General features: G+C 38.5%; 6 protein-coding genes across 8 annotated transcripts; 5 read left to right on the forward strand and 1 right to left on the reverse strand.

The window, feature by feature from the left end:
• The first annotated feature begins 544 nt into the window (after positions 1-544).
• On the forward strand, positions 545-5,856 carry LOC131316547 (transcription factor GLABRA 3). Its single transcript, XM_058345953.1, has 9 exons — positions 545-869; positions 938-1,101; positions 1,660-1,917; positions 2,605-2,701; positions 2,873-2,887; positions 3,266-3,322; positions 3,440-4,246; positions 4,639-5,034; positions 5,478-5,856. Exons 2-9 carry the CDS (start codon positions 998-1,000, stop codon positions 5,547-5,549), a joined length of 1,806 nt encoding a protein of 601 aa, XP_058201936.1. The 5' UTR covers positions 545-869; positions 938-997; the 3' UTR covers positions 5,550-5,856.
• Positions 5,857-10,744: 4,888 nt separating this feature from the next.
• On the reverse strand, positions 10,745-17,310 carry LOC131316132 (uncharacterized). Its single transcript, XM_058345409.1, has 6 exons — positions 16,613-17,310; positions 13,118-13,368; positions 12,589-12,964; positions 12,114-12,245; positions 11,843-12,018; positions 10,745-11,252 (listed from the first exon to the last, which is right to left on the reverse strand). Exons 1-6 carry the CDS (start codon positions 17,159-17,161, stop codon positions 11,129-11,131), a joined length of 1,608 nt encoding a protein of 535 aa, XP_058201392.1. The 5' UTR covers positions 17,162-17,310; the 3' UTR covers positions 10,745-11,128.
• An 854-nt stretch (positions 17,311-18,164) lies between these two features.
• Positions 18,165-27,689, forward strand: LOC131316303 (UDP-N-acetylmuramoyl-L-alanyl-D-glutamate--2,6-diaminopimelate ligase MurE homolog, chloroplastic). Its single transcript, XM_058345629.1, has 7 exons — positions 18,165-18,602; positions 19,535-20,998; positions 22,089-22,205; positions 22,598-22,773; positions 23,573-23,718; positions 26,814-27,005; positions 27,367-27,689. The coding sequence occupies exons 1-6, from the start codon at positions 18,212-18,214 to the stop codon at positions 26,830-26,832; spliced, it is 2,313 nt and encodes a 770-aa protein (XP_058201612.1). The 5' UTR covers positions 18,165-18,211; the 3' UTR covers positions 26,833-27,005; positions 27,367-27,689.
• Positions 27,690-30,342: 2,653 nt separating this feature from the next.
• LOC131316598 (uncharacterized) lies at positions 30,343-35,033 on the forward strand. Of its 3 annotated transcripts, none has more exons than XM_058346018.1 (2): positions 30,343-30,479; positions 33,018-35,033. In XM_058346018.1, the coding sequence occupies exon 2, from the start codon at positions 33,297-33,299 to the stop codon at positions 34,596-34,598; it is 1,302 nt and encodes a 433-aa protein (XP_058202001.1). In that variant the 5' UTR covers positions 30,343-30,479; positions 33,018-33,296; the 3' UTR covers positions 34,599-35,033. The 3 variants fall into 3 exon arrangements, with proteins under 3 accessions (XP_058202001.1, XP_058202002.1, XP_058202003.1); XM_058346019.1 differs by having other exon boundaries at positions 30,345-30,479; positions 32,954-35,033; XM_058346020.1 differs by having other exon boundaries at positions 30,401-30,479; positions 33,026-35,033.
• Positions 35,034-42,058: 7,025 nt separating this feature from the next.
• Positions 42,059-52,685, forward strand: LOC131316494 (signal peptide peptidase-like 2). Its single transcript, XM_058345885.1, has 14 exons — positions 42,059-42,460; positions 44,113-44,271; positions 44,378-44,489; positions 45,653-45,772; positions 46,662-46,813; positions 46,912-47,094; positions 47,347-47,381; positions 48,222-48,378; positions 48,602-48,655; positions 49,857-49,949; positions 50,173-50,315; positions 51,833-51,903; positions 52,148-52,231; positions 52,330-52,685. The coding sequence occupies exons 1-14, from the start codon at positions 42,221-42,223 to the stop codon at positions 52,455-52,457; spliced, it is 1,731 nt and encodes a 576-aa protein (XP_058201868.1). The 5' UTR covers positions 42,059-42,220; the 3' UTR covers positions 52,458-52,685.
• A 6,078-nt stretch (positions 52,686-58,763) lies between these two features.
• Positions 58,764-63,955, forward strand: LOC131316541 (aquaporin PIP1-3-like). Its single transcript, XM_058345949.1, has 4 exons — positions 58,764-59,265; positions 60,277-60,572; positions 63,135-63,275; positions 63,621-63,955. Exons 1-4 carry the CDS (start codon positions 58,938-58,940, stop codon positions 63,714-63,716), a joined length of 861 nt encoding a protein of 286 aa, XP_058201932.1. The 5' UTR covers positions 58,764-58,937; the 3' UTR covers positions 63,717-63,955.
• Positions 63,956-68,178: the final 4,223 nt, after the last annotated feature.

Consider the following 68,178-nt stretch of genomic DNA (forward strand, 5'->3'; position numbering starts at 1 on the left):
GACAATCTTTTAACTACAGGGACTACCACATGACAATGCCACATTATACTTCCGGAGTACTTAATAATTTGGCCAGGTATGGGAGATGAGTGCTGCAACTATTAATCTCAGGATGATAAAGTAATTTAGTCCACATTCAAGTGAGAATTGAATTGCAACATAAATGCATCTAGGAAAATGCAATAGATGAATGCCCACTGTAAACATCAACTCAAAAAATTAATTAAAGAATTTTGAATTATAATAACAAACACATGATTAATCATGATTGACCAAAACAAAATCCATGAAGAATATCTGCATAATAGTTTGACTTAAAAGGTTACTTGGGAAAGTTAAGATGGACTGAGTAACATCCAGCGAAACAAGCAAAATACCATCGCTATATTATTACACGGTAGCTTTTAAACTCATTACGTAATATCTTTTCGATGACTTAGGTTTCCGGACCAACTTACGCATCTCAACTACTACCGCGGATTACGTAATGTTGTTCATACATACATGTATTCACTATACATATAGAGGGTCTTGGACTCTTGGATTGAAGCAAATGAGTGTTCTGATTCAGTACACAGGAGTAAATAGTTTTTAGTCCAGTGGGGTTTCTTTTTCTTCTACTACTATCTCTTTTCCCTCTTTCTTTTCTTATTTGGCTTCTCTCCCCAGCTATATCTGACCAGAAAAGAACACACCAATGCTGAAACTTGTTCCCCTGAGCTCTGTTTGGTTTTGATTGGCTCAGAACCCACCAACAATAATCAAGAGAGAAAAAAAATTCCAATTAGTCAAACCGAAAACACATGTTCCTTTTTTTGTGACCCCATGGTTCTGGGATCTGGTTCAGTTTTGGGTTTGCTCACCTGATTGTATATACTTATAGATACACAGAGAGAGAGAGAGAGAGAGAGAGAGAGAGAGAGAGAGAGAGAGAGAGAGAGAGAGAGAGAGAGAGAGAGAGAGAGAGGTAGGTGAAGACTGGAGTGGCACAGAGTCAATGGCTTCTGTGCCAGAAAACCTCACAAAACAGCTTGCTGTTGCGGTTAGGAGTATCCAGTGGAGCTATGCAATTTTCTGGTCTATTTCCTCAAGACAACAAGGGTATCTTGAGCATTTCTAACCCTTCTCTAATTAATGCTTGTGCTTTTCTTTTTTTCCATTTCAAGAAGTAATCTTCAGATGCTTTTTTCCTTCACTTTCCCTTTCTTTCTAGTCATAATTTCTTTGTACTGGGGTTGTTGGTCTGGGATATTAAAAAATTATCTGCAATTAGGTAGTGTTTGTGGGTAAGTTACGTATTAAGTTACTCACCTCTTTTTAAATAATTTCTTTCTTTTGGAAAAAGATTTTTGGTGGGTTAAAGTACACTTTTGCTACTTCAAACTGGATTTTTTTTTCCTGACTGCAGTGTAAAAAACAGATTTTACACTTCCATCAGATTTTATTATGGTGTATTGAATATTCTCCTTGTGATCTTCTTAGGGAATGCAATTTTACTAATTTGATGGAGGGTTTTAGTATCTGCATTACCAGAATTAACTTGTAGGAAGTCAAAATTCTGATGGGTTTTTTTCCTTATTCCCCATATGAGCTCTGTTTGGTTGTGTTAACTTGATTCCAAGAATAATGGTTACTAACTTGGTGGTACTGATCAAATAGGGCATTGGAATGGGGTGATGGGTACTACAATGGAGACATCAAGACAAGGAAGACGATTCAAGCTGTAGAGTTCAACGCGGATCAACTAGGATTGCTGCAGAGGAGTGAGCAACTGAGAGAACTCTATGAGTCCCTGGCGGCGGGCGAAAGCAGCCCGCAAGCTAGGAGGCCTTCAGCTGCATTATCCCCTGAAGACCTGACCGATACCGAGTGGTATTACTTGGTTTGCATGTCATTTGTATTCAACATCGGCCAAGGGTAATTTTTTCCTCTTCTTTTTTTCACTTTTGCTATGAATTTGATCCTTTTCTGTCATGTTTGAAGTGTTCAAGTTGGCTCAGATTTCCATCTAGCAATTGGGGTTGGTGAGTTTCGTAGTCTTCATTGTAATAATGTAGCCTACCGGCATCATTTTTTTTTGCCAAAAGTTATTATCTAGAAAAGGGACTAATTTTGTTGGTGCTGCCATAAATGATTAGAGGATTGAAAGGGTAGGAGTTAAACGAGTGAATCTGGGGACCCTATAGTGCAAGGGTGCACTACAGGAGTGTAATGCAACATGCTTGGCGTCCAAAAGTGTTTTCAATTGTCCAAAAAGACTCTTCGCGGGAAGAGCACTCTTCCCACATAAAATCTTGTTTAAACCCGACCATTGATTGTTGAGATGGATGGCTGAGATGTTGCACTACACTGGAGATTGTCTGTTTGTTATCATCTAGAGTTTGGATGTGGTCATAAATTTTCTTGCCAAACCCATTTTGGGACCACTGAGAACTCCTTTTTGCTGAACCACTGCATTGATTGTTCACTCTGAGCAACAAATCCTCGTTTTACTCCAACAAGTCTCATCACTGATTATATCTAGTTGTGATGGTTATTTTTGGTATGCAGTGTTTGTTATGAGATTTTATTGTGGATGAATGTATCATGTATGTTAATTTCCAGGTTGCCGGGAAGAACATTATCGAAGGGCCAACCAATCTGGGTTTGTAATGCTCATTATGCAGATAGCAAAGTATTCAGTCGATCGCTGCTGGCAAAGGTAAAAATTTCCTATTTTCTTGGATCAAGATAAGTTACTGTGTAGAAAACTCTCTCTCTCTATTTTTTTCACGGAGCGCCTAACATGAACAAACTAACCACGTAAACTGAATGTTTCTTTTGTGTTCGTTTCCTTTTCAACTGCTGGATTTACGCCAACTATCGTGTGCAGAGTGCCTCTATTCAGGTACATTTTCTATTTTTTCCCCAAACGCCAATTTTATGAGAAGTTTTCTTGTGCACATTGTTCGTGTTAGCAGGGAACCTATAACATAATGAATAGTGGAATAGCCATCTCTTTCAAACTTAAAAAGGAAAAACTCCCAAAATGACAGCTATAATGTCACTGGCCTTTGATTCCATTGTTGCACTTTCATTACGGTTATGCAAATTTTACCAGAAAAGCTCTACATTTTTCATATCACTCGATTTACCAAAGCAAGAAAGATTCCCGTTTATTTGGACAAAGTCTTATCAAAACTAATTTCCTTCCCATTTTGCTTTGTGGTTTTTTTTTTTCCTCTTTTAAGTATGTTCTCATCAGATTGCCTGTTTTCAATTGCAGACTGTGGTGTGTTTTCCATTTTTGGGAGGTGTCGTTGAGCTAGGCGTGACTGACTTGGTAAGTTTGTGTCACAATCCTATGCAACATTTAGTTCGAATTGTTTTCTTTAGGCTCTTTTTGGAACGTGGATTTGTGCAGGGAATGACAGTGTTTGTTTCAAATTTTTTTATGAAGGTTCTTGAAGATCCTAGTCTCATTCAGCACATCAAAACATCCTTCTTGGAAACTCCATACCCGAAAGTTTCCAAGATATCGAATTCCTTCACAGGAAATGCAAACCAAGGCCTCATTGTTCATGCCAAGCTTGATCATGAAATTCTCGACACGAACCTAAATCCGGTATTTCAATGTGAAGACCTTGAAGTTTGTTCTCCCAATAACAGCTCAAACGGTTTCGGGATAAATCCTCAACCGGAGGAATCATTCTTGGTTGAAGGACTATACGAGGCAAATTCCCAAGTTCAAAGCTGGCAACTCATGGATGATGAAGTATGCAACGGTGTCCACAATTCGTTTAGTTCCAGTGACTGTATATCTCAAACTTTGGTTAACCCCGAAAAGGCCAGCCCTCTTCCGGATGAAATGACCAAAATAGGGCTTCAAGCCAATGATATCCACTACCAAAGTATCATCTCAACTCTTCTGAAGAGCTCCCAACACTTGATTTTGGGGCCGAATTTTCGAAATTCCAGTCAAGAATCCAGCTTTGTAAGATGGAAGAAAGGAGGTTTATTGAGTTTTCAGACTCCTAGGAGTAGAACTCCACAATTTTTGTTAAAGAAAGTACTACTTGAAGTTGCTCAGATGCATGGTGATCATATGTCTGAGTGCTCTAGAGAAGATAGTGGAAGAAAAGACGCGATATGGAGACCTCAGGTTGATGACATTGATTCGAACCATGTGTTGGCAGAGAGGAGAAGAAGGGAGAAATTGAACAAAAGGTTTTCGGTTCTTGGATCGTTGGTCCCTTCTACTAGCAAGGTACTTCAATCTAGAGTCCAAAATTGTGTTCCCTTGAGGCTGTGTTTTGATCAGGATTTGTTTAGAGGTTTACAGAGGGAAATCAGAATCTAAACCACACTATGGGACGAGAATGAAGTGAACAAGCCAAACTTCTTTCTATGGCTCCCTAGCATTTTGCTTTGTCTTAGGATGTACTTGGATCAATGATTTGGGTAAGGAACAGGAGATAGATAAGTCAAAGGATCTAACAATTCGCAACGGTTAGATCCTTCAACTTTTCAGTTTTCTTTGATCTTTCCTTCACCATATCCTTGATCCAAATACAACCATAAGAAATTCTTCCACAGATTTATGATCCAAACACGGCCTAAAGAAACGTGTCACTAGAGGTTTTGGCTCTGTTCATGCAGGTTGATAAGGTGTCTATACTTGACCATACGATAGAGTACCTAAAAGAGCTCGAGAGAAGGGTCAAAGAGTTGGATTCTGGCAGGGAAGTTTCAGAGCCAGAAGTAAGAACAAGGAAAACTCCAAAAGATAGCGCAGAGAGGACATCCGAAAGCTATGGACACAAGAAGAAGCCGTCAATAAACAAGAGGAAAGTTCGTGACATTGATGAGATAAAAGATCCTTATAATACAATTGTCAGTATAATTGAGAAGGAAGTTTTGATTGAGATAAGATGTCCCTGGAGGGAGTGCTTGCTCCTAGAAATTATGGATGCCATTAGCCATCTTCATTTGGACTCTCACTCAGTTCAATCAACCAACAGTGATGGGATTCTCTCCTTGATGGTTAAATCTAAGGTAAATTTGTCTATTCAGTTGACTCATTTTTGTTTCTAAGAGCAAGTCCACCAGTTGCTATATTGGCTATCAAAGCCAAATTTGACAGATTCTTGACAAAACCGATATTGCTGTAAAGTTGTGAAGTCATTTTCTATACAGAATCTGGCAGCAACTTTGGCTTTGCAAAATGGACCACATTAACCTACTGATTTGCTTCAACAAAATGAGATGGGTTTAATCTCATGGTCTGGAATTGAGATTGTGCCTAAATGTCACCAAACTGGTATTTTTTGACTTTTTGACATTTTACCAAGCCAAAAAATGGTTTAGGCAAAGTCATTTTGGCACCAACGGGTAAACGTGCTCCATGTGTCAGTCTATACGGTTCTCATTTTGGATTTTCTGTTCTTGTTTCATTCTCCAAGAAGGTTTGTACCAAGATTATTGTGTTTAAATTGCAGTTCAAGGGATCCTCATTTGCATCAGCAGGAGTTATCAGACAAGCAATTCAGAGAGTTGTTCGGAAGTTGTGAAGTTCATTGTCACATTGGAAACTGATGATTCCCAAACGAGGACCAATTACTTCCAAAAAATTGAACAAGGAGCCGTATGAGGTGAAAATCTCATGTAAGATTCTGGAGAGTGGCAATAAGGGTGACTTATCTGTCAACTTTTGGTTGTTTTGAGCTGTTCAAATGTGCTGCACTTGCTGTTTCATTTACTGTAAAATTATGTATTTTCTAGGATTACATTAGATCCCTAACTGTCAACAGAATTTGTTGTGGTTTAGTTTCTAGCAGAGCAGTCTAATAAAATGAAGGATTAGTTCGAGCTAATTAGTTAGATGATCCTTCAAAATGCCCTCCGCTCTCACTCCCGATCCTCGCACTGAGCTTGTGCTCTCAATCCTCGCTCTCACAGATTTTAGTAGTTTGATTAATATGCGTTTCAATGACGCTTTTCACGCTTGCGCTCCCGTTGATGTACACGCACGCGAATTATGTGACTTTGGTCTTGAGTTGTAACATTCCCATGACTATTATTCAAGTCCTTCTTGCATCATAGAGAGATTGACCCGACTTGGTCCTTGTTGGCAAAACATCATGTTCACAAGAGTGCATGCATTTCAATTTTTCAAAGCACTTTCAAAAAGAAGTTTTTATTTTAATAAAGCACTGAATGATGAGGAAGATTTGAATGCCTAATCTGCAAGAAAATATTGCATGCATAATGACTATGAAATGAGTACATAAAGGTGAGATGGACTATTTTCAATTTTATTAGGAAAAGGGCTACCCAGTGCTTGAGACTCATTAGAGCAAGAGACTCTTGTCAGTGCAGGATTGGATGTATGTGTATTATGTCAAGGAGTTATGATAGACTATGGCTATGCAATCATTTATCGGGGTGGCTTTTGAATCAAAACTCAAGTTTTTTCTTGACAAAAAGGGTGGATGAGGTGGCGGCCAACTATAGCAACCTTTTCATGGGCATGATAAAAAAAAAAATCGTAGACCTGCAGTGGGCCCCATGTGAGGCCAATCCCTCCTAAGTTCCTACAACCCCACCTTGGGCCAGTAGATCGCAACCAGGTTTCAAGACACGAGTGCGTGACGTCGGCACGCCTCAAACTTATAACCTCCTAAGCATAGACCTTGTGGAAGTGAACAGTTTAGCACTAAGTTTGTTGCGAATTGAAAACTAAATACATGGTCGTAATAAATAACAATACTTTGTGTTGTATCACAAGATTAGTTAAGGTACGCGTAAGCTGGCTTGGTCACCTAGTTATAAATAAATGAAAAAAAAAAAAAACTTTGTGTTAAGGGTAAGAGTTTTGCCCCATCATCTTGAAGGTTTTTCATTTTGTTAAATCTTGAAATTAGGTATTTATATAGCCAGCAAAAGCTTGTGATTGAACATTGCATGTGGAGTACTGAAGTTCCAAGTATAATGACGAAATTGGAGGGTATGTGATGTCATTTTCTCTCTAGAAGTAAAAGGTATATATTTCAAAAAGGAGCAGAGGAAAAAGGTGGGAAAACGTGTGATATAATGACGAAATTGGAGGGTATGTGATGTCATTATCTCTCTAGAAGTAAAAGGTATTTCAAAAAGGAGCAGAGGAAAAAGGTGGGAAAACCTGTGAAAATCCAAAGCACTTCCCTGTTTGATTGGAGGATCAAGCCAAATCCAAAGGTTGTCAGTTTTGTTGAGTATGAACTTCAACAAGAAAGCATGAATCTGGACTACCCCTTCCGCTAAAGTTTTTATTTTTTAGTAAGTATTTATTTTTTATTTTACGAGATAGGTCATTTTCACAATACATCAAATTTAATTAAAAAAATAAGTACTTATTTTCCATAGCAAAATGGGGCCTAAATTAATTTATTCTTTTTAAAATTATTTTATATTGTTTTTAGTAATTTTATATCAATATTTGATCGAAATATTTGACTTTTTAGATTTGTCTCAACGAGAGAAACAAATTAAGACATACGTATATATGGAACTTTCAGACAAATAAGGATACTAAAAATATCTGCATATTTAGACTTATTATTATCCCATGTGAACAATTTTTTTTTTAACTTTTTGGTCATAATTTTTCTACCTTTTTGACTCATCGTGTCGTAAAAATTTTCAAAAAAGTAAGCGAAAATAAACTAAAACAGCTAAGTTAGGCTAAATTTCAGAGTCTCTACAATGTCACCCTAGGGTGCCGTGTATTGTTTTAATGATGTTACTGTGAAATAGACTTCGTGTTAGATGAAAAAAAAAAGGAGTAGGATTGAGAACCGGATAGTCAGTGCAATTTCACGAGTTGAGCAAAAATAAACTAAAACTACTAAGTTAGGCCAAACTTCAAGGTCTCTACGATGTCACTCTAGTATGCCGTGTATTGTTTTAATGAGATTATGAAATGGATTCCTTGTTAGATGAAAAACAAAGGATAGGATCTAGAACCCGATAGACAGTGCAATTTCACGAGTTGAGTTCTTTTTACCCTAAACTTTAAGCATACTTTTCAGATCCTATTTGTCCCTTTTTTCCAGCATTCCAGTACTATTTGATGGGTGATTAAGCCAAATCTTTCTTATTTTAATCAGATTAAGCCAAATCTTATGTTCCCAGTTATTTTGCCCCCTCCAATATTGGCTATGATGATCCGTGAACTAGGGGAGGAAGAATAAGAAGTTAGCCCTAAGGGATTGGCCGGTTAAGGCCTAAGATTTAGGCGTTTGCTTTCTCATAAGATTTCATATTTGAAATATATCATGTGCTATTAACTCTTTCCGGGTCGGTTCATACATAGCTTTAATTTGGATCCCCGCAAATGGACGGTGGAATTGATCTCCAAGATTGGTCGAGATGTGCGTAATCCATCCCTTTAAGTTAGCAGAAAAGTTTTTAACTTCAAGTCGCTATTGCGTGTTTTGATTATTTTATTAAATAGTGATTAATGCAAAAGTCTTCTTGTTTTCTTGTGAATAAAGCTATTTAGTTCAGATTCTCTTTCACTGGATTTCTCAATCCAAATAATTCTAGAAAAGTTTGGTGAGTTCCAATTAATGTCTCCACAGTGGCTTTGAATTTGAAATTAAAATTGAAATTTTCTCATTTTTCCTCCCCTAATTTTATGGAATGATTATTTTGATCAGACAGAAAAGATACCACTTGGGCCAATAATTTCCCCCCCATTAAAAGCATTTCTTGTCCAGTATCATTCATCGAATCTGTCCAAAAAAAAAAAAAAGTTTCTTGTCAAAGATGAAACAGAAATAAAAACAAGAGAAAAAACAGAAACCAAAAACCAATGCCCTCAAGATTCTGTTCATCCACGGAATTATGAAGATGACAGCCATGAAACACAAATGTTCCACCTTTTTATTTATTTATTAGTAATAAACAGATGTCCAGGCTAGCTTGCACACACCTCAACTGATTCCGGGATTCTAAAGTTCATGACCGGACGAACCCTCCAGTGGGCTTGAGGTTTGGAATGTTTGGCCTTCGTGTGATTAGAACATACGACTTCATGGAGGAGAAACACTTATTTGCTTTCTCATGTTCACTTGGCCAAATCCCACGGGTAACAAAAAAATGGTCCCCTTCAAGTTCAAATCCTCATCAACATAATTGATGCCAAAATCTCTCCCATCTCATCAAACAGGTTTCTTCCAGTCTCTTCTAATCAAATTGTGGAAACCTGGAACTTGGAATTCAGTTGTTTTTCTTATGAGAAGAATGACAATAAATTTATTAGTATAACAAAAATTCAATAGACAAAAATACCCACCTCAATAAGACCACAGAGCAAAACTATTGCACACAAAAAAGAGAGGACCAAAAGCACAAACGGGCACCTCCATCGATGTAATCGGCAATGAGAAAATCATCTAGATGCACCAACCAAAAGGATGAAAAGGCGACCGGCGGCTTTGTGGGCATTAGTTGCAGTCTTGGTTAGGGTTTGGGGTTTGGGCAAGGCTTATATTGTCTACGGGCCTGCTTTTTTGGGTTTGGGCTGTTTTTTTTTATCTGAGAATTATAGGCCTTTTAGGTTGTTTGAGCTTTACGTATATCAATCTGGACATTTTGAGGCCCATTGGATGTTATTCGAGGTTTGCCCCCTTTTTTCAGGCTATGCCCCTCAGGTGTTTGGGTCCCGGCTCTTTATCCAACCTTTGGTTGAATTCCCTCCTCTCTTCCCAACTTTATTAAGTTTCTTAATAAATTTTTGTCGTTTCAAAAAAAAAAAAGAAAGATGAAAAGGCGAAGGTCCAAATGGGAATATGTATGCAACCGGTAGATGATGAGTTACAGACGGTTGTCGCCGGCAGCACTACTGGGTGCTTCCGGTTTGGGCCTAACGGCAATGATAATGGGTCTCCGGGTCTATCCGTCTCATTCCTTCGACGCCTCGGGTGATTCTTTGTTGGATCTGTGATTTGACCAAAACTTTCAGAGATGACCAAAGCTTTCAGAGATTTCTCTTGTAGGTTTTGTCGGTGCGAAGATCGTCGAGTGGCACCGTTTGGTGTTGGTGGGGTTGCTTGGCGACCTTGTGGGCGGCGGTGATTTGGGTGGAGGTTGGGGCTGCTTTTGTTGGGCTTTTTCGGTTGCCGTCATTTCCCTGTATTGTTGCAAAGTGTTTCGTTTTATGGGATGGTTCTTAAGGTAGTTAGCAGCATGGAATGAGCGGGCTGGTTTGATCTCGATTGTAATACATTTCATTCGTCATGAGGCATGAGGCCTTGTACTTTTTATCCTTTTAACCTCTGATTAATAAAAATTTTCTTTGCTGTTAAAAAAAAGAAAAAATAAATGAAATAAAATCGGGCTTAAACTAACATAAGAATTAAATATGCATCAACCAAAAATTCATGACTAATGAAAAAAATTACATCAGAAAATACGCTGCTATAAGATGGGGAGTAAGTTAAAGGATAATTGAGGGGACTAGTTAGCTTGGAATCCAGGTAAGATAGCTATCGTAAAAGTTGTCCTTATTGGTTATAATGCTATCAGTATCCATATAATTGATTACACAAAGGCCTTGTTTGATTCGTGGATTAATCTCAAGACTGTTAATCCCATCTTTTTTGGGTCACAAATCAAACGAGGCCAAAGAGAAGCAACAAGTCCGACATATTGATTGCACAAAGAGAGTACCTAAGTCTGCAAAGTCGAGAGCCTCAATTGCCCCATAATTATCAAGTCTTACCGACAAAACTTGGAACTTAAATTACACTACAAGTAAATGTAACACAAAATATGTTCATCACTTTCGAATTTTGAATTTTGAATTTTGCACTAGAAACTGAAACATTCAAATAGAGCACCGACAAAAAACGAACCAACTGTGCTCGGAAAGTAAAATGATATTACGTTATACAGAATTTTTATAATTCGAAGCAATGTCATACAAAAATTCATTACCTAGCCAGAGCTAAGTATACTTGTTGTCTAGAGAGCAGACTCCAATACATTCTCAATTCCCCTGCCTGGTTCTGTTTTTTGCCCTCCTCACCGAATTGGGAAGACAAACATTCCATATACCCGCATCCTTTACTCATTTTCCAGCTAGCTCAAAGCACCCGGCATGATATCACTCCCACTCGATTGTTGAAGGCGGCTTTGATGTGATGTCTTGAACAACTCGGTTCACGCCCCGAACGCTATTGCAAATCTTTCGGGCCACATCGTCAAGGAACTTGTGTTCAAAATTGTACCTGAAATACCCCATTTCCAAAGACAGGAAAAAGGCACATATGAGAATAGCTACTAACCACCACCGATGGATGCAGATTAAGGGGGTGAATAATGCAGAAATGGATATACATTTCCGATGCAAATTTCCCATATTCTCATGCACATATCCAGGTTATCCACCACTCATTTAGTGGTGGTTAGCATTTCCCTTACAGCAAAGCTGAATATTGAGTAAAGGAGAATATAGGTTAACTTCTACGTTAACCTCTACAGGAACCAATTTTCTCATATCACTAGGCCTCTTTAAGGAAAACATGAATAAAACTAAAAACCAATCTAAAGACACTAGTTCACCATGTGAGCAATAAATCAATCACGCCAAATAGCTCCCGGACCAACTACTAAATCCTTTCAATAAATAAGATGAGCAATAGGGAAAAGCAATAACGAGATTTCATGTTCCACACATTGGTTACCGAAAAAGGGGAGATGTCAAGTTAAACACCCTAATCTCTTTCACAAGATGCAATAATTATGAATGATGAAAATACATGTCAAAGAAAAAGAACAATAAGAATTAAGAAACATGCACAAAAATATTCACCCTCACCAGTCTGCAGTCATTCCATCTTGACTTGTAACTGCTCTAAGGGCAACAACATGAGAATGTGTTCTTTGATCTCCTTGAACTCCAACTGATCTAATCGGCAAAAACACAGCAAAAGCTTGCCATATAGAATCATAAATACCAGCATCCTTGATTGACTGAATGAAGATCTCATCCACCTGGAAAATATTACAAGATCTAAAAGATAAGAACATGAGGTTGAACCATGTCCACAAAGGGCAAGAGTCATGTACCAAGTACGAAAATCCCATACCTGACGGAGGATCTCCAAGGCATTTCCTTCAGTAACATCACCCAAAACTCGCACTGCAAGGCCGGGCCCAGGGAAAGGGTGGCGTTTAAGAAATGACGTAGGAACCGCCAAGATCTTCCCCAATTCACGGACCTTTGAAATAAGAATAAGCAATCAACACAACCATGCATCACTTAAAATATACTCACTCCCCATTTTTGTTTGTCCATTTTCACTATTCCAGACATCCCCCAAAAAACGTCTACATGGTCTATATTATTCTTTTTATGAGTATGAATTTATTCTCCTACGAATTGAGATACTTTTATGAGCAATTTTTTTAAGGAATTTATACGTGAAAGTAGGTTATTCCTTGATCCGATTAACTGGCATGATTGCCGAAAATGGACAAATAAAATGGGATAGAGGGAGTACCTTTTTTGGCGGTAGGATATAAAAATATCATAAAGTTGCAAGGAATCAAAAGCAAAAAAACCTCATCCTTGAAAAGAAGTTTAAGTGGTTCAATGAGCTTCAACTTCATGTCCTTGGGAAGCCCTCCAACATTGTGATGGCTCTTGATTGTATGGGAATGGGTTCTTCCACTTCCTGGGGGCGGGCAAGATTCAATTACATCTGGATATAAAGTTCCTTGGACCAAGTACACAGCTTTCTTGCCTAAGTCACGCTCCAAATGTTTTGCGAAATCATCAAAGATGCAAATGAACTCCTTTCCAATGATTTTCCTCTTCATCTCAGGATCAACCACGCCTTTCAGCTTGCTAAGAAATTGCTCTGTCGCATCAACACAAGTAACAGGTAGGTGAAGATCACGCTCAAAAGTTTCCATCACACGTTCTCTCTCCTTGTACCTACAGGAAATAAATACCACCATCTGAATTCAAGAAGGAATTTTGTTAATGGAAGGTTTAACAGGCATAAGCATTTAAGAAAGTACTATTCCTTGTCCATGCATGTCTACGAATAATCTTTCTAGGTCATGCCATACACCATCCCACTCCTACCTCAATAAACCATTGTCAACAAAAACACAATGAAGCCTATCTCCAATCGCCTTATGAACAAGGGTGGCCGCAACTGTGGAATCCACACCCCCAGATAATGCACAAATCACGTGATCTTCAGGGCCCACCTTGCCTTGGATAACTTTAATTTCTTCATCAAGTACATCTTCCATCTTCCAGCCCGCGGTTACTCCACAAACGTCAAAGAGGAAATACCGCAGAGTTTCCATCCCTTCTGGAGAATGTGTCACCTGCAAAATGTTTAAAAAAAATCATAGTATAGAACAAAGGGCAAATGTATATACCAATATGCACCATTCCATCAAACACAATATTTTAGCAAAACATACTTATGCATGTGTCAAACCAAAAAGAGTTCTTTCTTATCTGATACTTTTGCACCAATGTCAACTAAATTAATGGCATATACCAAGCTATTCTCGAAGTTGAAGACACAAATCACCTAATTTGACAAAGGGAATATTATCACACTCCTCTGGCCATAAAGTCCATTCTATATGTAAGTGGAGCAAATTGTACTTGCACACATGTTTCCTACTTTAACCCTTTGCCCAGCCCTCTTAGACTTAGCGATGCTGGGTCTAGTTTTTGGGTGGTTGCTCTAACATCATCTTGTTAGCCCCTTGGGGCGTGTATTGAGCCCATGGTACATCTTCCATTTTTTGGTTAATATAAGCTTAACCTACCCGGAAATGAAAACATATTTCTAACCCCTCAATGATTTAAATAAGCATCCATATGGAGGGCTATAAAGCTCCCAATTAGCAGACAATAACACAAGCATAAATAATTGAAACAGAATTCCTCGATCACTTGCTTTTTTATATAAAAACAAAGAAGAATATCACTAATATCATCAATAAGATGGAGTCTTGCCCTTGCCTCTGCCAAACAATAGTGGTACAAGACCCCTACTAATTGACACAATTATATCCAATTCTCTCTCCAAACACCTTTACAGTAATGGAATCAAGCTTGGAGAATAATCACAAATCCAACCTCTTTGGCAGCAGAAATACTTGAAGGCATGTATTTCCTGGCACGTCCTTATTAGAAGCATCGATAGGGTATAACCCCTCATTCAGCATGAGGAGTACTTGTGAGGGTATGTAGTGATAGAAAACAGAGAAACAGAGACGGAAAATACTGATATTATTTCTGAATGAATTACAATGAGGTGAGTACATCTTTAAATAGAGTAAAGCTATGCCTAAGAAAGGAAGATTACAAGATTTGATTACGATATGATTACCCTATGATTACGATATGATTACCCTATGATTACGCTATGATATGATTACGATATGATTACCCTATGATTATGCTATGATTTGATTACGATACATGTCCTAAAATAGCATATTACAAGAAGATACAGAATATATATTCTAGATACAGAATATATATTCACATGTAGGTGCTTAAAAAGGGTCATAGGTGGAGAATTGGAAGGGGGTCTAAAATCAGGGTGTGGCCAGACCCATCGATCCCAAGCACTTCTCCCTTTAAAACTACAGAATATGGTAGTGAAGGACCTCATTTGACAACAATACTGGGGTCTGGAAGGAACAGCTTATCTGTGAATGTGATCTTCTCATCCCTTTTGAAGCTGATGGATATGAAGCATTCCAATATGTATCCTGGGAATTGAAGACAACTTAACGGGGCATTTCACTGAGCAGGGAACTTAGACCATGGAGTCTGCTTACATGGTGGCAAGGGGCATTGCATCTTCAGCAGCCTCAACTTATGACTTGGATAATCTGAGATCTTACTGGAAAAAAAAAACTGGAATTCGAAAATTCCGAACAAAAAGTAAATTGCTTGCATGAAAGGCACGTTTGGGGATCCTCACGGTGAAACACAAGCTTGTTCAAAAAAGTTTAATATTCAGGATTGATGTATCATGTGTGGAAGGGCACCGCCGCACCGAAGAACAACATACATTGCCTAAGTGAATGTGAGATCGCCAATAATGTTTGGGGAGCTTGTGGATTCAAGGATTTGCATTTGTTTGAAGAAAGGGGTATCTCTGGGCTATGGGCAATCCAGATTAAGAGGGTTGGTTCCGACAACATGTTAGATCTCTTTTCCATTGTGTCTGGGGAAATATGGTTAAGTAGGCAATGACAATTTTTGGAGGGGCTAACAAGGAGCCAATGATGTTGCGAAATATGCAGCTAGCTACCGGACAGAATTCTAAATTGTATCTCAAAGGACTGCAGTATCATCCCAATATCTTTCTGGCTCATGGAAAGTTCCAAATGAAGGTGAGTTCAAAATTCTTTTTGACAGGGGCTGCATTAAGGATGGTTTTCTGGGATTTGGGGTACTGGTGCGAGAATCAGCTGGAGATATCATAGCTGCTTGTAAGGATAATTGGATTTTATGATATTCACCATAAAAGCCTTAGGTGCTTGGAAAGGGGTCATTCTTGGTAAGGATCTGGGCCTGAGAAGAAAACATGTAGAGAGACTCCCTAACAGTTATAAAGTCCTCCTGCCTATGCTGATTCCGTTTGTCGATGGTCCTGCATTACTACTACTGCCATTCGGAGTATCCCAATAAGTCTTCGGAACGAGAACTTCTCAGATATTGGGGCAATTACAGAAGACGTACAACTCGAGCTTCCGTTTTTCAAGTCCTGTTTTTGCTCGCATGTACAAAGTCAAGGTGACAGTGTAGCTCATGCATTGGCTATGAATAGGATGGCCATCAAGACTCAAGATTGAAGGTCGGGGCAGTGTGATTTTCCTCATTCTGTCTTCTTTGGCTCTAGGTGAGCTTGATCTCATGTATTTTCTTTACAGTCGTTCCACCATTAAAAGAAACCATTCCAGCAATCATCCCTGCGAAAATTAATACTTTGCCACACGAAACATGAAGTATATTGAACACCAACTCTGATTCATTCCATTTTCATTCATTATTGTCACTTCGACTAAGTATTCTTAACAATCCATGACTATGTCCATATCAGCAAGTAAGCACTTCTACTACAACATCTAGTTAGAAATAAACCAACTAAACCACCAAACTTCAAAAACAATTGAAAACAGAGCAGCATATAAGCAGGGGCAGTCCCAAGGGGGTACCCGGCCCCTGCACAACTCCAAATATTCTTGCCTATTGTACTATTTTTCAGGTTAATTAAGAAAAATGCTATGGAATTGCCCCCTGCAAGTCTATTGAGTGAAAAAAATTCTTAAAATTTATGTATGTGTGGGGTAAAAATCTCTAAAATTTCAAATTATCAATCATTTTTTAGGTTGCATGTATAAAATTAAACGGTGTCTAAGCATATACATACAATATCGTCTCTTCTTCGTACCTCGCAAGTAGCAATATGTACTTATAAGATAAACTTACTATTATTATTAATATAAAAATACATGTGATTCGGCCCCTCCTAGACACAAATTCTGTGTCCGTCACTGCATATAAGGCAAATCAAATGAATGAAAGACCAATTACCTCCGGATGATACTGAAGCCCATAAAACCGCCTCCCGGGACACTCCACTGCGGCCACCGTCCCCTGCTGACTCCTTGCCACCACCTCAAACCCATCAGGCAACTTCACTGCCTCATCCCCATGGCTCATCCAAACAACCTGCTTATCACCAATTTTCTTGGACCCACCAAACAACCCACAAGCCCTCTCCACCTCAATCTCCATCCTCCCATACTCCTGCTTCTCCCCAACCCTAACACTCCCACCCAGCCTCTCCACAATCAGCTGCAACCCATAACAAATACCTAAAACAAACACGCCCTTAGACTCCACGTACTCTATGAACTCATCTGGGAAACAGGGCGCGTTGGGCGCGTGGACCGAGTGGGGGCCACCGGAGAGGATGATGACACGTGGGTTTAGGTCCGTGATGGATTTGAGAGGGGAGGTGCCGGAGATGCAGAGGGAGAAGATGGAGAGGGAGCGGATGCGGCGGGTGATGAGGTGGGTGTACTGGGAGCCGAAGTCTAGGATGAGGACTAGGCTTGTTTGGATGGACTGAGGGTCCATGGTTGTGGTGTGGTGGGGATGGGAATTTGGTGGTGGCGGAGAGAGGAGGAGAGAGAGAACTAGGGTTTTGGAGTGTGGTTATTTGAGTGGAGGAAAAGGGAACTAGGGTTTTAGTTAGTGGGTTTGGCGGGAAGGAGACCGAAATAGTACGAGTATCTGCTAAAGGGGTGCAAAGCGCTTTTCAAGAGATTATCCAACCCTGTTGACTAAGGTCAAACTGATTGAGCTCGATTAAAGCCTATTTCAGATTAATTCATCTCGTAAACAAACTAAATTTGAAAACTTATGCTCGTTAAATTTTGAGATTAACTTCAACAATAAGCTAGTCGGCGGACCATCGAGTAACTGCTTGTAAGTTTCATGTAAACTTCCACGATAAGTTCCCATCAAACCTTCACACTCTTCATGCCAGGATATAACAGTAAAAATGTCATTCTGAATTACGATGGGGCAAACCTAGTCCAATGGAAAAACAAAGGTTGTCGAGGCTGTGAGAAAACAAAGTTCGCAGGCACAAGGTTAGAGTTTGCGGCCGCATAGTTGGAGTTTGCAGGCACAAGGTTCGAGCTCGCGATCACAGGGCATGAGTTTGGGGCCATGGATACGAGTTTGCGGCCACAAGGTTTGAGTTCGCGGCCACGTTGTTCGAGCTTGCTTCCACAAGGTTGGAGTTCGCAGGCACAATGTTGGAGTTCGTGGACACGTGTATGAGTTTGCGGGTACAATGTTAAGAGTTTGCAGCCTCAAGGTTCGAATTCGAGGCCATAGGGTATGAGTTCGCGGCCATGAGTTGGAGTTTGTGGCCATGTAGTTGAAGTTTGCGGCCACAGGATTCGACATCGCATCCACAGTGTTGAATTTGCCCTTAAAGGTCATCCGAATCACTTAGGAAGAATTCCAAAACAGTTAAACACTAACCACTAGTTAACTTCCAAGCCCAATCCCAACGATTAAAAACTGGTTGCAAGTTCTCTGTAAAACCCCCCAACTCTATCTCTTCACCCTTAAACCCTCACAATCCCCCCACAGACCCCTCCCCTGCCCTCTACAATGCAACTCCCCTTCCTCTCCGCCCCTTTCTCTCCTCTCCCTCTCTCTCTCCAAACCCACCTCCCATTCTTTCCCAAACTCAGAAACCCACCATTTTTTCCCCAACTCAAACCCTCCCCCTCCCCCTCCCCCTCCCTCTCTCTCCTGAAACCCCGGCCCCCAGCCGCCATCGGCCCCGACGGCACGTTCCACCCGTACCCGTCCGACGAAGACCCGCCCGAGGCCGAGGAAGACTCCATGCACGGCGTGTCCAGGTTCCAGCAGGTCGCGCGCCAGGCCGACAGGGCAAGGAAGGCCCAAGAAGAGCGGGCTGACAAGGAGCAGTCGATATTCCTCACAGCCATTACTGACGAGGAGGACGCCCCCGATGATCCCGATTTCGAAGATGAAGGTGGTGATTATTCTGTTAGATGTTTTTGTGATTTGAAATTTTCATTTGATTGTTTGTATGTGCACATAAAATTGATTCGGGTCTCTAGGCATGCCCTCTCTGACGCCTTTCGGCTTTGATTTGAGGGCATGGTTCCACAGCAAAACGTCGCTAAGCTCCTCGGTTCTTGGAGGTATAGGGGTCACTGTTTCGGTGGTATTCTGAGAGCAGCCACTTTGTGCATATATTACCAAAAGGTTGACTAGATGGGTTTTGTTATTGTTGTTGTTGTGTTTGTGTGGTAGCTGTTAATTTAGGTTTACTAAATGAATCAAGCTGCTTGAGTTTGAGCTCATGTTGGCTTGTTAAAAGTTTGTTCTACATGGGTTCGTTGCATTAACAAGCTAAACTCGAAGATTTATTGAATCTCATTGAAATTGTGAACCAAGCTTGAATAAGCTACTACTTTGGCTCATTCGACTTATGATGTATATAAAAACTCGAGATCGGCTCGTTTAAAGCTCGTTTGAGATCGACTTATCTCATAAACAAGCAATGTACAAACAATTTTTTGACGCTCGTTGAATTTTCAAACCAAGCTTAATCAACTGCCCGCTCGGCTTGTTCGCTCATTTATCACCCCTAGATGTTATTTGGTTTTACTGCATTTATAATTTTATAATTGTACGTTATTGTTAGAGATGGTGATTCTGTCAGATATTTTGTGATTTGAATTTCATTTGATTATTTCCATGGTAGCTATAATTTGATCTTGCAGGATTTTGTAGTTGTACTAAATTGTAGCAGTTTGGGTAATTGAAAGTTGGAAAAGAGTTGCAAATTTCAATACAACTCCTATAGCCACAATTTTTTTTAATCAAAGCTGTAATTGCATTGTTGTCTGTCTTTGGTTATTTTAGTTTACCGAAATTTTCTAATAATTTTTCCAACAGTTTCTGGGGATGATAGGTTTGCTGATATTGATAAGGCTATTGCTTTGAAAAGGAAAGAGTTTGTTGAACAGGGTTTATTGAAAGCTAACCCCAAGAAAGTGGGATTGGTTAAGCCACTTGAGGAGTTGGAGCCTGATGAAGTGATTGATTTGGATGAAATTGAGGAGTTACAAGGGCTCACTGTGATTCCAGCTGATGGGGATGATGAAGAGGGAGAGAAATTGGAGAATGAGGTGAGTTCTGATTCGTCATTCGATATTGATTTTGATAAGATTGATAAAAGTCTAAATGTTAGGATTGTCGATCCCAAGTTTAAGATGACATTAGCTGAGCTTTTAGATGAGAGTAAAGTAGTACCCATCTCGGTTTACGGTAATTTAGAGGTTGAGATTAGTGGGATCCAACATGATTCAAGGTTCATTGAGGCTGGGGATTTGTTTGTGTGTTGTGTTGGGATGAAAACCGATGGGCATTTGTATCTAACTGAGGCTTGTAAGAGAGGTGCAGTTGCTGTCGTAGCTAGTAAAGAGATTGATTTAGAGGAGAAATTGGGGTGTAAAGCTTTGGTCATTGTAGAAGATTCAAATGCGGTGCTACCAGTATTGGCGGCAGCTTTTTTTGGTTACCCGTCTACGAAAATGTCTGTGATAGGGATTACCGGTACGAATGGGAAGACGACCACCGCGTATTTAATAAAAGGGTTGTATGAAGCAATGGGATTGAGAACTGGGATGTTCAGCACTGTGGCATATTATATCCATGGAGATAACAAATTGGAGTCGCCAAGTACGACTCCAGATTCTGTTTTGATTCAGAAGTTGATGGCGAAGATGGTGCATAATGGGACAGAAGCAGCTGTGATGGAGGCTTCATCTCATGGACTAGCGCTAGGGAGGTGCAATGAGGTTGACTTTGACATTGCCGTTTTCACAAATTTGACGAGGGACCATTACGATTTTCATGGGTCTGAGGAGGAGTATAGGGATGCCAAGGCCAAGCTGTTTTCACGAATGGTGGACCCAGAAAGACACAGGAAAATCGTCAACATTGATGATCCGAATGCAGCTTTTTTTATTGCAGAAGGGAACCCAAATGTGCCTGTTGTGACCTATGCATTGGAGAATAAAGATGCTGACGTTCATTCTTTGAAATTTGAACTATCTCTGTTTGAAACCCAGGTTTTGGTAAAAACGCCTGATGGTTTATTGGAGATTTCTTCAGGGTTGCTTGGCAGACATAATATATACAACATTCTTGCAGCTGTTGCAGTTGGAATTGCGGTTGGAGCACCTTTGCAGGACATTGTTAGAGGGATTGAAGAGGTTGATGCAGTTCCTGGTAGGTGTGAGTTGATAGATGAGGGACAAGCATTTGGCGTGATTGTGGATTATGCTCATACTCCTGATGCATTATCTAGACTACTTGATTTTGTGAGGGAGCTTGGACCAAAAAGGATTATTACCGGTATGCTTCTCTCTCTCTCTCTCTCTCTCTCTCTCTCTCTCTCTCTCTCTCTCTCTCTCTCCAATAAAGCTGTCATTGAAAGACAATCTATGGAAAGACAATCTATGGTCTGTGCCATTTTTTTTTCTTTTTAGCAGAGTTGTGGGTTGTCCCTTCAATACCAAGTCACAACCTACGATTTTGCACTAATTTTTTTTTTCTTCATTTGGTTTGAAAATAGTTTGTTCCTCTGAGTTTGTGTCAATGTTCCTTAGTTTTCTTGTATTGGATGCTTCAATCTGGATTAATTTATTTGAAAGACTGAGAAAAGCAAAACTCCTGAACTAGTGTTAAGCTTTTCTTCAAGAGTTGAGAATTGTGAATGCTGCAACCTCGATAATGCGCAACGATTTTCAATTATTCACATAAGTGCCACATGTTATGAACTTGGAATGTAGAAGCAGTCAAGTAGTATTGAGATGTTGAGAAATTTGGAAATTGATTAGAAATGAAACGGTTTGTGAGATGGTAAGTGTAGCAACTATAGAGGAGAAGTTGAGGAAAAATAGGCTAAGGTGGTTTGGGCATGTCTATCGTAGATCAGGAGATGCAGTAGTTAAGAGAGCGGATAGGATAGCTTTGGATAGCAATGCTACGGGGAGGGGTAGACGTAAATTGACATTAGATGATGTTGTGTGCAAAGATATGAGTATGATGGGTTTGTGTGAACAAGTGGCCCTTGACAGAGCTCAATGGAGAAAAAGGATTCATGTAGCCGACCCCAAGTGATTGGGACATAAGGCTCGGTTTGGTTTATTGGAAGGCGTGTAAAATCCTTTCTTTACATAAACTTAAGTTGTCCTTGAGCTTGGTCCTGATGGCTGCTATGTTTACCCTTTTTGGCTGTGGAGGAAGGAAAATAACAGGTTATAGACACTTGTTGAATATTGTAAACATGTCCGCCTTTATTCTTTACATGTGCTGTCTTGGTGTACTTAAGCATTTGCTGTCTTGGTGTACTTCAACAAGAAGTTTACTGCTGCAGTGAAAAGTCCATAATATGTGTTATTACTTATCCACGTCTAACCCAATTTTCATGCTTTCTGTTAAGTTATTGGTTGTCCTGGTGAGAGCGACAGAGGAAAGAGACCAATGATGACAAAGATTGCAACAGATAAAAGTGATGTGACTATCTTGACGTCTGACAATCCAAAAAAAGAAGATCCATGTATGTATTGCAATGCCATTCTACACTACGGATTTTCCACCATCAAAGTTGAAGTATAGTTGGTTTTCATTATGCTTGTCTATGTATGGTTGGTCTTACATAATTACATTATTCCTAAAATTCCATTTCTTGGTTCTTTTAGAAGCCTTAACATACTGAGGAAAGCAACATTTTCGCCACCGCCTCTTGGGGTGGATAGTGGTGGATTGATAGTTCTGCTATGGTTCACATAGGAATATTTTGTTTGGCACTTCATGGTTATCTGTGTCTGTGTGCGTGCACATGCGCATGCAGAGGTATGATTTTGTTGGAAGTTACTATTGTAGGATAATGCTGACTTGTAGGCCAAAGCTTGATAGCTTGCTAATTCCTGGTTGTTCCATTTTTACCAGTGGACATCTTGGATGACATGTTGGCTGGCGTAGGATGGACTATGCAGGATTACTTGAAATATGGAGAGAATGATTACTATCCACCACTTAAAAATGGGCATAGGCTTTTTCTGCATGACCTAAGAGAAGTAGCTGTACGTGCTGCTGTTGCCATGGGTGAAGAAGGTGATATGGTTGTAAGTCTTCACAACCCCATTTTGCTTCTCTTATTAACTCGTGCAAGGGCGTACTGGATTCTGTGGTTTTTGGAGATACATGTGTTTTTCGTAAAAAAAAAAAGGTAGCTTCTAGTAAGTGACACCTGTGAAGATTTCGAGAAATTCTACGTTGTTTGGTCAATCTATAAAGCTCAATAAGTGTGCATCGCAGTAGCTTGACAAGTTTTGTTACAATTTTTTATTGGTAAAGATGTTGCATTAGAACAGTTACATTGCTGGAAATATGTGGCATTTCCCCATTTCATGTGAAAGTTGTGTTGAATAGATTTGTAGAACTAGAAATATGAGTAAATGAAATTGTGGATGACTCATTGAATGACCCCACTGAAACAAAACCTGGGCTATGCCATTGCTTGTATTAGTACCACACTAAGTAGGAGGAAAAGTAACTTAAAACCAATGGGAAGGAGAGAACTCGAGGAACCAGTTTGAGTTTCCAAAATCATTTTCACTGCAATGAAAGTCAAAATTAGAACGACATCTAAAACTGTTCCCTTACTTACATGAGAAACAGAGTGTAGAAATGAGTTTATTTATGGATATTTTGTAGGGTTCTGTTGTACTAATATGACAAGGAACTTAGCCATATTTGTGTCCCTGTGGGGATTTTGGTGAGTCGGTCACTGTTATTAGTTTCTGTTATAAGTAAATGGGAGGTCTCTTTTCCCTAGCCTAGCACTTATGGATGGATATTGTTTAGATTAGCTTGCCTACGCATGCAAAATTGACTGTTTATGTGACTCTTTATCTGCTGCAGGTGATTGCTGGTAGGGGCCATGAAACAATCATGCTAGAAGGCGATGACTGGGACTTCTTTGATGACCGAGAAGAGTGTAGAGATGCATTGCAGAATGTCGATGAGCTTCACAAAGCTGGAATTGACACTAGTGAATTCCCATGGCGGTACCGTCTTCTTCTCTTCTATTGCTAACATAAAGGTTCTTGTGTCATGACTATTGGCTATGTAGCATGGACATTTTGTCGGAGGTGACGTACCAGTGTGGGACACTTGTCGCCTTGTTGGACACCAACACTCCTCCGGACACATGTCCAAGGTGTCCTAATTTTTCTCAAAGTTTGGACACTCCAGGGGCACTCTAAAATTTGCTATGGACACTCCTAGGACACTGGCAAATCAAGTCGGAGGTGTTCAAACGAAACAATAGTCTCTTATTGAAACTTAGGGAAGTCTTCTTTTTTGTGTGTGTGTGTGATGAATGATGATTTACTAATTATAAAGTGGCATAAATGGTATAAAGAATTTTTGTTGAAATACTTCTGTCAATGGTTGTAGTGATGAATATGGTGAAGGTATATACGGCGTTACGTGTTTACAATCAGATCCTCTCTCTTTTATCCCAGATTTTTATTCATCTTATACCATACATATATAGTTTCAAAAGGTGTCCCCAACATGTCGTGTCCTCCAATTTTTTCGAATTTACGTGTCAGAGTGTCGGTGTCTTGTGTCCGTGCTAACATAGATTATTGGTATGCTGAAAAGAACTTCCTACCTTCTATGTGTTATATATCTTTATTTCTGATTAACCGCTTGAACAATATCAGAAAAATAGTTCGAGAAAGTAGAATCTTTTTAGTATTGCAGTCAGTTAACTATGAAGTGCATCACATTTTAAATTTATCCTTGTTTTGGTTTGGTGTGGATGGAGGAAATCAAAAAGCTTCTAGTGTTATTACCTCTTGTGATATCATGCACGCAACATGAACTTATATTCTCATTGTTGTTGGTGTGGATGTTAGTCGTGTGCAATAACCTTGGACTCCTGTTTACACCCATTTTTGGCCAAAATTCAGAAAATCAATTTGTGGTTAGAAGAAGGCCTTGAATGAAGGTCTTAGGCGCTAAAAAGCCTCATGAACGGTCATCCACGAAATCGGGCCGATTTGAACGCCACTGATCGAGTTGAGTTTTCAAAGGCCTGGGCCAAATTATGCCTAAGATTTCGTTATCACAAGCCCAAGCCCAAGATTGGTCGAAGACTTGGGTTGACCCACTAGATCTGAGTGTTTTATCCAGGCCTATGCCAGTTCTTAGAAATAATAAGGCCTTCTAAGTGGGCCTAAATCAGTTAAAGCCCAAGTTTTCTTTCCAAATTTGGGCTCGCATGGCTTACAAAGAGAAGAGGCCTATGATGCTCCTCAAGTTCAGGCCCAAGTAATAGATGGGCCTACTTCTTAAAGAAAACGTCACCTATGGCCTTCAGTTGGCAGGGAAAAGGTCTCAAGCTGCTCACAAGCAGCTCAAAGGCCTAGAATGTTCTTGTTGGGCAGATCTAGGTAAGCTGCTTACAAGCAGCTCAAGGTCTGAGTCTTTACTATCCTTTAGCATGAAGCAAGGCTTGGGACACGTGGCAACCATGCATGGAGACAGCCCAAGCAGCTCACAAGCAGCTTAGGCCTGGACAAGCAACTCAAAGGCCTCTATCTAACATCACATAAGCTGCTCACAAGCAGCTCAACCAGGCCTGCGTTTTTGGCCTTGGTGGGCCCAAATATCCCTTTTTTATAAACATCCATGCTCACAAGCAGCTTAAAGGCCTCAAGCTGCTCACAAGCAGCTCAAAGGCCTAGAATGTTCTTGTTTGGCAGATCTAGGTAAGTTGCTTACCAGCAGCTCAAGGTTTGAACTGGTGGGACCCCATTCTTCAGCATGATGCAAGGCCAGGGACAGGTGGCGTACATGCAGCCCTTGGAGCTGTTGGTGAATGACTCATGCAGACCTAAGCAATCTGCACACAAGCAGCTCACTCAGGTCTGGTTAATCTTTTGTTTCTCGATTCTTCTTTCATAAGGAATCAAGATTAGAGGATTTAAGGGCCCACAAGAGATAGAGGACCAATAAAATGGTAGGAAGGCCTGGAGAAGTATTGGTCTTCAGCAGTGGTGGGCCCAGAGGATGTCCAATCAAGTAGTAGCTTGAGTGTTGAAGCAGCTCAAAGGCCTGGATGCTGAAATTCCTTTTGCTCTTTTACAAAGTTTTATGCAGAAAATGAGGATTTTTCAGGCTTTGGCCATTTTCTTGGAGTGAAGAGCACGTTTTGGTCAAAGAACAACCCTTCATTGGAGCATTTCGAAGCTGCTCAAGCCTAAGCCTCTGCTAGAAGGCCACATGGCAGCCATGCATGAAGGCCTGTGGAAGCAGCTCAAGGCCTGGAAGCATTGCTTATAAATACCAGAATTGATGGCCTTGGCAATGGTCCCCGACCATCAAGCCCCCGGCTTATGCACCTACATTTTCATTTCTTTCAAGCATTACTTCAATTATCTTTACTTTCCCGCAAAGCATTTTATCTTTCAGCCCAATCTAGCCCAGCCTAGATTTTATTTCCTTTCATTTCATTGTACCTAAACTTCGTTAAACCGTTAATGAAGTTCATTTACCTTATCGTTCAGTCCTATTTTCTTTTCTTTCCATTTTTCACACGGTTAGGAAATTCTAAGTCCTTATCCCGACAAGGCAAACCACGAACCACATACGGCCTCACCCCTTAGGTCGTACGCAATCGCTCAATACGAAGTCAGATTTGAGGCATTCAGGCCTTAGCACGAATTTGGACTGCAATCCAGTCCTGGTATGAGGCATCCAGGCCTTGATACGAATTTGGACTGCAATCCAGTCCTGGCACGCCCGCATCAGGCCTAGAACTGCCCTACTCGCTGTTCCTAGGCCAATTTTTACATTTTTCGGAAGAAACAACTCCTTACTATAATTGCTTATATTATGAAATACCCTTCAGGTTCCTAGACCACTTTCCAATCACCTTTCCCACTGGAGAAATGTTGTCCACATTAGACTTTAGAACAATGCACGTTAGTTTATGCAAATATGCGGTCCCAAGTTTTTTTTCAGACCAAGTTTACGCAATATCTATTTGCTGCTACTTACTATGTAGTTAACTACCGTTGTTTCAAAAAGAACAGATTCGATGCTTAATGTGCTTGGATATTCATGTCTTCTCTCGCCTATGTTGCTGCAGGTTACCGGAAAGTCATTGATATGGTATACAGAGGCGTTGAGAAATCTTGAGGTTAACCTAAGGCCAGGCGAATTTAACCCGGTACATGGAGGAGAAGCAGGGGTCCGTCAATTCGGATTCATTCAGCGAAGCTGAAATCAGAGAACATGTCCATTTTAAGGAAATTGGAAGGGCCTTGCTCTGAAAATGATGGTATGAAAATTTTATGTTGTTACGTGTTTCATGAACTCAGGAAATGGGTTACTTTCTTTTTCAAGTAAGAACTCACCCGTATTTCTCACTGGACTTGGTAATGTTAAAACGAGGGGAAAATTGCAAAATTGGATGGAATACATTGCCCTGGAAAAGAAAAAAGCAAAGATATATAGGGATGTGGTTGCACAAGTGTATTAGCCTATATACGGAAGAGTCCCATTGGGGTCACTTCTCAGCTGAATGCTATCCCTCTGGCTTTTCTTACCCGAGACAACACGTTAACAGAGATAAACCATGGTGAATAATTTCTCTCGATACTTCTGGAAATGCGCTTTCTTATAGTCTTTTCCCTCAACAGGTTGCCGGGGCCCTTGATGCTGAATGACGCTGCTGGAGTTGAAAGGGGAGCAACTACACAATGACCCTAGACTGGGATTGACGCTGCAGTTTTGTATGAGTATCTGGAACATTGTATCTTTTGTAAATTTAGTCTGTTGAGTAGCCAAGTTGGATACTTAATTTGGTTTAATTTCAGTGGGGGAAGATGGTTTGTGAGGCTCTCTACCACCATAATAAATTGATTGCTAATCTGAAGAAGACATCTCAAAGTCTAAACTGCTATAACCACATGCTGTTTTTAGTGTTTGGGAAGGACAAAAAACAAAGTGAAAGTTCAACATACTAGACTACGTTTTTCTCCCCTTTCTTTGATGGGATGATAGGTTAGAAAGTGAGGAAAATTCAGTGAGCTATACGTGTATTAGTTTCATTTGTGTATCATTTTCCTTTGCTTTAGACAAAACTTTACTTGAGAAATGGGAATCATAAATCCTGCAGGGCACTTCCTGTAGTGCACCCAGCAGGGCACAATCACGTCCGTCCACGAGTTTTTTCAACAATCCAGATTTAGAAGTTTCAAATTTGGAGCGTTGAAAACACTTGTGGATAGCCTGGATGTGCCCTGCACAGTGCATTACAGGAAGTGCCCTACAGGATCCCCGGATCCCCTAAAATATTTGTCCGCTCCGCAAAATGAGGATTTGAACATATTTTGTAACAAAAGTTTAAATTTTTTTTAACAATTTACTAAATAATGATTGATTATTTAAATTTATGAAAAAAAGTTTAAATTTTTTTCTTTGAAACACATTTTATATTTAAGTCATCGTTTTGCGGATTAGACAAATAGTTTCAGAACGGAGAGAGTAATTAAGTACTCCCTTTTAACTTTGATTCGCCATCTTAGTTACTCAGTTGGAAAACTGCTAATCTATGGAAATTGCGATGCCAAATTTGTCACCCATTTTGCTAATTTGCATTCAAGATCTCGTCTAATCTTTCTATTTAGTATATATATACACAAAACTTTAATAAGGGCGTCCCTAACTTGTTAAGGATGTCCCTTTCCTGACCAATATGCGATGATCCGAGCCGCTCAATATGTTCAAAACGTGATTTTAAAGATACCCTTTAGAAATCAGCAAAAAAAAAAGACCGGAAAGGGCTTGATCCGAGCAGTTTTTGTTTGTATTTTATCGAACGGTTCAAATAAAAACTGCTCAAATCAAGTCCTTCCCGGTCATTTTTTTACTGATTTTTCGCGACTACCCTTAAAATCACGTTCTGAACACATTGAGCGGCTCGGATCATCAACATTTGATCGGGAAAGGGGAGAAAAGGAGACATCCGCATTTTATTTAAAATGAGGACGCCCTCATTATGATTTACTTTACTGCAAAATGGAAAACAAAAAGTTTTGCCCTTTGCCACATTCTGTCATCCCTACACTGAAGGAAGGAGAGATTGTTCAATGCTCCGGGGCACTTATCTTGTGGCAATGAATAATTTTTCGCGTTTAAGGCAGTATCCAATCTAATTTTTTCAATGTGAAAAATCAAATAGGAAAATAGAACAAAATGAGGCAAATATTTGACTCCGAACAAAGGAAAGCAAGTGGTGAGATTTTTGGAGATGCAAATCTTGCCTTTCCTTCTTTCAAAAAAGAAATCTTGCTTTTCCTTTCTCAGCCCTTGGATAATTTAGCAGTAACAAAAATCTGGCTACCCTTTCGGACCAGAAAGTGTCCATGAAAGTAAACGAATGGTCCAGATTCACAGTGCGGATCCTATCATTTTTGAATTGGTTACTATCTTCAGACCTCAAGGCATCCTCATTCATTCATTTGTTAGGACTCGGTAAAAAGATTGTTCATGCAAAAATAATTGTTTTCGAACGACGCAAAATAAAAAAAATTGATCGTACATTTATCAGAGCACAGAGGACCAATATAACTTGAAATGACAATAATCAAGATGACCAATATAACTTGAAATTAAACCATCTACATTTTGTAAGACAAATCTACTTCAACTATGTCGTTTACTATTTCATAAATGAATAGTATTTTCATAGTCTTATGAGATCAACTATTCAAAAGAGGAGTGGACTAGGAAGGAGCATACAGGATACAGACGTAAAAAAATTCTGTACCGAAAAAGTGTCTGTACCTTGTATTCTCGTGCAATTTCAATCATAGAAGTGCACAATAGTCTCTTCCCCAGAAGGTTTTTTTATGCAATCTTGCGACTGACATTGCATGTGAACAAAGGTTTGGGTACATGTGACCTAAAGTGGAGAATAGAGGCCAAATTTTTTGTACCGAAAAAATGTCAGTATTTCTGTTCTCGTGCAATGTTAGCTGTGGAATTGCACAAAATGAGTCTTTTGTGCAATCCTAAAGTTGACATTGCACGTGAACAAAAATACAAGCACTTTTGGTTACAGGTTACATCGCACGGGATAAAAAATACAACTACTTTTGATTACAAGTGACTTGAGGGAGGATATAAGCGTGAAGTCTCAGTCCAATTGGTAATTGAAATAAAGATTTGTAGTACAAGAGTAGAATAGTCCAGGACATCCAAAACAAGGAACTCAGGAAAACAAATTAACAGTTCAAAACTCTTCTATGAAAGACCGAAACTCTTCAAATCTGGACCGTTCATTTATTTTCTTAAAAAGTTCCCGGTTTGGATTTCCTATTACAGTATTTCTGTTTGTAGTATTTGCATTATTAGGGATCCCTTATTATGATAGTGTCATTAAAAAGGTTATCAGGTGGTGGACACCAGCCAATTCATCAGATATAGAAAATGAGTAATCATTCCAATAACTCTTCCTCGCTGGCTCCCTGCCAAACACCACCCCACCCCACTACTCACTCAATATCTACTTTCCAACTCCAATTTACAGAGAGATCATAGTATCACTGGACAGGTAGGAGCTTTTTAACACATTAAAAATCGTATCTTTCTCTTCCTTTTAGAGGGAGGAAATAAAGAAGGCTGGAATAAATGCAGATAACAATGGTTCTTCTTCTACTTCTTAAGAGAGGGAGGGAGGGAATGAGTTGGGGATGTGAAGAAGAAGCTTTTTGTCTGATTGATTTTGCTTCTCTATCAGCTGCAGTTGGTAAGCACCCTAGTACCCAAAGTACTCTACGCCAGATTATTGTACTTATTTATGCCCATGTTTTCATTTTTCTTGTGGTTTTGTCTGTGGGATTTTGTTTTGTTTTGAGTACTGAAATAATCATCCTTTTGGGTTGCATGTATTTTTGCTTGTAATCTCTAGTTTCTGCATTTTTCCTTTCATATACTCAATCTTGTCGGAAATTAGAAATTGGAGGGTTTATGATTTTGTTAATTGCCTTGGGTGCTTAGATTCTGAGACTGTTTAAGCCCCGTTCCGCTAATAAATAAGTACTTATTTTTTGAATTAAAAGTAATGTATTGCGAGAGAATGACTTGTCTCATGAGACAAAGCGAGGAATAAGTACTAAAAAAATAAGAACCTTAGTGAAACAGCTGCCAAAGAACTAGGTTTCTCCGAATTGTTGTTGTTCTTTGTTCAAATGCACTGATCACTGATCAAGGTTATTCTATTGCTTTTTAATTTTTTGATGACTCGGTATCCGGCCCACTGACCAACTATTTCCTGTACCAATCCCATCGTCCACTAGTGGAGGGACATATTAAAACTGGAGAAAGCCCCATACGGACCGACCCCAAAGGCTTTTCTCTTGCATTAGCTTCTGGGTTTTCGTTGTTGGTGCTGTCATTTTGTTTTTCTCCACCTTGATTGTCAATATCATCAGTTGGGATTCGAAATGGAAACTATTGCAACACATTCGGGGTTTTCATTTTGGTGCCAATTATTTTGGGCATACATGTTCTCATCTGATTTTCTGGTCTGATTGTGATACTTGTGGATTTGTATATGCAAAATTTGTTCTAGTGATTGCTTTTTCTCTTTCCTTACTTCACTTTTTATAAGTTTTTTTGTCAGTATTAGAATTGACTGGACACAGGGAGAAATGAACATTAAGATACTGAAATCTTAATATTGTAATATTAAGTTCAGGAATTCACTTGACGAGGAGGAAGGTAATCGAGGTAATTGAGGTGAATCAAGGTTGCATTTGGTCTCTTTACGAACGCTTCTATGAGAAACAAGTTTGTCTCCGAGAAAAACTTTAACAATAAAAATTAGAGTGAGCTCAAGCTAGTGGAAAGGTGATGCTTGAAGCGTTTCAGGTTCAGGTCCCCCTCACTAGGAAGAAATGAATGCCTGAAATTTTACACTTGATTGTTCGGATTCCTGAATTACTATCCTTCCTTTTCGACTTGACCCTTTGATGGTGTAAAATGTGACTTTATGCCGAGCTTAACATGTTGTGATTTAGACATACATTCCGAAATGGTTCAATGCATCATATCCTGAAAAGTAAGTATGTTATCCAACTCAACTTTGTGCAATTGTGCCCGTTTGAAATTAAATATCATGATATTTTCGTGAATTATGAGCAAGTGGGCAACTAGTAGATACATTTTCAGATGATAAACATCCTTCTAACTCGGGTTTTCCATCATAGATTGAAAGTTTGACTGTTGAATAACTAGAAATCTACCACCGACATCTTTTAAACCCAGTTTTGCAGTCAATGTTATATCCCATATTTGCATTTAATATGGATCAATACACAACAAAATCACAGCTGTCCTTACCACATTATGGCATTCCAACATAGAAAGAAATAATATGAGCTTAAAGCAGTGTCCATCATGGTTTTTAGATGCAAAATTCTAATTTGGAAAAAGAATCAATGAGGGGAATATACTCTCCCAGAGGGGAAGGCTGGAAGGCGAGAGGAGAGATTTTTTGAAATGCAATCTTGTCTTTCCTTCCCCAACCGTTAAGAGTTAAGTGTTGCTGGATAACTGATGATGATCCGTCAAAAACAGGAAAAACTAGTACTCCTAAGATTTTACTAACTTTCTTGAAACACCATTTAGTAATTTACTTTTGTTAGAATCAATGAAGAGGTTATGATATATCTACAATGCCTCTCAACTCAGGAACCCATTTTCTACCCCGACAGCAGAAAAGCGCTGCACATGTACAAACTATACTTGTACACATAAAATTGTATCTTTCTCTTCATTTTAAAGAGATAAAGCCAGGAATAAATGCGGAAAGAAATCTTGTACTTCTGCTTGAGAGGGAGGGAAAGAGTTGGGATGTGGAGAATAAGCTTTTGGTTGATTTTACCATTCTATCACAGCTCCACGGTAAGCTAATCTACCACCCAAAGGAGAGAATTTTTGAACTGAAAACAGTGCTCTTTGGGTATTTTATTATAACATTCCATTTTATGTCACATCTTTACTTTCTTGTGATTTGTAGGTGAGATGTTTAGTTATAAATTTGCATAATTATCTGTTTGGTCTGGTGTTATGGTTGTAATCTCTATGCTTGTATTGAACTTCTGATATTTTGAAGTCTCGTCTAATTTTCTAGTCTGATTGTGATAGTTCTTAGTCTGTACTTTGTTGTGTTACACTTCTTTATACTTTTATGATTGATTTATTCTTTTCTAGAGAAAGGAGGAACAAAGGGATTGGAAGTTCATCACAACACTGACATCTATTTATTATGATCTCAATTAAGGTATTTAGTCTACGAGGGGGAAGGATCCTGCTGCAATCACTGGTTTTGATACTTGAACGAGTTCCAAGTTCTTATCGGAGTGAGGATCCTTTCGTGCAGCATCTTTCTTGCTTTGAGAGCTTTGGATATTGGTGCACTCTAGTTATTCGGTCTGGGGGTTGTGATTAAGCAGAATTTTCGAGAAATAGATTGTGGCTGATCAAGTTTTTTGGCTCTTACTAATACCAAGTTTGTGGAGTGCTTGTGTTCTGATACTACCCCTCAGGCCTCGGCTATAAGATGAGTCAGGACCAAAAGTTCCAACAACGGTGGGAGTTCAGAAGGGTAGATGAAGACTGCGATTCTTCAAGCAATGATTCCAAATCAATTTCTGGTGGCAAGCCACTTCTCAAGAATCACAAGTTGGTTCCAGATTCATTTTTTCCTGAAAATGATGAGACTACCAATCCACTGTCTCAACAGGAGAATCAATTGAATCATGGCATGGCCACCCCTTTTGAATTTGGAAAAGCTGACAAAATGGACAACGGCGCAAGCAGTAAAAAATATGCAGCTAAGAACAAGGTGAAGAGGGGTTCTGCGAGAAAGAGTTACGGGAAGAAGAATAAGCTCAGCTTGCATCAGCCTATTTCGCTGGACGATTTTAAGATCTTCACAACATCAGTGATTGAGGAGCTTAAAGTTGCTAGAGAGAACATGTTTGCAAGTATGAGAGATGAGATGGAAAAATTGGTGGCTGTTGAGGTAGCTTCAAGACCCAAAAGGAAAAAAGGCAGTCGCGTGCAGAAAGTTGGACGAGGGAACTCAGGGAAGAATCGGAAGGACGTTGAATCAGCCATGAAAACTAAAAATGGCGATGGTGGATCCTTAGAGAGGTCTATGAAAAGTGACAGGACAACCGATTCGAATAACTGCTATGAAGCACTTGAAAAGCAAGTTAACCATGACCAAGTTGGAACCATTGCATCCAAGGAAAAGGAAAAGGAGAAGGAAAAGGTAGAAAAGTTGAGATCATCTGCTAAAAAACCAAGTTATCCGTCTAATCTTTGCGAGCAAGTAGTTTCTTCTCCATATTTGACATTACCCACTGATGTGTCCAAGCCACAAGCTGAAAACCGGAAGCTTGATTCTTCTTGTAATTATGCTGCTAAGAATGGGATTGGTCTAGAAAGAGCGAAGGTACTCATTGATGCAAGTACTCGTAGAGGATACTTCTCGGGCATCCAGCAAGCAGAACAGTTTGGATGTTTTTCTCAAACGGGTTCACAAAATTTGAGTTGCTTTGATCAACAATGTACTCAAACATCAAATATGGGAAATGGGTTTCCAGTTCCACTTCATCAAGGTTTAGAAAATGGTCATCACATTCCAAGCCAAGCTAAGGAGAATATGTCTGGTGAACATAAGATTTTGGGTTTGAAGATGAGCGGAGGAGCAATAAGATTCTCCGGGGGAAGTCATGCTTTGTCAGAGAAATTTGTTTCTAGCAGCATCCGTAGCAATATGAACTATAAAACTGATGGTGGAGTTGTGGCGTTTGGATACCGGGATATAAAAGATAGCAATCCATACCAACACTAGAGTTGGGAAAAGGAAAATTGACCTACGGAAAAGAAATCAAGATCGTAGCTGTTGCTTTGTTGCAAATAGAGCTCATGGTGCCTTTTCTATTAGTATCATTCTTTCTGAGAAGAGATGACTAGTAAAGCTCCACATGGGAAGTGTTCCATTTTAAATTTTGAAGCTGTTCGTCCTGCCCCGATATTGTTCATGATCCAATGTTTACCAGTAGAAAGAAGCAAGGGTTGGTGTTCTTTGTACAAAAATTTGATACAATCGTTTAGATTCGGTTGAGTTTTGATCAAGCTTGGTTTTTTTTTCTTCCACAATTTGTGTCCTAAGAGATGCAAAATGTTAAAATCACATGTCTGGGTAGGTACATTGGTCAATAGGGGAGTTTCTGGAAATACTTTCAATGGTTTTCTTAGTATCAGTTATGCACCTTATCAGGGATTTACTTGATTTTCTATGGCTTTTTTGCAACATTTTATCGCAAATACTAAAAATTTTCTCCACAAGATTAATGTCAATTAGCTATAGAAGGTTGCCTTGTAAACCTCATGAAGGGTTGGCCTGGTAGTCAAGGCCTGAGACTTAGGGGTTTGCTCCCTTTTAAAGTCTCGGAAGGTGGTATCAACTTTTTTGAGGTCAGTCCATACAAAGCTTTGCTTTGACTTAAATTAGGCTCACCACAAGTGGGCGGTGTGATTGGGCATCCAGGGTTAATCAAGGTGCACGTAAGCTAGCATAGATGCCTGGGTTATAAAAAAAGAAGGTTGCCTGGTATTTATCATGTTGAATGGCTGGGTGAAAAGTGACTCTTTTTCTTAGCACATGAAAATAAGACGGGACCTGCGAATCCAGACAATTGCTGTGGAAAAGTGGGATTAGACCCTGCAAATGGCATGGCCTTGGCCTTAGGAAAATCGCGGTGCTACGCCCACCGATCTGTTTTACTGCTTAATATTTCACCATTTGTTCTGGCGATCAATGGTCCGGATTTATAAAAAAAAAATCTTCCTTTTTAAAATCTGAATCATCCAAAACATTTTTGGACGGTGAGATTGAGAGCAGTGGAGGAATCGGTAAATGTTGTGCGGTGGGCGTAGGTGGTTTGTAAGTAAAACATGAGTTGCTTTCATGTCCAAGGGCCAATGCAAATTGTGACCATTTGACTAATGCCCCATTTGGAACTCGGGGAAAGAAAATGAAAATGAAAAATAGAAAAATTAGAGAGAAAATTACGAAGAAATTGGAGAGAAAATTGATCTCATTTTTTAAACTTTCCCTTCTCTTTCTCTGGAAGCCAAACGAGGGAATGGAATTTTTGAAAACTCTCTTCTTTTCCATTTCTTTCCTAATTTCCAAACACACCTTAAGGAAAATCAGTGGTCCAGAGAGAGGGGGAAAAAAAGAAGAAGGCCCCATGTCATTAACACTCAACAGGTGTTTGATAATTATCAAACAAATAAATTAAGAGAATTAAATTCACACTTCCCGTTGTTAGAAGCTACAATAATTTTACTGTCTTTTTGCATGTGAATTTCCATTATTGACCTTTCCCTATGATATAAGCCACACATGAAGGGGCAATGTTGTTACTCTACTTGTAAATAGTATAAAAAAATGAGCCCATTTACACAACAGGGAAGTGTAAAAATTACTACACCAAATATGTGGCACGTTTTGGATAAAAATATATATATTTATGTGGCACGTAACTGGTATTACATAAGGCCCCGTTCCAGAAATCTTCTTAAAAAATAAGTAGCTTATTTCACATTTTCAAACTCAAAAATAAAGTAAATGAAATATAATTTTTCAAATTTTTTTGCATCGTATAAAAGATCTCATCGAGATCTTCCAAACAAGATCCATATTGCATATTTTTAGATTTCAATAAGTCCATAATTTTTTAGCTTGAAATTGCCTTCTTAAAAAATAAGGGTTTTTTCTTGGTTCCGGAACGGAGCCTAATAGTCAAATTTTCCTCTCTTTAGTTGATGAAAAATTCTAAAACCACATGCACCGAGTAAAGTGTTTGTGTAAGTGCGTGCGGTTTTAGAAGAATTTTTAGTTGATTTCATGTAGAGGTGTCAAACCGGCCGGACTGGCACGGCATGACACGAGCACGGTTTTAGACAAGCAATCAATGATTAAAATTGGCATGGCACGATATGGCACGATAAAGTAAATGAACCGGCACGGCATGACATGAAATACGATTGGCACGGAGCTAAACGGCCGGCCCGGCTCATTTGACACCTCTAATTCATGTAACCAATGATTATTCAAAAAGAGTCCTGCTATTGGGACCAACGGGTCCCCTAGGGAAATCGTACCAACAGCCACGTCAGGCCGTCTCTGGCCACCAGACGGCTGATTTGAGCCGTCCAAAAATTCTTTAAAAAAACAAGGGGGCCACTGCAGGAATCAATGGCATCCGATGTATGTAGGGTGCTTGATATAAATACCATATTTTTCGTGTATATATGTAGGCCGTCTCCGACCACCGGACGGCCGATCCATTCAAAAATTCTAAAAAAATAAAATAAACGAGGGGGCTTTATGCAGGAATCAACGACATCCGATGTGTGTAGGGTACTTGATCAAAATACCTATTTCTCGTATATATACACACACATATATATATATATACACGAAAAATAGGGTGTTTAGATCAGGCACCCTACACACATCGGATGCCGTTGATTCTTGCGTAGGGCCTTGGGGTGATACTGGTCCGGTTTCGACCGGTTTGGGTGTATTTTTCGGTCGAAACCGGTTATCCGGTTTGAGATTTTTAGAAACCGGAACCGGTTGAGATAAACCGGTCCGGTTTCGACCGGCTCAACCGGTTTCGGTCCAGTTTATCTGGTTTTCATTCATGGGCCATATTTTTTGCCCAACACATCAAAAAATTCACAATTCAACCCATAAAATATCAACCAAAAATCTATAATTCAACCCTTTTTTTTGGGCCAAACAATAAAGGATCAATTTTGAGCCAAATACATTAAAAAAAAACCCATAAAAGCATAATTAAGCCCATAAAAATAGTTTTTATATAATAAATATATTTATTAGACCAATATACATCACAAAATATCAACCAAGTACCCATAATTCAACGCTTTTCCTATTTTTATATATATAACCGGTCCGGTTTCAACCGGTTTTTAAAACACATAAACCGGATCGAAATTATTTTTCCGGTTTATAAAATTTTATAAACTGGAACCGGATCGAAATTATTCAACAAGTTTTAAAAATTCGGTCCGGTCCGGTTTTTCCGGTTTCGATCGATTTTCCTGTTTCAAGTAACAGCCCTAGTAGGGCCCCCTCGTTTTTTTTTATAGAATTTTTGAACGGCTCGGATCAGCCGTTCGGTAGCCGGATATTGCCCGGCGTGACTGTCGGTACAATTTCCCTACGGGACCCGTAGGTCCCTATAGCTTTTCTGTCATTCAATGGAGATGCATTCAAAAGGTTATGGACTTTCTGCTTTAGGAAAGATGCAATACAGTTTCAACTACATTTCTAGTAATTTTGAAAAAGTACAAGTGTTATGTCTATAATGTGGGAAAGCTATATGGTCCCCAACTGTTTCAATCACAAGGACATTAGTAATTTAGTATTCCCCATTTTAGGATGAAATTAATGACGATCACATCAATATAAATTACAAAAAACAAAAAGACTTTTAACACTTCTAATGACGTGGAAATTTATAGGCCATCGATTTTATGTTTAATGATGTCGCGATCCTATGCGTTGACCGCCTTTTTGCTAGCCAAAAAAGAAAAGAAAAAAACCAAATCCGAAAATTACAAGTCTTCAATCACAAATAAACACATACAAACATTCACAATGCATATCGAGCACTTATAGTAATCAGATTGAGTTGATTTTTCACGGGAGCACTCGAAAAAGTATTATAAATTTAACGAACGATTCGGATCATTTTTGTGGAACCTGTAGTGGGCTCCACACCGCTAAATGTGCACGATCTGTGCAATAAAAGTCTGTGTGGATATATAGCACGGCTGTTCTTTAAATGCTGAAATGAATTCTAACTATGGGGTGGTTTGGCTTAAAAAGCCACTTGGATTATTTTTTCTTTGTTTAAAATTTTTCGTCTTTGTTAGTATTGCGTCAATTTTTTTGTGAATTATTGGTTCATCTCAACAAGTGCACTCATCTCTAATAAAGGAAGGGGTTTTCTAGTCAAGTGAGCATGATAGTCTTTTCTATAATCAACGTAGCTACTTGTTATGGGTGCGACCATAGGCACCTCCGAGCCTACAGCGAACCTCAAGAAGGAGAGGAGACAAAGGATGCAACGGTGCTACACCCACCATTCTATTTTACCGCTCAATGTCTCACCATCCGTTTCATCAATCAATGGTCCGAATTTTAAAAAAAAATTGACTACCAAGTGGTGGTGATACAGTTTTATAGAGCATTTTGTAGCTTTATCATATACCGATTGTTTGATTATCATACCCTGTACGAGAAAATGATAGTACTTCGTGCCAAAAATAAAGCCCAAGAATTTTGTTTGCCTAATAAATACTGGAACGCAACTTTTTCTCTCGATCTTCTGTTTAACCGTGTTTGGATCATAATTTGCAGAGATAGTTATTACAGAGGTGCTATTGGTACAGATTTTATTTATGTTTCAGTGTGTACAAATTCTTTTTTGGTTCCGTTTTGAAGAAAAAATTAAGTAGGTGCGCTTGGTATTGTTCATCGGGAAATAAATCATAAGGTCAGCCAATCTTTCTTTATCTGAAAATATAACAAAGAAAAATCGAAAAAAACTCAACGCCAACGGGAAGCCTTTAAAAAAGAAAAAAATGGAATAGCTACTTTGGACGTTCAATCAAATTCAAAAGAATCAGAGCAAAAATGTCATTGCCATTCGAATTCCGGCGATACCATGCCACAATTGAAGAATATTCTCATGCTATAGACGGGGAAATTGATATCGATAAATAATTTTGCAATAGCATGAAGTTGGTCTATGATTCATCGAATAATAAGATTATGCAATTTTATTAATTTTTGTGAGATTAGCGTAAGAGTTGGATAAATTCCATTAGATTTTTCCCATTCTTTCTTTTTTTTCAAAACGAAGGTTAATCTCCCTTCTTATTCTTTTTGCTTTGTTGAGAAATATATGGAAAAGGGAGAAATTGAAATTTTCCTTAAAAAAAAAAACAAGAGATTGGTAGCATTTAAAGTTAGATTGAGTTGGCGGTTAAAAAAAATGTAGATTTAAGGAGTTAATGGTCGAATATGGGTTAACTTCGGTTAAGTAGAAGCTAGGTAGATTGAATTGGAATTTTAAAGAGAAAAAGACTTGGGCCAATGAAAGGTTGTTATGTGTCCGAAGTTGAAGGAACTCCACCTACCGAGGCAGGAGGAAATCCGCGTTCTAAATTCAGGACATCAACACGACTAAACATCCACTAGTACTCACCTTCCCTTTCTCCATCCTATTGGAACCCCCCTTTTTTTTTAAAACTGCTTTATAAATTCATTACATTTTTCACTGCACATTCATTTTCATTTTCCTTCTTTTATTTTCTTCATTAAACTTGGTCCCATCATGGGACATTCTTTCTCCTCTCCCATATCTACCCTCCCCACCTAACACTAAAGAGAGTAAATTCTATCCACCATAGGTTAGGTGGAAACCCCGCTTGTTGGTCCTACAAGACTTTTTTTGTTACAATCTAAACCGTTCATTTTGTAAGGTACGTAGGCTAGTATATCCATGAAAAAAATCAATTTGATTAGATATCGATAAGTATATCGAAACTTGTATTTTGGTTTACAGAATGGATGGTTATAGATTTTGAAGTTAAATTGTCCATGACTGTCCATTTTCTAAACCAAAATTCGATTTTTAATGTATCTTTTGATGTCCGATCAACCTCATTTTTTGCATGCATATATTATTCTGTCGGTCCTATAAGATGAACGGTTCAGATTATAACAAAAAAATGCATGATGGGACCCGTATCGGCACAGGTGGAAAGAATTTTATCACTAAAACCTCCACTAGTACTCCCCTCCCCTTTCTCTCCCTGTCTCCATCCTATGGAGACCCTTTTTTTTAAAATCCTTTTTGCTGAATGTAGATTTGTATTGCATTTCTAAAGCTTCTATCTTGTTTTTTTTATATTTTTTATAACCCCATGTTCAAAAGCCAATTTGCGCATGCCTCAATTAATTTCACAGCTCTAAAGTTAATAATCAGGGCAAACTCTTCTGAAGGTTCCAAGGTTTGGAATGTTTGGCCTCCATTGAATTCGGGGCTCTGAAGTTATTTATTTATTTATTTTTATCAAACTGAAGTTAATTCACTTACTAGTTTTCTTATATCCTCTCAGCCTTTCAGTGCCGAGCGGGAATCATGTGGTGCCCGTTAGTGCATCCGAGCCGTTCATTTCGTTTTTGAACGGCTCAGATTTGGAGAGAGAAAGTATTGGGATGAGAGGAGAGAGAGAATTTCAATTCGAGCCGTTCAAAAGTGTATCGGATGGTTCGGTTGAGACCGAATGGGTGCCACGTGATGAGATATATCCACTCGGCACTGGAAAATCTCTCCTCAGCCAGACCTCGTGGGTTAAGCCTCTCTCTTGTTACTTTAGCTTGTTGGGTTGTTTACCAAATTTTATGAAAGTGTCCCCCTTTAGGATAGACAAAAGCGTATCAAAGTGGCCCCCACCCTTTGTAGTCTTTGTATCTTTGCAACTATTGGAACTTTCGTAATGAGTTCTCTGGGCTCTTGTAAAGCAGTCTTTATAAAACGCAATTTGGCTGAAAATTTGTACTATAAGCAGCATAATCTTCCATATAGTTGCAATAAAAATGAGTTATGCCATTTAATTTCAAATGAATTATCAAGTCAATTGTCCAAGTAATTATCGAATCTCTCTCTCTCTCTCTCTCTCTCTCTCTCTCTCTCTCTCTCTCTCTCTCTCTCTCTCTCTCTCTCTATATATATATATATATATATATATTCATACTATAGACAATAAGCAATATAAACCAAACAAGTAATGGGCCGTCCCTTTTGTCTACTGGATTAGCTTTTGGTGAATATAGTACAAGTTCTAATGAGCCGTCTATAGTAGAGTGGGAAAGACCGAACATAAATAGTTCGGATGAATAATATACTACTATCTCAATGTTCGGTCGACAAACGGAGCGTATGTGACAAAATAAAATTCTCTATACCGAAATTCTCTATACCTCTGTACTAGGGCATGTTCGGCCATAGGATCACTTGAAAATTCTGGAACATAGGAGTAAAAGACATAGTAAAAAAAAACCAACGACCCAAAATATCTCGATTTCACGGTACACCAATTTCGCGGCACAGGGAAATCTCAGGTTGTAACTGGTAAAGTGACATGCCAACGTGGCGACGTTTGGTCTCTATCTTTTTTTTTGGCAAGCGGAAAATCAGTTTGGTCCCTATCTAATCCCCTTGATTTGAGACATTTGACCCCCTCGAACGGCGCCGTACTGGCATTCGGTATCGTCACCTCTGCAACATTTGACCTTCTCCGGTTCTACCCCACCCCAACCAACCGAAAAATTGTTAATAAACCCATTTACTCTTTCCAATGCACTCTTCTATTTTTGTTTTTTTTTTCATTTCTTTTCTCCTCAAAAAACAAGCCTCTTCTGGGTTCTCTCTCTCTTCATCAATCCTCTTAAGCCTCATGGATTTGCGAAGTTTCAGCTTGATATTTCCAGTGATTCTACTCATTTTCAACAACCCTTGTTTGGTCTTATCCGGTGACATCGTTCAAGTCGACAATTCAGCTCCCAAGCAACCCGGCTGTTCCAACGACTTCGTTTTGGTACATCTGAATAATGCTGCCTTTTGATCTCCAACCCACTTCTTTTTTCCTCTGATTCTTGAAATGGGTCTTCACTTTTTCAATTGTTATGTCTATGATCGTTGCGTAGGTTTGTAATGAAGAAAGCAAAGATGTCAACTTTAGTTGCTCCTTCTGAAATGGGGGCTTGTTAACTTAACTTTAGTTGTTGCTTTACTAAAGTTTTATTTAGTTATATATTTTAGCTCCTTTTGATCTCCAACCCAGTTCTTTTTTCTTTGATTCTTCAACTGGGTCTGCATGTTTTTCATCAGTGGTTTTGCCTATGATTGTTGCATCAATTTATATGAAGGAAGCAAAGATGTCATTTATTTAGTTATTTTAGCTCCTATTGATCTTTGATTCTTCAACTGGGTCTTTGTTTTTCTCTTCAATGGTTGTGCCTATGATTTGTTGCATCAATTTATCTGAAGGAAGCAAAGATGTCATTTTTATGGAATTTGGGGGCTTGTTAGCTTAAGTAGTTGCTATGCTAAAGTTTTATTTAGTTATTTAACTCCTTTTGATCTCCCAATCCATTTCTTTCTTCTTTGATTCCTCTTCTGGGTCTTCATTTTTTCCACCAATTGTTGTGCCTATGATCATTGCATCGATTTATATGAAGAAATCAGTAATGTCATTGTAGAAAACTTGAGCTTCTATGATGGTATATTTTTATGGAATTGGGGACTTGTTAACTGGAGTATTTTCTTTCTTTCCTGGAGCTGTATTTTGGTTCCTTTGCTAAGTTATATTAATTTTAGAACCTTTTGACCTCCAACCCAGGTCTTTTCTCTTTGATTCTTCAACTGGGTTTTCAATTTTTTTCATTAATTGTTGTGCCCATGATCATTGCATGACTTATATAACAAAACAGTGATGTCATTTTAGGAAACTTAAGGTAGCTTTTATAATGTCCATTTCTCTGGATGTGGGGGCAAGTATTCTTTTTTTTCCTTGAGCTGGATTTATTAGGTTGTTTTGCTAAAGTCTGATTTATTTTAGCTCCTTTTGATTCTCCAACCCAGTTATTTTCTCTTTGATTCTTCAACTGAGTCTTCGTTAGTTTCTTTAAGTGTTGTGTATATGCATCGATGTATATCAAGAAGCAATACTGTCATTTAAAGAGAATTTATGATGTCTGTTCTTTTCTTTCCTTGCGCTGGATTTATTAGGTTGCTTGAAGTTATATCTGTTTTATCTTCAGTTTTTTTTTTTTTTTAATTATGGAGCTTAAATTTAGTTCTTTTACGTCTAATACTTCTTAAGTTCTATTTTTTGGATGGAAGTGAGTTACATGTATTTTTTCTGCAATTTGATTTTGATTTTATATTTTTCCTACATGTTGTGATTAATGTCCATCAACTTCCATGGCCAAAAGTAGGGATGATGGTATTTTTACCCCCGTCACATATGTACTGTAATTGTGTTCCATTTCTTTCACTGTGTTGCTTCTTTAGTTTAATGATAAATATGTCCAAGTTTCTTTAATACTATACAGCCTAAATTCTAGCTGATAAATCCGTGTAGTTCCACCAACTCGAGAATTCAACTAAGTTGGATTGCCTTATTGTTTCGTGCTCCATTGTCTTTGTGATACAATTTACTCATCAATCTGTCATAGCTTTTGTCAGGTAAAAGTTCAAACTTGGGTTGATGGCACAGAGGCCAGTGAATTTGTCGGTGTCGGTGCTAGATTTGGCACTTCAATTGTATCCAAGGAGAAAAATGCTAACCAAACTCGCGTTACTCTTTCAGATCCTCGTGATGGTTGTAGTCCACTGGATGAAAAGGTTTTCTTTCCACCCTGCATTTGTATTTTATACACTTCAGTACATTAACTAGAGACTTTTAGTTTTAAGTCAATACCAACTATTTCATGGCCTTCGAATTTTTTAGCTTGCTGGAGATGTCCTGGTGGTGGAACGAGGTAACTGCAAATTCACAACCAAGGCAAGTAATGCGCAAGCTGCTGGTGCTTCAGCTATCCTCATTGTGAATAACCGGAGAGGTAATTAGAAATCTTGTAGTGTCTTTTGGTTTTCTGTTTGTGTCGATTACTTACAGTAGTTCCGAGAAGTTCAGCAGTGAACACCACTCTTCACCGTGAAACTTGTTTGGGAATTAAGGTCCATTTATAGAGTTCATTGTTGCGACCTTTCTTGAAGATCACCCTTACAGGGATTCCAGACGGCTGTTTTCCAGCTTAGGAGATGTAGACCTTGTAGGTGTTATAGGTATCTTGCTGAGGTGACTTGCATTTTGCATGAAAGTCTTTCCCTTAATTAGGCCAGCAAAAGGCTTAAAGTTGTCTTAGAGTCTACACAGTACGCACAGATACACCATAATATTGCACAGCCATGCGTGTTTGCACAAATTCCTCTTGGGGTAGTGAATGGTGGCACATATATGTGATGGCATTATCTAGTGGCACAAATTCCTCTCTTGATAGTGAATGGTGACTGATATGAACTGTGTGATATAACAATTTGTTTGCGTTAGATATCAGAGGGTGTGGATGTTAAACCACTTCCTAGTTCCCGGGAGCTCCAGAAGCAGCTGTTGAACAACTTGTTATTGAAGTTGCAGGAGAGCTTCCCCGGAATTTATCATTGATAATTTTCATTGCCAGTGGGTTTATAAGTCAGCTAATACAGATTCTGCATCAACTGGGACATGGGTGCAATTAGATGGCTTTAGGAAGCTTGTTGGGAAGTCCAGGAGTATAAGTTTGACAGCTAGATGAGTTAATATCTGGAGTATCAATAGGTTGATTAGCATAATAAACAACGAGATGAACTGCTGCTTTTGCTGTGGGGATGGATTCAAAAGTGTCCCATACATGCAGTTCTTAAAATGTACTCCAAAGTTCAAATAGGAAAACACTGAAGAAACTAGGATGATTTTGCTTTTTAGGTCACTGAACCTTTGACTTTGCATGCTTGATGAGATTTCACGTAAAATTTTGACAATGAAGACAGTGATGGAAAGGATGGACTGCTGTTTCCTTTTATAGCTGGGAAGTTTTGGCACCACTTCTGATGGACTGCTGATTTGTAATGTTTTTCGTATACAACCCTGAAATAGCAGGAACCATAGAAATTAATCGCATGACTATTGTTGAGGTTCTTCCTTACTTTTTCATTATGTCAAACTTTTTTCTTTTGCATGCAGAGCTTTACAAGATGGTTTGTGAACCTAATGACACTGATTTGGATATAAACATACCTGCTATCATGCTCCCACAAGATGCGGGTACAACCTTGGAGCGGATGCTGAATAAGAGTTCAGCAGGTAAATTGTCCCTATCTTTAGGATGACACAAGATGAAAGATCTTCCCAAAGATGAATTACACAATTGGAAAACCTTTTTGTGGCTTCAATAAGTACCTTTCTTATTTCTCTCCTGTGTGACGAAATGGATTTGACTGAGTATGTTATGAAATGTAACCATTTAGTACTCAATTCCGGAATCTCCCTGTCAAATGGCCTATTCCCCCCCGGGCGGAATAGGACGGTCAATCCCTTCCCTTGGAACGGTACTTGAGAGTTTCCCATGATTGAATTAATCCATTTATTACGTTATTCCACTGTTTGATTTGTGATGCAGCCTCAAAGAGAAGTATCAAAAATGGAGGAAATGAAACATATTTTTATTAAAGACAGTAAACATGTGTTGGGTTGCATGAATCCAATGTTGTGGTAGGAGATAGGGAAAAGTAAAATTGTTTAGGGACAGCCAATTAAATGTTTACTAAGTGACCAATATCTTCCATCAGAAACAACCAATAAGTGTTTACTTAGTGAAGAATATCTTCCATAGAACAAAGAGTTGCCTCTAATGCAACCAGGTCTCTGAAAACTCCATAAAGTACAAGTAGTGAAGAGAGGGAAGATTATGTTTGTCTACTTGACGATGTTGCCACGGCCTTCTGAGTGAAACATCCAGCTGAAAGGTAATCAGTCATTCAGTTGTATCACCTTTTATGCTGTCTTTTACTGTTTCTATAGTTGCTTTGGCTCTCATGAGTGCTTCTGTATCATGTAAAAGATTTAAAAAAGCCCCTTTAATTTACCAAATTGAGCTATGACTTCTCTGAATTTTTTTTCCTTCCATAAGATATCTCTCCCATTAGCACACATCTTTAAAGTGGTTTTCTAAAGGTTTCACACTTCTCTACAGTGTCTGTGCAGCTATACTCTCCAAAACGACCAATGGTGGACATAGCCGAAGCTTTCTTATGGCTTATGGCAGTTGGTACCATTCTGTGTGCATCTTATTGGTCTGCATGGAGTGCAAGAGAAGCAGCTATTGAACAGGACAAGCTATTAAAAGTCTGTATATTTCCTTTTCTACAAGTTTTTCTTTTCTTTTCCGTCTCTGCTACCATCTTTGTTTGTTAACTGTATACAAATCTATTTCAATCTTGTAGGACGCTTCCGATGAATCTACCACTACCAGAGAGTTCGGTACAGGTGGTGCGGTGGACATTAGTGCAACATCAGCAGTCTTGTTTGTTGTTATTGCTTCATGCTTCCTGATTGTAATTTACAAATTCATGTCCTCCTGGTTGGCTGAACTTTTGGTGGTTCTTTTCGCCATTGGTGGTGCAGAGGTCCCTTTCCGTTCCTTATAATATTGAATGTGTGTATGAGAGCTCACTAACAGAAACAAATGTATCCACTTGTGTATAGATTTGTTGGCATAAGTTGCCTTCACCTATTACCTTACTTATCTTTTTCCAAAACCTAATACTTACAGTTACAGACATTGAAATGTGAACACACTGGATGTTGGCTAGTTTCCCTTTCTTACTTTCTCCTTTATTTTGTATTATATTCTGATTCTTAGTTTCTTGTTCCTGCAGGGCTTGCAAACCTGTTTGGTTGCCTTGCTATCAAGGTATAATACTCTTCTCTTCTTAAAATTTGCCTCTTCATCACTCTGCAAAAGTCTGCATCCCTTGATACAAGCTTGTTGTGCAACAAATGATGATAACTTTTTTCTGTCACTATGCGCTTGATCTATTACCCTATGCTTATTCTTCAATTTGAAAATTATTGCAAAAGCATCTGTGTGTGCTTGTACGGAAAAACAATATTGCAGTTAAGATGTAGTACGTATGTATGAAGCTGCAACACTTGTGGTACTTAGTTAAATGTTGACAGAACATTAAACCCCCAATAACGAGAAGAGGATAAACTGTAACATGTTTATAGTGGATCTAGTATCGGATCTACAACAGGAGTCATGCAATAAGGTAAGGAGTAAGGACAGTGTGGTGGCGAAAGAACCAAAGCTTTTGCTCTTTTTTGATCTTCTATCTCAACAAGCCTTCCAGATGTAGAATAGAAGAGTTTGTTTAATTCTCCGGACTCCCGCTCAGTATTAAATGTGTTTTAAGCCTCAACTCTATTAGTGAACTTATTTTCATATGGGAATTTGAGCCACACTGTCGGCACTTTCGCTGTCTAGAAAAATAATGAGGGTAGAGTCTCCATAGACCTTGATGTCCCTTATTCCCAGATCTAAGGCTGCTTGCTATAAGACATTGGCATGTTTCACGCAGCTAAAAATTGAGGATTACAATGTCAATGATTATCTGAACGTGGGATCTATAAATTTTTGGAAATTTCTTTTTTGGTGGATGTTGTAGTGGATTGATTGGGGCCTTCTATATAGTTCTGATTTTTTAGATGTTCTTTTTGGAATTTGGGACTGAGTGGACAATATTTTTTCCAGGTGGTGCAAACATGCTGCAGAAACATTCATTAAAGTACCTTTCTTGGGAGCTGTATCCTATCTTACATTGGCTGTTTCTCCATTCTGCATTACATTTGCTGTTGTTTGGGCAGTTTACCGAAATCTCTACTTTGCCTGGATAGGTCAAGACATACTTGTAAGGATAAATGTCTTTTGTGTTTTGATTTTCGAACTTGTCTTGCATAAAATTTGCAGTATTTTGAGTGCAAATGTGAAAAAAATTCCTCTTGGCATAGTTGGACCCTGAAATTTCCCCCTGCACTGTCAAATATATTTTTTCCTTTGATATTGGTTTTTTGTTTTCTGAGTTCTTGCAGCATCAAATATTGACACTTCTCTTTTATATCTTCTTTGATCAGGGCATTACGCTGATACTTACCGTTCTTCAGATTGTGCGCATACCTAATCTGAAGGTAATGTTTCCAAGTCATTTGGATGAATTGGTGGTAATCTTTCAAAGCTGACAAGTGTTTCTATAAAAGCAGTTGTAAAAAGTTACAGTTTTGCCACGATGACATGTATTTGCACTTGGAACCTATGTGAATGTGAGCCCAAATTTATATCCTTCTTGGTTAAGAGTTTTTAGGCAGTGCCTTGAGTTCTTTCCTCTTTGAATGGCATCGTGAATGATTCTTTGTGGAAGTGTCTTGTTAAAATGTGCGCCAAGTTTTTATATGAAAAGCCTCAAGGAGTGACGAGTGTGGTTCTTGTTAATTGTAAGTTTTCATGTTAACATAGTTGAGGTACTGAGTTTAAATGTCCATCTCCTTGTGTAATTGTGGAAGTAATTTTGTTTTGGATAAATATTGAGTAAGCAAAGATCCATTAAACAAGAGAAAGAACTGTCCCTGACGAAAAGAAAACATGCAGTTCATGTTTGCAGTCCTGCTTTTTTGTGAAGATGTTATGATGCCCAATAAAATTATTGGTTTTCTTGCATTTGTCTCTTCTAATGCTTGCTGCTTATAGAAAGAAGGCTTGTAACAGACCAATCTGCTTGTAAACCACTCAAGTTTTTGTGACCTAGTTTAATGTAGGTTGTTGACTGTCCAGTAACCTACCAAAAAGTTTATTCACAAACAGTGGGCTCGGCTTTATTGGGCTGTGAATGGATTGCTGCACAGCTAGCTAAAATTTCCTGGACTCCGAAGAAAAGAAACATGAGAAGCACCATTATGTGAGCCTCAGAAGAATGACTTGGAGTTGGTGAGTTTATGGGCCTGCCTAAGTACCCCCATGTATGATAAGCAAAATAACCACTCTCTCCTTTTTGTTTGTTTGCTGATTGTTTGAGTATTTCTTCCCTGTAATAGGTGCTCATGAGAGTTCCTTTCCAGTTCTTTGGGCTTACAATCTGTTTAAGATAGGAGTTATTGGCCTAAGGACATTCTTGGCTCGGTTATTAGCCTAAGGAGTTAGCGGCTTGGTTAATATACAGGCTCAATTATTTGTCGAGAAAAAACTCAACTTTTAGGCCTAAAGCTGGTTAAACTCACTTTTCTTGATTACGTGGAACCCTGCAATTATTTTGGATGAGCAAGTTTGGAAATGAAAAGCATCGCTGGTTGCCAGTGTATTCTTGTTGGCATGATTCAGTGTGATTTTGTGAATCAGGTGGGTACTGTTCTTCTCAGTTGTGCCTTCTTGTACGACATATTTTGGGTGTTTGCCTCGAAGTATTTGTTCCATGAAAGTGTGATGATTGTGGTAAGTAATCCTGTTCATGTATTATTATTATTATTATTATTATTATTTATTTTTATTTTTATTTTTTATTTTTTATTTTTTTATTTTTATTTTTTTTGGGGGGGGGGAGGGGTGGGGGTGTAGTCCTTTTCATGTTGCCGCCATGCTAGAGCATGATTAATTTGATTCAGAATAATTGCACTTTGGAATGCTATGAGTAATTTCAAGAGTAATGCACTTATAGGTGGCTCGCGGTGATAAAAGTGGAGAGGATGGTATCCCGATGCTACTGAAGTTTCCACGGATGTTTGATCCATGGGGCGGTTACAGCATCATAGGCTTTGGTGACATCCTTTTACCAGGATTGCTAATAGCATTTTCAATCAGGTATGACTTCATCTCTCTACAGAAGAGACTTTATTCCGTTTCATGGTATTAGTATTCATAAAATTGTGGGAAAAAGATCTATGTTCGTTTCTGGTCCTTGCTAATTTTGACAATTCTACAAGTGATGTTTATTTGCTTACTATTTCACTGGTTCCTCTCTCTCTCTCTCTCTGCACTTGTTTGGCTGGGCATATTACCTAAAATTTTGGATTTGGAATAGTTTCCAATCTAGGGCAGATGTTCCTTGCAAAAAAAAATGCAAGAAACATGCTTTTCTGACAGAGGACCACCCATGGAAAGATTTTTTAACTGCCGGTCTGTTTGTTAGCAGTGAAGGAAGCGTGGTAAATTGATTTGGGTCTCTAGGCGCCTCTCTGATGCCATTTGACTTTGATTTGGGGGCATGGTTTTACAACAAAACGTCCTTGTAGCTCCTCGGTTCTTGGAGGTTTAGGGGGGCGACTGTTTTAGTGGTATTCTGAGAGCAGCCACTTTGTGCATATATTGCCAAAGGTTAGGTTTGTCTCCAATCATCCCCCGCCCATACCCCAATGATTGGGGACTAGATGGGTTATGTTATGTTGTTCTGTTTGTTAGCAGTCCAAATTTTAGAGGGGATAAGGGTAAGAGGGGAGATATGGTATAAGGTGGTATTATTATAAAGGAGAAATAAGTTATATGAGATTTGTTTGGTAAGGGGATATAGAATTTTTTTTTTTTTGTGTCAAAAAAGACAATTTCATTGATCAAAAAGATCTAAAAATTGCCCAGAGGCTACAAAATCCTAACATCCAGAGCTTGTCGTTGGTTACACAGACCTCAACCACCAGGTTATCCAAGGACGAATCCACATGGCGTTGGGTGGGCACTCACCTTTGCACATGAAAATAAGCTCCACACAGGGATAATAAGCGAACGGTAATGAAGACGGCAGCAGAAATTTGACCAGCCTCAACATCTTCCAGTCGCGAATTTTCATAAATTATAGCGGCATTTTTGTTATTACAACCCAGATATAGAGGGTCCAAATTTTTGGACATGGGTTGGGGTATCCAAATCTTATCTCCCTTGGAGGGGATATACTTATCCGGGGCTAAAAAGTGAAACAAACATCGAATTTCAAGCATCCAGGTTTCTATACCTGGGCATCTCCCATATACGGCCTCCCTTTGACTCCTGCCAAACAGGCTATAAGTGTCACTAAAGAAGGGGGATCTGGAAGCATGTCAAAACTGGAACATTTGGACCATAAACTGCAACAACTTGGTTCATTCTTTTTTCTCGGAAATGCAAATCCAAAAATATCATTTCCTGCCCTGTTAATAGTCGATTAACTGTAGCTTTGAGAAGTTTTTAAACAAGTGGAGAAACAATTGCTCATACTTTTCCAGCTAGTGACTCTGGATATCTTGGTATACTTTGTGTGTCCCATTTTGTAACAGTTTAAGCTTTTGGAACGGTTGGTTGATCAACGACGACTACTTAATTAATCCAAATGATTTGGGTCATACTTGCAGGTATGATTGGCTGGCAAAAAGGAATCTTCGATCAGGATACTTTTTGTGGGCAATGCTTGCTTATGGATTAGGTAAGAAACAGTGCAGAAATCATGTTGATCTTTTCTACAAGGGTATTTGACAAAGTAATTTTCTGTGATGAGGTAAAAAGAGCATTACAGTATCTACTCACTGTGCTATGCCCCCCCTGCATAGCACCATCCATGCCCAAGTCCTTGTGTTTCCTCAATTCATAATCCAATATTGCAATTTTTAGTTTACTTTTGGTTGCAAATCGCGATATGCCTGGTGTAATTGATCTGAAATATGTTGTAGGTCTTCTTATTACCTATGTAGCACTAAACCTGATGGATGGTCACGGTCAGCCGGCTTTGCTATATATCGTTCCATTCACACTCGGTAATCTTCATCCCAATAAGCAAGGATAGACAAAATTTCTATGCCAAAAGTGGCTTTATATCTCACCCGTTCGGGGATTTTCACACATTTTGATGCAGGGACTTTGGTAACTCTGGGGAGGAAGAGAGGGGATCTGAAGGTTCTGTGGACGAGAGGCGAACCAGAAAGGGTTTGCACTCATCATATCCAACTCGAACACACCGAAGAACCTAGCCATGAGAAATGAGACTGTATTGTGTTTGCACCGGTATCCGACTCCGACACACTGAAGAATCTAGCCAACAGAAATGAGACTAATTGCTGTATTTCTACTGTGTTTTGTGTAGTGTTGTTCAATGTAACATCGATGGTCTGGACTTCTAGTAAAGAACAAGCCTAACGTGGATTTTACATGTGATTTGTTCAATGAATTCGTCCCTGACAAAATTCTAATCATGTATCCACTTTCGCCGTCTTCTGTTTTGTGGGCCCGTGTGAATCGAACGGTTCCGGACGCAGTTGTGTACTCCAAAAGATGTGCTTGTAGCTTTGGAAAAAAGAGACGAAACCTATGTGCTGGTTTGGAAAATACGTAGTCTCGAAGAGGAAAAGTGTGATTTTAGTTCATTCAAGTACTACAAAAAGAAACTCCTTCGGGGCCTGTTCTTTAATTGGGTCTCCTACAAGTGAACAATGGGATTAGTTATTTTTTAGGATTAGTTAAGGTACGCATAAGCTAATTCAGATATACACCAGAGTTATCACAACAAAAAAAAAGGAGTACTACATAAACAATGTGTGAAAAATTAAGGCCGAGATCAGGCCTTGTTCATTTTAGAGTCTCAAAACTCCTGGGCTCAGTCTTCGATAATTTTTCTCTATCTTTCTCTACTTATTACAAGAAACGCGCTCTATTATTATTTTTTATAATAAAAAAACAAGGTCTTGGGCATAATTTTGTATCCTCTAAAGTAGAAGAGAATATACCTCTGCAACCAAACAGGCCAAATAGGCGAGCTTCAATTCCATAATCCTGCAGCCAAACATGCTGAAACCAATCTATATTAGACTAGTACTATTAAGTACCATATAGCACCAGCATCTAAGCTGTTTTGGGTCTCTGGGTCTCTTAAATTAAACTTAAAAATGGGAATCATATGTCATGATTCAGCCATCAAATACTCCGTAATATTCAACCGTGGAAAAAAATTAAAGCCCAGGTCCTAATATTCATTGTTCCGAACAAAAGATGATCCTAATCCCTTGACCTAAAAGTGATTGACAGGTTAGTTATGCGTTCAAAATTTCGAAAAGCTCTAAGGTGCTATCAATTTTTTTAGAATCAGTACAAATTATGGATGGATAAGTGTGGATGAATAGCTTGTACTTATTTTGACTAGTACTTGATAAAGGGCGAATAATTGTGGGTGGATAAAAGTGGATCACGTGACAAATTACTTGATTGTCGTCGTTAAATTATTGCATTGAGAATATAAAAAAATATATGGGTAATTCGATCATTATTCCTACTCGAATTGGCTAATCCTCGGGTGGGGTGGTGTTCAGTCCCGAGCCCCTTCTCTTCTCCCTCTTCCTTCTCCAGGATGAGGAGCGCTGTAATGCACCCTATGCCGATTCAGCCGTCCATCTCAACAATGGGACGGCTCAGATTTTCATTCAATAGACGATTTCATCCAAATAGTGTGGCTAATCCGTGCTCGAATTTAATCCAACCTCGTACAAATGTTAATCCGTCTATTATTCGGATAAAAATCCGATCCACCTATTATCAAAATGAATGACCGAATCAATTGTACTGTCCTATACGGTGCAGTGCAAAAGCAACCTTCAATCCTTCTCCTCCCGCCACGAAACATCCTTCTTCCTTCGCCCCTAATAAAGGGGGCCCATGGTATTTCTGGATTTGCTCATGGTTGGCACTGGGTCCATCAAAAAGGCTGCAGGTGGTGTAAGTACAATACCCTACCAAGTGGGGTCTTCCCACGAGGGTGAGCTGTCAAGCATGAGTGCGCTACCCCTTTTCATAACTACTCCTACCGTCCCCCAATTTTTTTGTCTCTTATTCTATTTAATTGAATAAAAAATTAATTATAATTTTTGGAGTAATTTGTAATACTATTTATGTGCAAATATGAATTTTATTTGATAAATCTCAATGAACTCTTTTAAACGATATTTTTAAAATCACCTAAAAATTATAAATTATAATATATAATCAATTAAAAAATAATATGAACTCCCAAAAGAACTAAAGAAGGGATACGGTGTGGGAGAATATTTGTTGATTCTCACTCCTTTTCATGGAGAATATACAAAAGATTTAAGAACAATGAGGACTGTTTTTTTTTTTGAACATCCAATGAGGACTGTTTAGCCCCACCACGAAATGGATAAATTACGGGGCAATCCAAAAATTATCCCTTAATTTTCACAGTATAATCCATTTTTATTTATTTGCTAGTCTATGTAAGAAAATGTAAGCCTCTCTTTAATGATGCATTTTTATATCGGGGTTGAAATTTTTAAAAATATGAGCCAATTATCTGGACTGAACCCGTAATTTATCCCACCAAAATTCCCCCAACAAACATTCAAACTTTATTGTTCTCTGGAAGGGACGTGGGACCACACTGGATGTGACGATGGGGTATATCAGTAATTTCCGATTTTGGAAAGCCGTTGGTCCCGTCATCATTCCAGGTTGTGACGATGGAGGTACTGAATTAAGAGCATTTCCGACTCTTGACTTCAAATTGGAGATGTCAATTTTTTTTGAAGACTTATGTGTTATTATGCTATCTCCAATTTAACATCAAAATTTTCTCTCCAACCCTTATGTCAAATTCTATTTATTTGATATCAAGTTATCCTCCTCCAATCATTAATGCCAACCCTTATGTCAAACTTTGAAAGGAAAAGAAAATTTCAAACGTTCAAAGTTTCAAAATCTAGCCAACTTTTGAAATTTGGCATTTGTGTCCATGCCCGTCAAAACCTGGCAAAATAGGCATGAGAAAGCATGCCTTCAAATCCACGTATATTTAGCATCAAAAAAGGCTGTTAGGTTGGATTGAATTTTTGTGTCAATTTTTACCGTTAAATGTCCACGTAAGAATTAACATCTCCCATTGGAGATGCTTTAAGTCTGAAGTTTTTTTATTTGTCTTTATTTTTAATACTCTATATATTATACTCGTAGTATTAAACTTTTATAGATTATTGGTTTGTCTTGAGGGAGGAATAACAAAAATATAAAATTATGAATTTTATCTATTTTTAAAAATATTCAAAGTGTAGCAGTTTTAGCCCAAAAAATTGAGCTAAAAGTGCTAAAATTTGGATATTTTCAAATTTAATTGGATAAAATTTATAATTTTTACTTTTTCGATTTCTCTTGTTAAGACACACCAATAATTTACAAAAATTTGATGCAAAACTAAAAAATGCAAAAAAAATTTGAATAAAAACAAAACAAAAAAGGGCAATGATTTTAGCACTCCAATTTATAATAATCACACTCCACTATTTGCATATTGCCATGTGTATTTTGAACATTAAAAACTAAATACTATTAAAATGTAATTAGCAAAAAATGGATTGTCAAAATTAAATTACTAAAAAAGAAAAAAAAACTTTAAGCTTATTTTGGAAACCAAGGCCTCATTCCACGTTGTCCACTTTTCCGTTCCAACGGTCTCGAAAACGGCTATATTTGTCAGCCCCTTGCATTTCTTCCATACGTAATCTTTCAATTTTGTGGCTGTGATTTTTTCTAACTTACCGTTTATTGTCGAACATAGACGTTTCAGATGAAGCAAACACGCATTATGTTTCATGGGTTCCCTTATTTTCCCAACGGTCTTCTAAAAGAGTAATTATCAATCTCGGGCAGCTCAAAACTTTTTTTTCTTCTTCTCGAATTTACTCTATTTGTCCCATTTTTATGGTCTCGTATTCCATTCTAGAACATTAATGCCACACATACAGCAAAAATGCAAAGATTTGTTGTGGGGTCCATTACGTGTCCCACACAAATGATTCAAATTGTTTATTAAATGTGAAACATTTTTTCAAGGGCTCTTTTTTTTTAAAAATCAGCTCAATTCGATAATTATAGATGCTCAATTCAATCATCTAACTTTTCATTATGATTTTAGGATGATGAAAAATCATAATGAAAAGTTAGATGATTGTCGATTGAATCGAGCACCTATAGGTATCTAATTGAACTGATTTTTCACGGGGGCCCTTAAAAAAATATTTTGTATTTAAGGAACAGTTTGTGTGGGACCCGTAATGGACCCTACGATAGATCTGTGCACAAAATCTGTGTATTTTCTCTCTGTGTGTATCATTACTGATTCTAGAATGCCTCAAAATACATGTCTACGTCTCAAAATCAACGAGAAAAATTTGATAAAATTTCATTACTACCTTGAGATGCATAAATTGAAGTAATACTATATACATTAATCTAATCACTTTTTGATGGGTATAATTTCAAAGTTACATATTTTTTTATGTAGTAATCATTATGCCCCTTAAAAAGTTGAAATTTTCAAATAAAAAGGGGACAAAGAGAGTACCACATACATCCCTTTTTTTTTTCTTCCCAACATTAGAGAAATTATCACTCCCCATTTATATTACTATCATGCACCCAGTTATAAATATACGAGTAACAATTATATGATCCAATTTAATTAATTAACTCTCTTTTACTCTTATTTTTTACTACTATTGGAATATCTTTCTCATAATTAGGTTAATAATGTGGGCCGAGAACAGCTAATCAAACTCATCTGTACGAAGAAAATGGTGACTACGGAATGGGGATGCTACCACCTCTAAAAAGCATGTGCAGAGCGGCCGGTTTTGGTCGTTCATTTCATAATCGATAATTCGGTTCTTTGTTGAGCAATGAACAATTTAAATTTGTATGCGTTTAAATTCAATTCGAGCCGGCCATGTCAAGGTGACGGCCGAATCGATCGTTTGGTACCGCTATGCAAAGATGCCGCTCGGCAACATGCCTGGTCCCTGCTCCCTGTTAAAGATAAGAACAACAAAACAAATCATCCAGAGCTTTGACCCAAAAAAAAAAAAAAATTCATCCAGAGCTTTGTCAGCATCCCCACTGCTCTTTCCAGAACGTACCCTAATCTACTTCAGTACAGTGCTTTACATTTACTAATAATTAGTTAAAGAGAATTGATTTTTACCCTCTCCTTTTTACCATATACTTTTTATTTTGTCTTTATTTGGGATGAATTTACTCTATTGCCCTTTAATGTATAAAAAAGCAAACTTATGAAAGGGTAAAAAAGTAAATTCACATGAATAAGGACAAAAAAGGAGTGTATATGGTAAAAAGGGGAGTGTAGAAGTCATTTCCCTTAATTAAATATATACTATAAAAATTGTCCAAGCCCAGGAATAAAGGAATTAATATAAATTAAAGTGTGCCCATTTTCTTTTGTTTATGATGCCCGCAGTTTGATTGCTGTTATTAAAATCGGAAAGTGTGCACTGTGCACAGATTTGGTATTCGGCTTAAGTAAGCCTGGCTTATTTTTTGTCATTATTTATTGTTTTCGTATTTATTAGTTTTTTGTTAATTTTTTTGAGATTATTACTTTGTCATGACGAGATAAATTTAAAAATTAAAAAATTACGATCGAAATTTATTTTTTTTAAGAAAGACGAAAAAACTGAATTATTGGCTTATTTTTGTCTTTATTCAAAAAATTTAGGTTTTGATCATAATTTTTTATTTTTTAGATTTCTTTTGTCAATGACGAAGCAATAATCCACAAAAAATTAACGAAAACTAACAAGTGTGAATTTTTTTTAATAAAAACAAAAAAATAAGCCACTTGGCTTAATAAGCCGAACAACCTACTGCTCTTACTTCCTTTTATTTTATTTTTTGGTGTTTCTATTCTCTTACTTTGCTGTCCTGAAAATGGCCATGTATGGTCTCCGTCATGCTAAAGAGTATTGTCTTGTCGTGACACATTATTATCTGTAGGGGATTTCACTGTATCTATATATGTCTAGACCGAAGTCTAAAGTCTCATCACGTGTGAGTGATGTTTTAGGAGTATGTATTCAAACTAATTTGTTTGTAAATCTATATTCTATGATTATATACACGTAACATTACTCTCTTGAAATTAGTTTTTAAAATATTTCATGCGTCCCAATTTTATTGTCCACTTTTTAAAATTTTCATGTCTCGAAATGTTTGTTTAATTAAAATTCCTTAAATTCCTTAGGGGTGTTTTTTAAAAATGCTAAAAGTCGTAAAAGCTTTGTTAGTATTTTGGGAAGGAAAAAAGCTATTTCAGTGATGGAAAAAAGCACTTTTACTAATATTTTAGTACTTTCAGCCAATTTCGGAAGCATAGACAATTCTTGAAAAAACAATATTCACTCCTATTTTCTTGTTAAAAATTGGAGTGGTTAATTAACCATTTTATTAGTTTCCAAAAAGAAAAGAAATACTCCACTCACAAACCAAACCTGAAAAGCACCATGATTTATCATCATCTACAAAAGCAACCCAAAACCCTTTCCTCTCCCACTACTCCACGGGAGCTACTCATCAGTCTGAAAAAGAGAGAGCTTGAGAGAGAGAGAGAGAGAGAGAGAGAGAGAGAGAGAGAGAGTTTGAGGAGAGAGAGAGAGCACAGTCTCTGAGAAAATGGAGGGCAAGGAGGAGGATGTGAAGCTGGGAGCCAACAAGTTCTCAGAGAGGCAACCACTGGGGACATCAGCTCAAACAGACAAGGGTTACAAGGAGCCACCCCCAGCTCCCCTCTTTGAGCCAGGGGAGTTGCTGTCTTGGTCCTTCTACAGGGCTGGGATTGCTGAGTTCATGGCCACTTTCCTCTTCTTGTACATCACTGTTTTGACTGTCATGGGTGTTTCCAGGGCACCTAATAAGTGCGCCTCTGTGGGTATTCAAGGGATTGCTTGGGCCTTTGGTGGTATGATCTTTGCCCTTGTCTACTGCACTGCTGGTATTTCAGGTTTGGAATTCTCTCCTTGAATTTTTTTATTGCAGACTCTTCATTTAGTTATTCCAGTTACTTTGTGTCTGTAGCGTTACTCTTATTACTTTTTAAAGAAATTCCTCTTAATACTCACCTGAACCTGAACCAGGACCAGTAATTTGTTTCTTGTTTCTTTGGGTGTTTTTATTTTCATTTTCCCCCCCATCATGCTGAGTTTCACCCTTTTTTCTCTTGATAATTTTGGTGGAAATTTTTGGTAGATATTTAGTGGATCAGTGTGGGTTGCCTTCCACACCCACCCCCCCCCCCCCCCCCCCCAAAGACTCACTTAAACTAGGACCAGCCATTTATTTTCCTATTTTGGGGCTAATTTTCCGATTTTTTCCCTTCAGTATGGGTTGGATCCCTCAATTTCTTGTGGATTTTGTAGAACATCTTGTGGGTACTTAGGTCCGTTCTGGAACTTAAAATAAGTCTTTATTTCTTAAGAAGTCAATTTCAAGCTAAAAAATAATGGGCTTATTGAAATCTAAAAATATGCAATATGGATCTTGTTTGAAAGATCTCGAAAAGATCTTTTATACAGTGCAAAAAAAAAATTCAAAAAATTATTTTTTATTTACACTATTTTTTAGTTTGAAAATGTGAAATAAGTACTTATCTTTTAAGAAGGTGTTCTGGAACGGGACCTTAGTAGATCTGCTTGTTCATGTGTTGATCTGTTTGGAATATTTTTGGGCTTTTTCTTGGATTTTTTTAAAAAAAGAGAAGGGTTTCTGTCATAATTTTTTACTTTTGAAGCTTTCTCCCTTCGTCTGTCGAGATGTAGCAATAATTCATAAAAATTTGGCATAAAATTAACAAATGCGAAGATAATTTGTTGAAAGACAAAAAAAAAAAAAAAAAGTTGGCCTTTTTAGGGAGACGTACCCTTATTCTTTTTAGGGAGACGTACCCTTATTTCCCTCAGAGTTTGGCATCTTTCCTCTGTCAAAACTTTTCTGATCAAAAGTTTTCTTGTAACAGGAGGACACATAAACCCAGCAGTGACCTTTGGTTTGTTCCTGGCAAGGAAGTTGTCCCTAACCAGGGCCATCTTCTACATAGTGATGCAGTGCCTGGGTGCCATCTGTGGTGCTGGTGTGGTCAAGGGGTTCCAACCTACCCAGTATCAGCTACTGGGTGGTGGGGCCAACGTTGTGAACCATGGCTACACCAAGGGGGATGGCCTTGGTGCTGAGATTGTTGGTACCTTTGTCCTTGTTTACACTGTCTTCTCTGCCACTGATGCCAAGAGAAATGCCAGAGACTCACATGTCCCTGTATGCTTTCTTTTCCTCTTTCTCTTACTGTGCATGATAAGTGTCATTGTCTTTAACTTGGACTAGATTTTGCTGGGTATGTGACTTGTGCATCTGGGTTTTGTGGACATGCTTTTGTTTCTCGGATCTATTTTTTGTTCGATCGGCGAAAGTCAGTTTTGTAAGAGTAGTTAGATTAGTACATTGGACGAAGAGTTGAACTCCTAACCTCGCCCGTGATGCCGTTTGGCCAAAGGCCTCTTGGCTTGGTTTCTCACATCTTAAAGAAGTGGTGTTAGGGTCTTTTGAAACAGTTTAAGTAGGTGTAGATTGGGCAGTATAACGATAGATGCATCTTATATCTTGTTATTTTGGTGTTTGTGTTGAAAAATTTATAGAGACTGGGATAGTTTATTTTGGTGTTTGTGGTTTCATAAAAATTGCTGCACCAGTGTGAAGGTGGACCAGGGAGTATATTTGGTCTTACTTTTTGACAAGAGGGATTAGAATGGTTGGCTTTGTCTTTTGCTTTTGGAAAATAATGATGCTTGCATGTGGTTTGGAAAAAACCATTCTTTGGTGGACTATAGGTCCCGAAGGCCCAAGAGCCACACATTTTTGTGGGTACTATGCATTTGATAGTACGGTCTACAGACTCTACTAAGTTGTGTGGTTCTAAGGACTCCGAGACCCAATATTTCATTGTTAGGGACCACCACGTCATATTTGGTCTCGGCCAACATGGTAGAATGGGGTCATCCTTAAAATATGTGAGGGAGAAACGTAACGCGAAAAACATTCTGCCATTGAGCCCATCCAGGCATATGCACCTACTTAGGAGTAATCCTCAAGAAATGAAAAGTGTGAGGTGGATATGGTCTCTTCTACCAAAATATGTCGGGACTAAAAATGACGTGGTGGTCCGAAACTTTGGAAAACTAAGTTTAGGTGTCAAATCCAAGACAAAATACCAAAGTAGCTTTTACCATCTTGGCTGGTTTGTTGGCTACAAAGAAATTAGAAGCCTTACCGGTACTTGTCAACCTCGCATACGCATCGGACTGAGATTCATACATATTTCTTTTTGTGGATTTCATAGTCTTGTGTATGCAAGTGTGAATGAATTGCTAAGCTAATTTGGTTGGTGGCATACACTATTATGCTATCCCTCTTTAAGCTTTTGCTGCAATTTGGCTTCATCTCCACAATTAAAACAGTTCGGTTGCCAAGTTAGGTGGTTGCTGTAGAAACTGGTGTAAGCGAAAACTGTCATTATATTTGCTATTGAGTTTGCATAAGAAACTATCCCAACAAAGTAACTGTGGTATTTTTGGAATTAATCAGTCTATACTGTTAATTTCAAAAACTTCTTTCCCACAGATGTTGGTTTATTTTTTCCTTGTAATTGAGTTGGTTTGCATGGCTTTTCTTTCACAAATGGCAATGCAATAACCAAAACAATAGCAAATGTACCGTGTGGTATTTTGAGATAAGATTCTGTTAGCTAAGAAAGGAAAGAAGAGAGCAAGTGGCCTCTCGAACATATACTTCGACGCCGTAATGTCATGTTTTCCTTTCATCTTGTTAAGGGTGGGAAACTTATTCACTAGTTCATGATAACTGGTCTCGGAGTTCTTACAATCACACATTTGTGTGGGTTCTATACACTTGGTGGTAGGCCCTACACAACTCTTCGATCAAATGTGTGGGTGGTAACAACTCTTCGATCAAATGTGTGGGCCTACCACCAAGTGTATGGGACTCACACAAATGTGTGGCTGTAAGGGCTCCGGTACCATTGGTCTTGTACTAGTGTTTAGCTTCTCTTAAGAATGCATTAGAAATTCTAAGATCAAAATGGTAGTTCTCTAATATTTCTGATTGACAATTGCTTTGCTAGTATTCCAAAAGATATGACTCTCACATCTTTGGTTCCTTCCAACGGATGTTTTTACATGAAGACTAGAAAAGTCCTATTCCTCGTGGATTAAGTGGTGGTTTGGCTTACTAAGCTACTTAGCTTATTTTTTTGTCTTTATTCAAAAAAAATCGCATTTGAATAAAGGCAAAAAAATAAGCCAACTCGCATATTAGGTCAAACCAGCCTTAATTTTTGTCTACTTCATGGCAAGTGTTTGATGCGACAATGGTATTATTGAATTCTACTTCGCCGAGTTCGTACAAAGAAGCTTTGGTATATGGATATCCTTTCTAATGAATTACAGCACCTTATTCTCATGTATCCTAAACATGACATGATACCACATGCTGAATGCAAGACCCTTGTTGTAGCATTTTTATGTTAGACCAGTAGCAAAAGTCGAAATCCCTAGGCTAGGCATCCCGAGATGGAAGTATCTTCTGTGGATTATCAAGCGAGATAGATTGCTCACGAAGTCCTGGGATGCTTCCCTTTTTAGATGCTTTAGGTTGTGCTTTTTTATTTTGTTGCACATTTATAACTTTCGCAAGTCTTTAATTTTTACCTGTTTCAAAAGCTGGGCATGCATAAATTGTAGTTGGTTGCTGGAGTTGTAGTTGGTTGCCGATACGTGCTTTAACTATCTCTTCCTGGAGTTGCAGATTTTGGCTCCTCTCCCCATTGGGTTTGCGGTGTTCTTGGTTCATTTGGCCACCATCCCCATCACAGGAACCGGCATAAATCCGGCCAGGAGTCTTGGAGCCGCCATCGTCTTCAACAGAGACCATGCATGGGATGACCATGTAAATATGATTTCTCTGTTCTCATTTTACTTTCTAACCAGATTAAACATCAATGTATCATTATGACATCACAAATGAGATTATTGTTTTCAGTTCGGTTAATAGGAGATTATTCATCACCTTTTTAACACGATTATAACATATTACTCGCATTAATAACATTAATCTAATGTTGCCAAGAGGGTTTTGGCCCAATGGCCTCGGGGGCTTTAGTGCTAAGAGGAAGGAGTTTAGTTTAGGAGTTCAACTCCTCCTCCAAGGTGTAATCTAATTATTCTAATAATACTGGCTTTTGCCGACAAAAAAAACACTAATCTAATGTTTCTGATGTGTCTGCGATTACAGTGGATCTTCTGGGTAGGACCCTTCATTGGAGCTGCTCTGGCTGCCCTTTACCACCAGATTGTTATCAGAGCCCTTCCTTTCACATCCAGGGCCTAATCAGTGTGCTGCATCTTTGTTTATTATCCAGCTTGTCTTGTTTTTTCACCCTTTTTTCCTTCACTTTGTTGTTGTGTTCTGTTGTTATCTTGATGTGGACTTGGTTATGAGGTGTTGATTGTGTTTTTAAATTATCTGTATGTAAGCCTGTGGCGGTTGTGAATGAAACTAGTTTAAGCTACTAGTTACTTTCATGCTGTCGTACTGTAAAAATTGATTAACTCAAGTGCTTGGGTCAATTTACGTGCATCTCGACTAATCCTGGGGTTCAATCCCACCGTTCACTTACTAGGAGCCCAATTAAAGCCATTAAAGCCGAAGCAATTGTTCCGTATGGAATGAAGATAGCTCATGATTTATATTAAAATTTTCCGAAAAAAAATTGTGAAAATAATTAGTGGACATACTAATTCTTGTAAAAATTTTGTGTTTTGCATGACAAAATTTAAGAGAACTTTTCATACTGAGGAAGTCAGAGGTAGGGGTCTCAAAACTTTCTTGCTCTCTTTTTCTCTCCAACAACTTAGTTTCAAGACAACCAAACCAATCCATTCATCATAAATATTGTCTATTCCATTTATAATAAAAAACATGAATTGTTCCTGTGTCTAAAAAAATTGGCCAATCTGTCTATTATAATTTTTATTACAGAGTTATACAATAATGTTCCCCTGTTTAATTTTATGCTAAAGCCACCGACTCTGGCTGCACCGATAGGGAATCGATCGGCACGCGGGGCCCACTCGTATAATTTGAATAAAAAATAGGAAGATTGAATCAAACGTTTACACTTATTCAATTGAGCTGGTTTTTCTTAGGGACACTCGATATTTGTGTTTAAATTATTGAACGGCTCGAATTTTCGATGCGAAAATCCAGAATGGGCGCTACGTGACGGTCGGTTCCCCATCGGTGCAGCCACCGTTGAGATGCAACGAATGAAGGTCTAGCAAATGAATGGATTTTTATTGATGCGTGTGTGTGTGAGATGCTTGGCATAAAAGAAACAAGGAACAAGAGAATCTAGAGGTCAAACCAGTTGAGGTCGGGCACAACAGAGAAATTTCTTGGGAATTTTCTAGTTACAACGTGAATGACCTCTCTTTGACCCGACCGGCAGCCCCACACACAACCCCCCCCCCCCCCCCCCCCCCCAAACACTGACTCCTCCATCAGTCTGCCGTTGGGCCCCCCCCCCCCCCCCCCCAAACACTGACTCCTCCATCAGTCTGCCGTTGGGGCGTTCAGGTTCAACATCAGCAAAATCATTCTGTGTTGCTTTCAAGTGCTTAGTTATCAGGAAATTCTACTTGACAGTGTATCACCTTCACTAATCATAACCCCTTCAATTTTTCTCGATATATCCAGCTTAAAAGTTACAACTTTTTCATTTCATATAGTTCCTTTACTAAGATATCTTTCAAAATGGTCAAATCCAACTTAGTCAACCTTTCCTATGCAGACTATGGACTGCCTTTTTTTCTGTGCAAAATTTTCCAATTTAATCCCTTTTTATAGGATTCTTTATTGAGATGCGGTTTTTTATTTATAGTATTATGAGTTGGCAGCAGTAGCTTTCTATTTGATGGCTATAGTATTTGACGCGCTGGGCCAACTGGAGCACAGGAAAGAAGCTGCAACTTCTTTTAGATAACATATGATAGCACTTGAAAAATCCTCAAGAGCAAGAAGATCCTCTTTCCAGTATAGTTTATAGACATGAAGTGGGTACAAACACAAAGTAGGTTAGGATCAAAGAGAGTGAATATAAGAAATATGATATATTAGGAAAACACTGGCTTTCATTAACTTGAACTGGCCTGAATATTACACAGGGTAGAACTCTCTTTTTATAGGCGTAAGAAGAGAGTACAAACACTATAGTTTACATCATGACTTACGTACTAACATTAACTTGCCTGACTAATTTCATCCTTATAATAGTACTCCATATAATTAGGATTTACTGTTACAAGACTTTGACATATCTATTGTACAAACTTGACATAGACTTTACTATGCACAACATTTACTACCCATAAAAGAAGGACTATATCACGCATGCTATGCAGACTTTTCTACTACTATTTTACACCAACAGTAAACACACCAATTATACTCCTTACAACAGTACACAACAGTAAATTCCAATAATTTCACTCCCTCCCAGAAATGGGAGGAGAAACAGGTCGCATGAGCACGTGATTGTCACTCTGGATTATCTGAACCACTGCTTCCCGAATAGTCTTCAGTTCTGTCAGTCAAGTAATACTGTTCCAAAAGATAGCAGATATTTTGGCGCCATTCTTTCGGATAAGTATTGTTGAATTTCCAGTTTGCAGATTCATAATGGAGGAGAGATGACGGAACTTCTGCAGGTGTCAATCCATTGAGAGAACACAGTGTTTGAGTCATGACCAGATAATTTCCATTGTGAGTCTGGATGTCCTGAGACTCCTGATATGCAGAGAGGAATATAGTGTGATACTCCTTTCGCCAAGTGATAGAACCACCTGGATTGGGATGACTTTTGTTGTTGCGACTTGTCCAAAAAGCAAATTGGAGATCTCCGCCTGCACTGTTGGAGATTTGTCTAATCTTCTGTTGCCAGTAGGGTATATTTCCAAAAAGCAAGAGAAATTTCAAAAAGAAATCCTCTGGAGGTTGAACTTGATTGAACACCGCATGAGCCAGATAGACCAATACTGCTGATTTATTAAAACAGACACTTATAGTATACACATCGACTAAATACCATAAGAGGAGGTAGACTTCTTTTTTGAAATAAAAGACATTATGGTAAGACACTTCAAATTGGGTGAGAAAGGGATAGACAGGATGGAAAGGTAGACCTTTTATGGGACCTTCATCAAGACCATACTTGAAAATACAGAGATGTTGAAGGTTTTGACACATTTGGACAGATTTGGAAAGGAGGGTTAGTTCTAAAAGGTGACACTGAAGGTGGACAGAAAAATTGAGTGGGTGGAAACAGAAAATCATGGGAAAACAACCAGGAACAAAGGAATGTGGTTTTGTTTTTGAAAACTGGTTGATTTCTTTTTTGAGCCTTGACAGAAAATCAGGGAGGACATTTGTTTTTCCTTTTATGTGAACAACATCAAAACTCCAATTGGAAAACCAATTTGCCCATCTGAGTAATTGTGCCTTTGGAAGGTGCTTCTGTTTGAACCTGAGTATGCTGGGAAAGTTCATCATATCAGTCTCAATTAGGAAATGATGACCGATTAGATGAAATTCAAACTTCTCAATGCTCCTTTTGATTGCCAGAATTTCTTTATAGGTAGAGTGGTAATGAAACTCTGCTGGAGAGAATGCACCACTCTTGTATCCACAAATTCTGCGCTTTTGATATGAATTTTCTTCCAAAAGAACTGCTCCCCAATATAGATCAGAGACATCTGTCTGAAGACCTCTCTTTCCATCTGAAGGTATGGTTAATGGAGGAAGAGTTTTGGCTATGGCTTTGAGGTCTTTTACAGGTTTGATACAAAGGACTGACCAATGAGGAGGGATTTTCTTTAGTAGAACTGAGAGAGGAGTTCGGTATTGGGCAAGGTTGGGAATAAAATCAGCCATATAGTTAACAATTCAAAGGAATTGTTGAACTTGTTTGACTGTGAGATTTTCATTTGAAAAATGGTCAAGTTGGGAGGCTATATGAGGCTGGAGGGTATATTGACCTTTAGAGATATGCATCCCTAAAAAATCAATTTCTGGTTGGGCAAGAAGCATCTTTTTCTCTGAAAGCATGATACCATGGGTTTGGACTAGAGAATGGAAAAGTTGTAGCAAGACAACATGAGACTCAATAGCTGGAGAAAAAAAGTAGGATGTCATCAATGTAGACAAGGACTGAGGATAGAATAGAAGCAAATACCCGAATCATGGCCTTTTGAAATAAGGATGGAGCTGTTTTCAATCCAAAAGGCATGACTGACCATTGGAAGTGGTGATCTGGAATGCAAAAACCAGTTTTGGGGCGATCATCTGGATGGATGCCCAGCTGCCAAAAATCTGCTTTCAGGTCAAACTATGAGAAAATTTAAGCTTTAGGCAAGTTTGCAAAAAGAACACTTCTTCGAGGAAAAGGGAATTTGTTATCCTGCAAAAAATGATTAAGAGGCTGGTAGTTGATAACCAGGCGAAACTTTCCTCTTATTTGTTCTGTCCTTTTGTTCATATAAAATGCTTCACATGCCCACGGAGAGGTTGTGGGCTCAATCAAACCTTCTGATTGGAATTGCTGGAGCTCTTGAAGAGCAAGCTGGTAGTGTTCTGGGTTCATTCCATGATGGGTAGCTTTGGTGGGGTTGATGTCTTCATTTTTCTTAAAAGGAAGAGAAATGAAGAAATCTGGATTTTTCCAAAGTGGGTTGGAGCATTTGGTGAGGAATTGGGAATAAGATTCAGCACAGAAAGTTTGAATTATGACTTCTTT

Source organism: Rhododendron vialii, chromosome 2a, assembly GCF_030253575.1.
Source record: "Rhododendron vialii isolate Sample 1 chromosome 2a, ASM3025357v1".
Lineage (NCBI taxonomy): Eukaryota > Viridiplantae > Streptophyta > Magnoliopsida > Ericales > Ericaceae > Rhododendron > Rhododendron vialii.

What these genes read in the sequence shown, in the direction of transcription:
- LOC131316547 (XM_058345953.1), top strand. Translation starts at nt 998, where the DNA reads ATGGCTTCTGTGCCAGAAAACCTCACAAAACAGCTTGCTGTTGCGGTT. An exon ending in ATTTCCTCAAGACAACAAGG is followed by an intron (nt 1,102 to 1,659) that starts GTATCTTGAGCA and finishes CTGATCAAATAG; the next exon opens with GGCATTGGAATGGGGTGATG. An exon ending in AGCTAGGCGTGACTGACTTG is followed by an intron (nt 3,323 to 3,439) that starts GTAAGTTTGTGT and finishes TTTTTTATGAAG; the next exon opens with GTTCTTGAAGATCCTAGTCT.
- LOC131316132 (XM_058345409.1), bottom strand. Translation starts at nt 17,161, where the DNA reads ATGGACCCTCAGTCCATCCAAACAAGCCTAGTCCTCATCCTAGACTTC. An exon ending in GGCTTCAGTATCATCCGGAG is followed by an intron (nt 13,369 to 16,612) that starts GTAATTGGTCTT and finishes AACATTTTGCAG; the next exon opens with GTGACACATTCTCCAGAAGG. An exon ending in CCTTGGAGATCCTCCGTCAG is followed by an intron (nt 12,019 to 12,113) that starts GTATGGGATTTT and finishes AATATTTTCCAG; the next exon opens with GTGGATGAGATCTTCATTCA.
- LOC131316303 (XM_058345629.1), top strand. Translation starts at nt 18,212, where the DNA reads ATGCAACTCCCCTTCCTCTCCGCCCCTTTCTCTCCTCTCCCTCTCTCT. An exon ending in ACCAAAAAGGATTATTACCG is followed by an intron (nt 20,999 to 22,088) that starts GTATGCTTCTCT and finishes CTTTCTGTTAAG; the next exon opens with TTATTGGTTGTCCTGGTGAG. An exon ending in TCCAAAAAAAGAAGATCCAT is followed by an intron (nt 22,206 to 22,597) that starts GTATGTATTGCA and finishes CATTTTTACCAG; the next exon opens with TGGACATCTTGGATGACATG.
- LOC131316598 (XM_058346018.1), top strand. Translation starts at nt 33,297, where the DNA reads ATGAGTCAGGACCAAAAGTTCCAACAACGGTGGGAGTTCAGAAGGGTA.
- LOC131316494 (XM_058345885.1), top strand. Translation starts at nt 42,221, where the DNA reads ATGCACTCTTCTATTTTTGTTTTTTTTTTCATTTCTTTTCTCCTCAAA. An exon ending in CATTGTGAATAACCGGAGAG is followed by an intron (nt 44,490 to 45,652) that starts GTAATTAGAAAT and finishes TTTTGCATGCAG; the next exon opens with AGCTTTACAAGATGGTTTGT. An exon ending in TCGCCATTGGTGGTGCAGAG is followed by an intron (nt 47,095 to 47,346) that starts GTCCCTTTCCGT and finishes TTGTTCCTGCAG; the next exon opens with GGCTTGCAAACCTGTTTGGT.
- LOC131316541 (XM_058345949.1), top strand. Translation starts at nt 58,938, where the DNA reads ATGGAGGGCAAGGAGGAGGATGTGAAGCTGGGAGCCAACAAGTTCTCA. An exon ending in CTGCACTGCTGGTATTTCAG is followed by an intron (nt 59,266 to 60,276) that starts GTTTGGAATTCT and finishes TTCTTGTAACAG; the next exon opens with GAGGACACATAAACCCAGCA. An exon ending in CCAGAGACTCACATGTCCCT is followed by an intron (nt 60,573 to 63,134) that starts GTATGCTTTCTT and finishes CTGGAGTTGCAG; the next exon opens with ATTTTGGCTCCTCTCCCCAT.